We start from the raw sequence: 72,089 nt of genomic DNA on the forward strand, positions 1-72,089 counted from the left end.
CATTATTCTCTGCCATTCTCCACTGCAACTTTTAAATTTTCAAAAGAGAGGAGTTGAGTGGCTCAGCTTGGCTAAGGCTCTTCCTTTAGCTTTTCAGTTAATTCCCAGAGGTGAAGGGCCATAAAAGCACCTAGTAAATCTTGGCTGTTCCTATAGAAAGAGAGATGATTTCTTTGGAACTTTGGCATCCTTCCCGATTGCTTTCTATTATATCTGGATTCATTTTGATTGATATTCCATTGCTCATAAGAGAAATGCTGTTATTGTTTGGAGCATTATTTCATTTCGCTTTTTAAATCAATTCAGTACAGTTTTGCTTTGTGTGTCATTTTCTTGGCCATCTTTTACCATTTTCCCATTTTTTTGAGCCGTTTTTTGAAGTGATCTGAACTAATTTAGTAATTCAAGAGTTTTTGGTAAATATAAGTAGTCTGTGGTGATTGAAGATAGATAGAATTATATGTCTTTCCCCATTAATCTTGCTACCAAGTGGTATGTCACAAATAGAGCAAGATTTAGCCTAAGTTTCATTATGTCAAATATTTATTAATTCTCCATATATCTTCAAGACCATATTTCAACTATGAAAAATTATTATTGACATCTTTTATGCTAATTAACATACCCTCTGGTGTAGGTTTTAATGATGGTATTTGAAATGCCAGAGTAGCCATTTCTAAAGCTATGGATTTTCCTAATTAGGATATGTCCAAGATTACTCAATCAGTCCTGAAGTGTGGATTAATGTTACTTTACAGCCCTCATGCACATATATGCATAAAACCTCCTGTGGAAGTATTTTTAAAGTAAATTACCTGACAGACAATATAATAGGTCAGATTTTAGGCATTTAGTCATGCACTCATGCTAATTTCCACACTTCTTTGTAATTAACATTCTTCCTGACTGGATTAATTGGGTTAGCAATAAGTAATCACATTTGTAATATTGCAACTGTTCCCAAATTAATTGCTCACATGTTCAATGAGCCATTACATGTTCTTTTTAAAACAGCTTAAAGAGCCCACTATTTGAGAGCTGTAGTCCTAAACATTTTGCAGAGAGGGATATAGAATCACTTAAAAATATGATGATGTTAATATACCAGTGGTTCTCAAACTCTGAGAGTATATGAGAACCACCTTGGTGTACTAATTAAATATAGAAATATCTTGGGTCCACCCCTAGCAATCCTGGTTTGGTAAATATTGTGTGGGGTCTGGAAAAACTTAGAGAAGTACAATATACTCTGTCTTCCTAGAAAAAGGCACATAGGCACAGACTTCCCACTTTGCCAGGACTTTAAGGGAGGGTTTCAGAACCTTGTGGCTTTAGTTTCATACAGTTTTTCTCAAGACTTCCTGCATATTACAATCAACAAGGGAGTTTTAAATAATATTTCAGACCAATTAGATAAAAACATGAGTGGTACAGGATGTCTAAACAGTCTGCATGATTTTCTTCCCAACCCAGGAGGCAGACTAGAGATTTTTCCTCAATGTATCAATCTATTTTACTGAATTAGACTTACTTGGCAGATACCTCACAAAAGTGATAACAAAAAGACCAATAACCCTATACATCTTACAAAATACACAGTTTAATTTGTGTATTGGTGAGAAGGTACATCATTTTTGTCATTGATTTGTCTTTCTCTCTTCAAAGGTTCAAAGGATTCAGTGGACTTTGTTCTGTTTTTGATACATAGCCCTCCCAAGTTTGAGAGAAGGAAAGCAAAGCTCTTTTTATAATTTACGGTGTCAAGGTGACCATTTATTGTGATATTTTAGTGGAAGAAAGTCTAAGAAAACATGTGGAGGTTAAAACTGATCATAAATTCACTATATTTTTAAAAGCATGCCCAGTTATAAATAAAAGTACCTATTTGTTGAGAATAACTCAGAGAAATGGTTAAATGGGCAATTTTCCAGATGTTATCTGAGGAAGGTTTTTTTTTTTTTAATTATTTTGATTAGGAACAAACCTTATCATGGTGAACAAAGTAGCAGTTAGAAACTCTAGTTATATTGATAAAGTTTTAGAAATGATTTCAAACTTCTGTATTATAAGGGAAAGTAGATCTATAATCAGTGTTAGAAAAACCATTTTGAAAATATCTATAATCAAAGCTTCTTCCATGTTTCTTTTAAGTGGATCCACTTATAATATGACTCACATAAACATTCAAAGCACTGGCAATAATAGGTGATTTAAAATGTTTAAAGCCCTTTAGTAAATTCATGTAGGGCAAGAAATTTCTCTGAGGACATTAATAATTATGATTATTTCTTACGCTGGTAAACTCTTGAGTTAGAATTTTTACAGCCAGCCACAAAGTTTTATAAAATCAAATTGTAAAAATTAAGTGTCAGAGGTTTGCAAATTTAACATGTATGAGTTATAGTCGATTTGTGTAGAAGAACTGACTTCCAAGTAAGCAAAGGAGCCATTTCTAAGCTTAGAAATCTTTTTTTTTCCTCCAAAATTGGACACCTAAGGCATAGGGGACAGACCAGTCAAATATTAAATGCAAATTTGTTCTTTTTGTCAGCAATTTTATTTTATGACTGTGAAGGTGGAATTGTGGGTTTACTTTTGCAAAACATTAGAGAGATTTTTATACTTTTAATAAAAACTGGATGCTTTTCTATTGGGTTGTGGAGAAGGACTCACCAAAATTGTGAGTATTTGAGACTTTGCTGGAAGCTATCTGTGGTAAGGGAAATTGCAGGATAATTGAATTGTAGATGCGCTAGCATCTTAGGCTACTGTTGTTAGAGAAGATAGTACTTCTGAAAAAGTGGTTACTTTTCTTGGCGTTGGAATTAAAGGCTTTTAGGGAGGATTCAGGCTTGAGGGGATAATGATAGTGATGGTTCTAATGCTCCTGAGTGCTTACCTCCGGCCAACCTTGCAAGCTGCTATGCATTCACATCTCTGATCCTGACAGTCCCGTGGATAGTGTTTTTATTATCCCCATTTAACAGATTAGGAAATGGTGGACAGCATACAAATCCAGATAGCTCTGGATTCCTAAACACTGATTCTTTGTTACTACACCCTCTTGTCTCTGTTCCATATAATAGACCCACCCTTTGCTTAAATCCTCAAAGGTGCTCACTTTATATTGGGGCAATGTTTGTAGCATTGGACAGCTCTACTCATCCAAAAGTTCATTCTTTGTTTGAGCTTATGTTTGTCTCTTTGTGGCTTCCATTTATTGGCTCCATGGGAGTGATATTAAAGATAGATCAGAGAGGGAAAGTAAAATAGGGAGTACTGAGAACATGAAGGTAGACCCCTATGGAAGTTGAGGAGAAGTCTGTGTGTCTGGAGTTAACAGGATATAAGCACAGGAAGCTGTTCTATTTTCTCCTCCTAAATTGGAATTTTCATTCTCCAATGGTATGCCCGTGGTACTGTTAAAGGACTGAGGTGTTCTGTTATCCAGCCAGCAGGGGGAGCATTGAACTCGAATTGACATTCCGTAGAGATAGAAAGGTCCATCCACTTGGCAGTAGGTGTTCTTACTCTGCCTAGCGTTAATAGATTCCACTTTTAAGATATTGTTTATCTTTTCTTTCATCATTATTGTGGTTAATTAAGCCATGGGACACCAAGAGCAATGCCGCACTACAAAAATACGTTCGCTTTGATGGTAAAATGCATTGTGTGCTTTGCTTATAAATTTCTTTAAATTTATCGTGAATCTCAATTTTAAGGATACCTTTCTAGATTCCAGTAGGATTGTTAATTTTGGCCAAAATTACTCCTATGTCTGGAGCTCAGAATATTAGGTTTGCTTTGGAGCAATCAGATGAAAAAATTTGGTTCTATGAGGTGATTTGAGGATCCCTGGAAAACAATTACAGTATTGTCCTCAAGACATTTTACAGTGCCAGGAATTGCAATAATTTTTAGGTTAAACTCTGTCACTTTTAAAAATTAAAAAACGAATACATTCACATTTTACCTAAAAGGCATAGTTCAATTAATTGTCCCCCATTACTGAGTTTGTTTGCTCTTCTTTAAAAAGGTTCTGAAGATTGGTGCATTTTTATGTTGCAGAGTACAAGAACAGGTCATAAGATATATGTCAAGCCTTGTTAAAGCATAGGACAGAGGACTCATATCAGAAAAGTGGAAGAATAAAAGACAAACCGTTATTTAAATTTGGACTGGTTCTCTCAGGTCTTAGGATAGGAGAAGTAGCATGTTCTGAATAAGACACCTAAGATGAGATATGAAAGTCATAGTTCAGGCCGGGTGCGGTGGTTCACACCTGTAATCCCAGCACTTTGGGAGGCCGAGATGGGTGGATCACCGGAGGTCAGGAGTTCGAGACCAGCCTGACCAACATGGCAAAACCTGTCTCTACTAAAAATATCAAATTAGCTAGGCGTGGTGCATTCCTGTAATCCCAGCTACTAGGGATGATGAGGTAGTAGAATAGCTTGAATCTAGGAGGCGGAGGCTGTAGTGAACCAAGATCGCACCACTGCACTCTAGCCTGTGCAACAAGAGTGTAACTTCGTCTCAAAAAAAAAAAAAAAGAAAGTCATAGTTCAGAAAAGTCCAGGGTTTAATGATGTGGATAAAGCTTCTTTTGTGCAGTGGCTTATAGCATCTTATTGGGACATGAACCCTTAGGAGTATCAGATGAAATTTGTGTACTTTTCTTCCAAGAAAAATGTACATACCCACCGAATGTATGTAACATGTGATTTCAGGAGTTCATTGATGCTCCTCCTCCCCTGAAGACCATCCTTGTTTAGTGCAATACTCTCTAAAATGGAAGTGGGGTGGTGCATGCATCCCAGGGGCATGCAGAATGATCCACTGGACTATGGACCCTTCTATGCGTATTTATTTTCTGTCTTTACAAATTTTTTTTCTGTAGAGGTTTTATATTGCATATACTAGCATCATAATATATGCATAACATTTATATATACGTAAGTAAATTTGTTGTAAGAACTCAAATTTTTACTAATAAGGAGGCATAATTCAAAATTGATAGACTACCACTTTAGAGAGTGGTGCTAATTAAGTGTAAATTCTACACTCTCTTCCTCTTAAATTAGAGGGCCAGTGATCAGAAAATAAATCAAGAGGTTTCCACCGGTGGCCCGGAAATTTTGGACCTAGTGATGACAAGTCTATTTGCCCATACTTTACTCAGCACTTTCACACATGCCTGGTTTGGTCCCCCGAGCAGTTCTGTGAGATGATAGGTATGGTAATAGAAATCTCTAAGAGCAGGCACGTTAACTAAATTCTCAAAAAACTTAAGAGACTTTCCCAAGGGCCCTGGGCTAATCAATGGTAGAGCTAGTACTCCTAGCCTTGGCTGCTGACCACAAATTATGTGCTCATTTCACTGAACAACAGGGATAAGTCAATCATTATGGGTTGTCTATGGCCCCATTGCTGCAGTTACTAGTGCTCCCTGAGGATACGGAGTTGTCCAATCCACGGCTGATCCAGGCACAAGGATAGAAAACATATTTTAGCTACTTGATCAGAGAGTTAGGAAGCTGAGCTAACAATTCAGCATTAGCTCTCTCCTGTTGGTACTGTAATACCAACATATTTCAAAACAGATAGAGGACTCTGGAAGAGTTTAGATACATCTATGTACAAAAAAGATTTACAATGGGTTATTAAATGGGAGTTCTGAGGCTGGCTTCATGAGAAGTGCCAACTGCTCTTTCTCCCAAATTTCCCCTGGTGCCACTGTCAAAGACAAAGTACTCATCTAGATGGATTGTTGTTCTGACCCAGAATGACATTTCCAACTTTTCTTATATATAATCCAATTTCTGAACTTCCTTTTCAGTGATATTAAGTGGAATAGCATAAAAAAGTCTTTTGGCATTAAAGATAATAAATGTGTTCAGCATTGCTCAGGTATCTTTGCTCTTTGCCAGTGCATTAGCTGTATTGATTTTAGAATTTTAAATGACCCTTTTTACTAGACTTGATTAATGTCCCCTCCCCAGATCTTGGCTACCTGCTTCTTCTCTCTTTGACATGCAATTTTCTTCCCTTTCGCACTCCTACAAGTTAAAGGTGGCTGACCTTCACTCGACCAAGGGTCAAGAAATGTTGTGAGGAGTATGCTTTGGGCCTGGTGATCAGCCTGTAAAGAGTGGGCTGGTCGTGGAAGGGCCAAGTCTTCAGTCCATTGCTCTATGTCCACATTTGAGCCCAGGCCCTGGGAACACTCACAGTGGACCTCCTGGCTTGGTAAGTACCAGCCTGTTCTAATATGTGACTTCCAGAGAAGAAGCATTGAGCCAGACAGAGAGCTTGCAGGTGAAATGAGATCTCTATCAAGAGAGGCTAGTTCAATCCAAATATCAGTTACTGTGTGAGACAAAGGTTAATTTCCCAACACTTCCTCTAATTAATTAATAGTGTCTTCTGTTATCCTCAGAGGATATGTCATTTAAAATTCTGTTCACACATTATTTTATTCTGCCTCTGGAACTGAACTATAAGCTCCCTGAGCTACCTGAGGATGCTGTGGCCTGGTAGAGCTTTGTACACCCTCCCAAGCTTCTCTCAGGGTGGCTGGTCCATGGTGGATGATGACCCTTAGGCCAGGCTTGTCCTTCTCTTCAGGAAACAGGTGGATGGGAGGTTGACCACTCCTTCCCTGGAGATGGCTACTCCTGAACCAGAATATTTTCACTTTTGACTGTTTATCTTCTTTCATAATATTTTAAGAGTAAATTTGTTGTAAATAATAAAGTAATATAGCTACATTATTGCAAATTTGAAAATTTTAGGCCTAAAAATTATCCTTAAACTTCTACACAAATGCGCCTACTCTCAGCATTTTTTTACATATATGTTTAACATATCTAATTATAATGACAGCGTTCTTGAATATTAGATTTTCAAGATTGAAAATTTTATTCTAGGAAGTTTTTCTTTTGTTCAGTCATCATCATAAATGTTATTGGGATACCAAAATTTATTTCACTATTCATCCTATCATTATCTATTAGATATACTGTAAGTTATTTCCTCATTGTTGTTTACTGGATATACCATGTTTTGTTTCCTCATTGTAATCTATTAGGTGTATGATTATTTTTTTGCCTATTTTTCAGTTGTCTCACACCGATGATGATTAAGTGATTATTAAGTGAGCATTGGCTTAGGAAATCTGCTAATTCAGATTCAGTTTGACAAAGGTCATTATTATTATTTAGCATGATTTTTGCCTCTAGCTGGTACTCAATAAATGCTATTTTATTTCTTTTGCTATATGCCAGATGGCATAGTTCATATTTGATCCAGAGATTTCTAACTGTTTTATCACGTAAGTTTGCATGGTCATTTTAATTACTAATTTACAGGGAGTACCAGCATTCTGATCCCAGGAGTTTTCTTTATATGGTTTGGTCAGGTATATATATTCCTTCTTGTCAGACACAGAATATTAGAACTACAAAGGACTATGGCAGTAATCTCATTGGATGGTTCTTCAATTGGTGCACATCAGAATTTCACAGGATGCATAAGAATACCAATTTGTTACTAAATCTGAATTTGGCAGATGAGGACCAGGAATCTGCATTTTGGTTAGGAGACCATGCTAACTTTTTAGGGTTAATATTACATTTTTACCATGTTCAGTCTTTTGCCTTTAAAACTAACTGAATCTTGAGATGACTTATAACACGAGGCAAATATTACAATCACAATTATGTTCTGCAACAGGAAATAAGCTCTAAATGAATCTTAACATTTTACTTGACACATTACTATGTTTAAGTGTATTAAAGATGTCATTGAAAGGTGCAGGGGAGGAAAATGAACTTGATTTGGCAGGTAGGTGTTCATGGTACTATTATCCACAACTGTCTATCCTGATTGACAGCACACACATTACCTCTTAACAGGCATTGTATTCAGTTGCCTCAGATTTAAGTGTATGGCATTTTTACTGAATATTTGAAACTGTTTTAGTTAATAGTATTAATTGCTCATAGACCAACTTTCAGCCACTGTTACAAAGTGTTTAATACATAATAAACCAAAAGTTTCTATGGACATTTGGTTATAGTAAAATTAGATCGAAAATGCCATCTTGCTTAAGTATTACATATTTTGAGTAGGGCAAATGCTTAATAGTGCTGAAAAGGAATATTTTCATATTATAGCTATGGAAACGGAAATGCAGAGGCTCAGAGTTTCAGGTCACTCAGCCACAAGGAACAGAGCCAGAATTGGAGTTCACCTCTCCTGGGTCCTCGTTCTCTGCTCTTTCTACCACACCAAACTGCCCTTTTTGCATAATTTCTATCTAATCAGAGGCACTTGGTCTAATGGCTGGTAGAGATGCATATTTATATTGCAAAGAGCATTGAAGCAAGGAATTTTACTCAATATGTTCTTTTGGAAAACCAAACATGCTTTATTTCATTTTTTTCACAATTTATTTAAACATCTCACATATACAAAATAGGTACAATTTAATTTTTCTGCTTGCCCAAGAAACAAAGCTTCCATGGAACCATGGAAGATGAAAATGAGACTGGCAAAGAACAAACGCTGAATTTGAAGAAGAGGACAACTTTGGGCAAATAATCTGCATACTTTTAATTGGGAGTAAGATGGAAAATATGAATGCTAAATCAAATTTTTTAAAAAATACACCACACAATACAACTCAATACAGGAGTATTTCTTCTGAAATTCTTCTAGCACCATCAACATTCTTCAAGTATCTGAAATACTATTAATTAGCACCTTTGTATCATGAACAAAACAAAACAAGGACCTCAGTTCATCTCTGCCTAGGTCAGCACCTAACAATGTGGATCACACTCACGGGAAAGTGTTTTGAGGTAGTTTAAACCTTTGGAAGTTTGGGTTTTAAACTTCCCTCTGTGGAAGATATTCAAAAGCCACAAGTGGTGCAAATGTTCATGGTTTTTATTTTTCAATTTTTATTTTGGTTTTCTTACAAAGGTTGACATTTTCCATAACAGGTGTAAGAGTGTTGAAAAAAAATTTCAAATTTTGGGGGGAGCGGGGGAGGGAGTTAATGAAATTGTATTGCACAATGCTCTGATCAATCCTTCTTTTTCTCTTTTGCCCACAATTTAAGCAAGTAGATGTGCAGAAGAAATGGAAGGATTCAGCTTTCAGTTAAAAAAAGAAGAAGAAGAAATGGCAAAGAGAAAGTTTTTTTCAAATTTCTTTCTTTTTTAATTTAGGTTGAGTTCATTTATTTGAAACAGACTGGGCCAATGTCCACAAAGAATTCCTGGTTGGCACCACCGATGTCCAAAGGTGCAATATCAAGGAAGGGCAGGCGAGATGGCTTATTTGTTTTGTATTCAATGATTGTCTTTCCCCATTCATTTGTCTTTTTCTGTTTAAAGAGAAGAAAATAGATACGCAAATCATCACTATTTCTGAATCTGATAACATCTGAACCTTTGATTTCATAAGAACCACTGTTTGGCATGTGTCCTTCTGAAGATGTCTGTCCCAGATCAACGAGTTCATTTTTGAAATAACAGTACCAAGGGTGTCTTTAGTGGGAGGGGCTCTCTATCAGTCTAACAGAAAACCAACCAACCAACCAAAAAAACCCCACAACATTTCAACGCACGTTCCAAATGACTTATGTCTACAAAGTCATTTTTAGGATTGTTGTGTGTATGTCGTCTATGTGTGTCTTTGAGAGCAGGACCTGGGTGGGTATGTAGTATTGCTGTTAGTGAATTTTAATTTTTCTTATATTTATAGCATATTGTAGAGAAAGCATTAAAAGTTAAATGTAGGCCATACTAATAAGTAAAATAAAATACACATAACTATAAATTATAGTTTAAGCCACTGGAGTCTCAAGAAATTTTACATTCTGGGCATACATTATCATTTAAAAAACTTATGCTAAAGGAAAAACAATGCATGGACATAGCATACATTTCAGTATTTCAGAAGGCACTATCTGATAAGAATACTCTGAATTTATCATCTGAGTTTAAATATGAAATTAATATGCATAAATAAATAAATATAAAATACATACAAAAACTGAATTTACTTATGAAATAAAGATGAAATAAGATAGTTCTCTCATTCTTCTGTTAATTTAACCCTCCCTTTAGACCCCTCCTTGTGGGGGATCTAAGTTAGAACCCCCCATCCCACTTCCCAAAGCTATTCCCATATTTCACTATTACTTACAGAGCAGCCATCTACGAGAACAGTGTAAGTGAACCTGCTGTTGCCCTCAGCAACAAGTTCAACATCATTAGAGCCCTGTAGAATGACAGCCTTTTTCAGGTTGCCAGTCTCCTCATCCATGTATGCAATGCTGTTCTTGCAGTGGTAGGTGATGTTCTGAGAGGCATAGTTGGCCAGCAAGCGCATGAACGCAAGTTGGGTAGCCATTTCCTTGGAAGTCACTCCTTCTACATTGTATTCAAACTACAGAAAATAAGATGAAATTCCAGTTAATTGGAGAAGGACTCAGACACTAAGAGTGAAAAAAAAAAAAAAAAAAAAAATCTCAGGAAGAGTGGACTCAGAGCCAAGCTTAGGAAAAGGGTACTTTCAAAGAAAACTTAATTCACTTGTCTTTGAAATATCAGTTACCCAGATGAACAAAAGACCTAGTAGACTGAGGCAAGGTCATCTAAAAACATTATCTGTTCCAATTAATCCTTTTTGCATATGCTTTCTTCTTTAGAATAAGAGAATGAGAAGGTAGAAATTCTGACATTTTTCTTTTTCTGTAATTTTGTAATTTATGGAATTCCAGTAGGCATTCAGTAAAGTTGGTGAAAAGGTTTGATTAAAAATTCAGAAAAGCTGCTCACATTCTGAAAATGCATATGCATGAGTGTGGGGTATATGCTGGCCAGTGCTCCTTCACACTAAATGACATTAGTCAGTTTTTTCAATGACTACCAATTAAGTCAAATTTGAATAATAACTTTGAATTACATGGATGTGTCCAATCAATCCATCTTCTAATGTGCAATTTAGGACAAAATTGGAACCCAGGAAATGAACAGGTTTTTTTTTTTTTAATAAGCCCATTTTTGTCAGAGATTAAAATGCAGATAATTAACAAACAGTTCTACCAAAATATTATTTAGCAGAAGGAGAGGTGTTTGTGGGGATTCCTCACCTGGCTGCCAGCATTGATAGTTTCTCCTAGCCAGACGTGTTTCTTGTCCTTAGAGCTCCTATACCAGTTCTTGGCTGGGATGTTTTCAGGTTGGGCCCGGATACAGGTTTCGCCAGTAGAGAAATCACAGTATACTTTGATAGCATCCATAGTGCATCCTTGGTTAGGGTCAATCCAGTAGTAACCTTTTAAGAAAATAACATTCAGATCATGAAACTTCTCATTGAGCAGAACATAGATTCTAATAATAACTAATGAAAGATACTGACTCTAGTAAGTAACATTTTTGATTGTCTACCCCACATTTAAGAAGAAGAGAGTGGCTGTTTTTAAGATTAGACAGTTCCTTCCCTCCCCTCCTCCATGAAAAATCAAATCAGGGTACTTATTACTATGAAAAGTGCAAAAATACATTTTAAGAGAAATGAGGTTGGGTGCTGGTTGGGAGAAGATGATGCTTCATTAATTGTGTGTGATTTCACATAATGTAATCTTTACCCAAATGCATTTTCACTCTAAATGTCAATGGAAACTAATTTTGAAAAGCTCAACTTGTGAGAAGGGTCAGTCTGGTCTGGACATCTTGACCTACCGCTGCTCCACTCTGGGTGGCTGAGTCTCAAGTCACGGCATGTGCGAGCTGGGTTCTTTCTAGAGCCTTCAGGAGTAAGAAGGGTCTCAATCTGGTTGTTGAGAGACTTCAGAGTAGCATCAACTTCATAATCCTTGGGTCTGAGAGAAGGTGCTGAGCGAGGCTGGTCAGCCCTGTAGAAGTCTCCATCGTAACCAAAGTCATAACCACCACCACTTACACCTGGAGGTCCAGGTGGGCCAGGGGGACCAGGGGGGCCCTGCAAAGGTGAAAGTGAGAGAGGAGAGGCTTTGTACTTTGTTACAGTGAGAGACATCCATGGCAGATTTTCGTTGAGCTTCACACGGAAGCATGTTCTAATAAGTAAAAAATAATCAAATTCAAATAAATAAATAACGTGCTCCCAGGCATACTTGCAGGGATGGGCTTAACAAGCCCATTGCATATAGACAATTTCCAGATATTTTAGAGGATATATTGAAATTGGGCTAACTTTAATGGGTTGTCATAGTTGTCTTGGTTTAGTCTGAAGAAAATATTCCTCAGGTCAGTGATCTTCTTTATTATTTCCCCAAATCACACTTACAGCAGGACCTTGGTGACCCTGAGGGCCTCGAATGCCAGCAGGTCCAACTGTACCAGGATGTCCAGTGCGACCATCTTTTCCAGCAGGGCCAGAAGGACCGGCAGGGCCCTAAGGAAGACAGACACCAAGTGCATGTGAGCTGGTGAATCCCACCAAGGGAGCAGCAGCCTGGGGCTCACTGCTCGCTTTAGCTTCTATTTCAGAGATGAACTGTCTTCTCTTGAGTCTACCTACCCTAGGACCAGCAGGACCCACGGAGCCAGGAGCACCTTGATCACCATGGTGACCCTTTAAAGAGAGAATAGGAAAATCACACTTTCAGAGCACATTTCAAGAGACGGATTTTTTTTTTCCAAATTGAATGGGAAACTTTAGTTTAAATGGACTCCGGATTGAGAAAATTGAAAATGTAAAGTGGGGCTCTTGTCTCCCATTATGTCTATTATATTCAATTATTTTTTTCACAACCTATTTCAGCAGTGCAATATTAGTCATTCCTCTAATTATGTTTATTTTAAGTGGGGTTGAAGGACATTGTTGCCAGGAGATTTTAATGTATGTATATTTCTATCTCCCTCAATCCTCACCTTTCATGTTGGGATGAAATAGCATTATCTCCAAGAGTGAGATGGAGTTAGCCAGAGAATGGGAAATGGATATTACAGAGGCTATATTGGAACAATAGCAGTGAAAATATGAAAATCCTTCTGAGCTGAAGGCCTTCAGGGTCAGTTTATGTGCGAGATGGCTACAGTTTACTTACAGCGAGACCGGGCAGACCTTGCAATCCATTGTGTCCCTTTAAGCCAGGAAGACCTCTGGGCCCCTTATCACCGGGCTCTCCCTTATCACCACGAATGCCTTGTGGGCCCTATAAAAAAAGAGAAGGATGGATAAGACTTACCGTTTTAAAAAAATGATACTCACTTCACCACAAATACTACTTAATTCATTTACAAAGGTAACTCAGGACATGTAAAGGTCTAGCTAAGCTCTCACCTCTGCTAGTAATCTGCTTTAGTTGCGCTATCTGTAAAGTGGCTAGATCCTTGTAATCTTTTAATACAAACAAGCAGAAGAGATTTAAAATAGCTCAAGTTATTTGTATCAATTCTCAGCATGGACTGAAATGTTTTAAAAATATTAAGTCTAGCTGAAATATTGTTTATTTTCTTAATGGATGTTTTGGACTGATTCTCTCTAAATTTTAATTTTGTAAAGAAATCTTCAGCATGTACATACACTAGGACCTCTTGGACCAACAGCACCAGCAGGACCAACAGGACCAGAAGGACCCTGTGAAATGGAAAAGAAAAACACAACTTAGCCAGGCCCAAGATTCCTCTCCCCACTCTCCCACCATCCCCAAGTGTGAGGAAGTCAGAAGCGAAGCCCACGAGAATGCTGCACTGAGGGAATGATATTCACAAACTTACAGTTTCACCACGGTTTCCATGTTTGCCAGCAGGACCCACGGGGCCATGAGGACCAGGTGCACCTGCAGCACCAACGGGACCATTGTTGCCAGGGTAACCACGCTCTCCCTATCAAAGGCAAAATGAAGCTTAGCATCAATCTGGGTTGTATTTTAATCACTACTGAATTAGAGAAAGATGAAAAGTGTACTGACCTTGTGTCCGGGTTGACCATCGCGACCTGGGGGACCATCGTTCCCAGGGTTGCCCTGTGAAGACACCACACAAATTAAGGTTGTTGGCGAGGCTCTGCTGCCTACCAGCCCCTATGTTGTGGCTACTCTGTCTTCATCATTTCCAGTGCTCAGTAGTAATGAACCCTCTTTCAGACTGTTAAAACTAGGGATAAAAACCTGCCAACCTAGATATGTTTTAGAGATGTTTTAAATACTTGGGCCCAATTTTGCAGTGTGCTACTGAAAAGCCCATTTTTTGGCCTAAGCAGTTTTTCATATTTTCAATACTAGGTGTAGATATTATGGAGAAGCTGACCATCTTGTTCAGAAATTTGGAACAAGAGAACCTCTGCTGAGGACATAAAGTTTCACACAATGAAATCCTGCTCGGTTTTATTTTACAAACCAAGTGTTGGACTCACATCACGACCAGCTTCACCAGGAGCACCATTGACTCCAGGACTACCCACAGCACCAGGAGGACCACGGGCCCCAGGAGGGCCGGCAATGCCAAGAGGACCAGGTTCACCCTAAATAGGCAGAGAAGATAAAATGACATTCCCCTCATTGGACAGAATGCTAACCTTCCCCTCCAAAACAACCCTATTCAGGAGATTCTAGTTGAAGAAAGAAGGTAAATTGAATGTGAATGGGTCACACAGTGGTAAGAAGTATCATCAGTATCATCCCTGCCCTCCTTCTCCACATGTAGATGGCCAGCTTTATGTAATCACGGGATGTTGCTCTGTAAAAAGTGAGCCTCGTGTCATTTAGTATCCCAAATGAAATGAATTCATAAAGTTGATAGAGTTTATGGAGATGAGATGGTTTCTAGTTGTTGTCACGTATAAGGTTTAATGGAATGATTCAGAACTTCCAGAGTTTCATTCTTCCTACAGGATAAATGATGCCAGCATTTCATATTGCAGAGGAGTAAATGCAATTAGAGATTGTATCGTTCTTAAGCGCGTCGAAAGAACAAAAATCATTCTGCATAATTTTAAGCTGTGTCTTTATAGTGTGTGTCTAAGTAAGGTGGTATTAAAGCTTCTTAGACAAGTGACATGTGATCTGTATAAAGAAAATGCCATGAATAAAAATCTTAAGTGAAGTTATTCAGTGATCAATCTGTCACATTTGAAGTGGCAGCTTTTAAAATCTTTTCTTATGTTAATGGAGTCAGAATATTGTCAAGCACTCACCACAACACCAGCAACACCTGGTAGACCACGTTCACCTCTTGAGCCAGGGAGACCCAGAATACCAGGAGCACCAAGAAGACCCTGAGGACCTGGAGTGCCAGGAGGTCCCTAAATGGAGAAAAAATACTGAGTATTATGGGTAAGAGCCTGGGTGATAACACAGGTTGGCTTGAAGATTGTGAGAATAAAGTGTCTTCAGCTTAGAAAAAGGCTAATGACCTCATATTACTAGGCAATATCCTTGGATATCTTTTGTCTAGTGATGACAGTGAGTTTACATCTTGGCATGTATACTTCTGTATTTGATTCATCCTTGAGACCAATGGCACAACATTTAAAAATACGTGGTTGAGATTTATAAAGACACTTGGGGTGGTGAAACAGAGTTTTATGGCCTCGAGGCAGGGAAACAAATAAAATAATTTTATTTTAAATTATTATGGATACATTATAGTTGTACATAGTAAGAGGAGTTCCTCAAAAAACTAAAAATAGAACTACATAAGATCCAGCAATCCCACTGCTGGGTATATACACAAAAGGAAGGAAATCAGGCTGCGTGGGGTGGCTCACCTGTGTAATCCCAGCACTTTGGGAGGTCAAGGTGGGTGGATCACCTGAGGTCAGGAGATCGAGACTAGCCTGACTATGGTGAAACCCCGTCTTTACTAAAAATACAAAATTAGCTAGGCATGATGGCGTGTGCCTGTAGTCCCAACTACTTGGGAGGCGAGAATTGCTTGAATTGGGGAGGTGGAAGTTGCAGTGAGCTGAGATCGTGCCACTGCACTCCAGCCTGGGCAACACAGGGGAGCTCCATCCCAAAACAAACAAACAAACAAACAAACAAAAAGGGAATCAGTAAAATCAGTATCTCAAAAGGAAGCAAATTTTGACTTTGGCATCTAAGGTCTACTAGGGGCACCTTTCAGAGTAGCACTAGTACTGGACAGTGTATGTTTAAGAAATTGGTAACTTACTGAGATTGATTAATTTGTAGTAGAATGGCCACAGCAATGGGACTCTGTTCTAATCCTGGTACCAGTAAGGTGCCCTCAATAGCTTAAAGGGCCGCTGTGATAAAACTGAGTTCCCTCATTTATTGTCTTCCCAATTTTGTGCTTTGTGAGCATCTGAGGAAGCCACAGCCCCTCAGTGTGTGCTGGACAGATTTCCTGGCTCAGTTGAGCTCTACTTGAGAGCCTACAATACTCATCAACAAATTGATGCCACTTGAAGATTTGTGTAGGGGCTTTATTTTAATTCAACATAAAGTATTAAGAAAGAGGAGTTGGAAATCACTTACAGCAGTACCGGCCTCTCCAGAGGGACCCTTCTCACCAGCAAAGCCAGGGGGACCAACAGCACCTCCTTCTCCAGTTCGGCCAACTGGACCTTGGTCACCACGAGGACCACGAAGCCCTTCTTTCCCAGAAGGACCAGGGGGACCAGGAGGGCCAGAAATACCCTATGAGCAAATGTACAAGGTCATTTTCTTTCTGTTAATCAGCAAGGGCCTGGAAGAGAGAGGCAAAGATTCTAGATCTTAAGATGCAAACAATGTGATGCAATAAAATAATACCCTGGCCATTTTGGGGAAATATTTATAGTTTTTAACATTCTTTCTTGCAGAAAGAAGCAACTCCTGTCTTCCTTCATGAGGCTGTAACAAACCAAATAATGGAGGAGAGACTATGGCAAATTTCTGTGAGGAAAAACAATGCCATGCCACTGGTACCCTGGCATATTGGAATCAGAACTATGTAGAATGATAGGAGTTAATGATAAATGAATGGGACTCTGAGTTTTGAAGGACTCTGCCTTTTCTTTTTTGTTTTCTTTCTTTCTTTCTTTCTTTTTCTTTTTAAAGAAAACCAATAGAGGCATTTTGTTCATAATTGAGGAATCACACACGCTCTCAACTAGGTTTAATTAAATGTCTACAGGGAATGAATATTTTTCTGTTATGAACCTGTAAAAGGATTCCAAGAAATCAACATCTTTGCTATTTTTTTCCCCTGAAACCTTAACCAGAAGACTTAATCCTTGGTAATTAATTAAATTTTCTTGAGTCCTGACAGGAGAGTCTGACTCAGAATTAAATTAGAGGCCAAACCACCTTTAAATTCAGGAACAATTATACCTTAACAATGGTGGCAGAATGTTAGCCATAAAGGGTAATTAAATATAGAAATATCTGATATGTGGCTAAAACTGTTTTTTTTTTGTTTTTTTTTTTTTCTCCCAAAGAGACCATGCCCCTGAAAGGGGACTGGGGTTCACATGAGTAAAAGCCTCTAAAACTGATTATTATAAAATATAATGTGTGATGGTACCATCTTAATGGTTCAGAAAAACTGATTTCAGACCAGGAGAGTAATAGTAAATATTAGTGATGTGTTTTCATGAAGAGTTTCTTACCAGTTTTCAACCAGAAGCCAGGTCTTTTGGCTAGAGTAAATGAAGACACATGTTTGGAGTGATTTACTTACAGAGGGTCCTGGGGGACCAGTCCGTCCAGCAGCACCAGGGAAACCAGTCATACCCTAAGAACCAAGCACATTAGAATTCCACAGTCAACATCAACTCCAAGAATTTGGGTAAGATGGGAATTTCTTTCTTTTTTGTTTTTTTGAAAATCAGTACATGTGACCAGGGATAGACCAAGGAGTAGGAGGTAGGCAGATTTATATAGGGTATTCTTTAGCCAGGACCCTGAAGGCCTGCCTTCTCCACACATCTTCCTTACCAGCATGCCACCAGTTGCAATGCCCATATTTTGCATTAAGGTTTGGATGGTCCTTTCTGAAATGCTGACATATTATCTTATGGTTGTAAAGGTATGATGCTAAGATACTATGTCATTATTACACATTAATGTGTATACATTAATAACTATCTTTACCACCTGGCTGAGTGGTAAGGAAATGGGCACTTAATAAATAATGATATTCATGAACAGAAGAATAACAAATGACCTAGAACATTCAGCACTGTCCAGTGAGAGAAGAAGTCAGTAAAGTTCATTTTTGGGTCTCTAAAGAATTGTTGTCATAGCATTGCCTGCAAAGGGGAAGGACATGGTCAGGCAGAAGAAGGGGCATATTAATAAACAGATGAAAGACACCAAAGAAATATTTTTTCCTACTTTACAATTAAACTGCCTAGGGCCCACCTTCGTTATTACCTCAAGTGAGGTGATAGCAACATACACTGAGTTCCAGCTGAGTTCAAGTTAACATCGATATCGGAATTGCTCTGAATAGAATGAACTTGAATCTCAAAAGTTTCCTCATGGTAGTCCAAATTTACCAAAAATGTCAAAACCTTCAAGTGTCCTTAATAGATTCTGAAGAAAGAAAAGTGGTGAGAGTCCATTGTAAATACTCACAGGGGGGCCTCCATCACCACGACTTCCAGCAGGACCAGGGGGACCATTTGGACCCTAAATGCAAAGAAAAAAGTGGGGTCAAATCACAAACAAACTCTTATAAATGTTACTCTTTTCTTCAAGAGGATCATTCCCACATCTCTTAGAAAAAAATGTGGAAATAAAAAATGACTATCTGTGTCAGAATGTTCTTCAATATTACCACCCTTATGAAGTTATCAGAGAATTAAAATAAAACAATATTTATGAAACTTTTATACATTGTAAAACAGCGTGCAAATGTTAACCCTTCTGTTATTTTCCATCTTCTATCTGGTGTATTCCCTGTTGCATAGTAGGCACTTGACGAATATATGTTTAATTGTAAGATCTAATGGGTGGCTGCTGTGTGGACCACCAGTGAATTCAACTTACAGATGGGCCAGCAGCTCCAACGGGGCCTGTGGGACCAACGACACCGTTTTCACCCTTAGGCCCTTTGGCTCCTCTTTCTCCTTTAGCACCAGGTTGACCAGCAGCACCCTGTTGGAAAGAAACAGTTAGAGCTCTGGTACTCCGACCCACTCTACTCCCCAAATTAGGATATTTTCAGATTAATCTTCATTATGTGATACTCACAGCAGGACCAGCAAATCCATTGGGGCCAGCAGGACCGACCTCACCACGTTCACCCTAGGTGGGAGAAAGTATTTAAAAATGTCTTATCAATCCTAGGTTCATCAATGTCTAAACATCGTGAGGTGTGAGTATCCAAAATGACCCAGGTTCTTACTTACAGGGCTTCCCCGAGGACCAGCAGGACCAGCAGGACCAGCAGCACCAGCTTCACCCTATAATGGGACCAAAGATGAGTCTGTTAATGTGCCTGACATAGATGCTCAAAAACTGGGAGGCAGAGACAACAGTGGTGGACAGGGGGCTATTGTCAGAGTCTGTAGTTGCCGTGGAGGAGAAAACTCATGTACATTTCACAGAGTAAAATGAAGTGGATTTTTACTTAATGCTATATTCATTTTGGGGGTTAAGTGGTATGGCTTGTACACTTGAGAAAACACTATAAATCAGTGCCCGCAATACCAGGAGGAGGACATTTTAATTTTTAGATGGACATGGGGCTGATCTATTTGTGGCAATCTTTGCAATACAATAAATAAGATCTATTTTAAGTGGACTGTTCAATGTGAAATGGGCACACTATGTATTATATTGATTTTTTTTTTTTTAAATAATTGAAGGCTTTGAGAAGCCTCAGTACATTAGGATATTGTTAATGCACAACATGGAAAGACTTTAAAACAAATGCTAGGGATTAGAGAATAGATCATATAGCTATAGGAAGGGAAGGGAAAAGTAATTTTAAACACACAGCATTTGTTTCCTGCTGCCCTATCACAATAGCTAGGTTTTTAAATAAGTAGGCTTTATACCAAGCCATAAAAATGAATTGCTGGGGCTCTTTGGGACTAGGGAAGGCAGGAAATTTTAGATATTGCTGTTGGCTCAGTGAAAATTCATGCTTACCCGGTCACCTGTGGCTCCAGCAGGACCAGGGGCACCTACAGCACCAGGAGCACCCTAGTACCAAAAAGGAAACATGTCTTATTAATAACACCCTGTATCATCAAGAGTAAACCTTGTCATTCTTTTTGACTGTGCTTATACAGTGACTGAACACTTTTACTGCACTCTGGTTGGACATCAAGAAGGCCTCTGATGCATTTTGGTTCTAATTATCAAGACTATTAGAAGCCACTCTCAGAAGGAGGGTACTCGAGTAATAAAGGTCATGGAAATGTGTAAGTCAATAGCAGGTCAGAAATTTGGGAGATCTGAACTTTCTGCTATTATAAAATTCCCTGGAGAGCAGCAAATGAGCAGCCTTGTTTGAAACTGTTAGAACTATGTGATTCAAAAGAAAGACTATTACAGATGTGCTATAGTCAGTTTTCAGCTCCGAAGGAGAGGTGAATAAAGGAATCCAGGCCAACTGTGGCCTGGAAGACCCATGAGGCTGACCCCCTAGATAAGATAATTAGACTGTCACGGGACTATCTTCGGCATCTTCATGGCATTAACAGCTAACCTTTGGGGCTGCTCTTTGGGTGATAAATTTCTAGGAAGTAGGTTTGAATCACTATAGAACCTTGTTAGAGGTTCTGGCTTCCTAAAGCATAAGAGAGTTATTTTTATTTATTTATTTAAATCTCTGGTATCACTTGAAACAATCATTTAATGTTCTATTAAACCTAAAGCTTTTGGTCTATGATTTGTACTTGGTATCGTTGACGCTAGGGAAGTTAGAAAATTCAGGATATTATTTTTAAAGAGGTTAAATCCCATTGAATTTTTCCTTTGAAACATGTAAAATGATATTATTAGTCATAGACGCAGGAGAGAAAGGAATATTATTTTATTAAACTTGATAAAGAAAGTGTGTGTAGTTCTAATCTGGAAAACTTCTCAAGTCAAACGTTAAAAAAAAATCTAAGTACAAACAAACATACAAACAAAATTCTACTCACACGAGCACCATCTCTGCCAGGGTTACCAATTTCACCTCTGAGACCAGGTTCACCCTGAAAGCATAAAGCAAGAGCAACTTTTTGTTTTCTGACCAAAATTTTGAATCAAAATTAATATAAAATTTTTTTCTTTTTTGCAGAAGAGGCTATGATACCTTCAGTCATTTAAGATTTTTAGCAATGTCTCGATTCCTTACCATTCTGTAGAATGTTAATCGAGAAAAATAATGAGGAAAAATAATTCAAGGCCATTTCCAGATTATTGTTAAACAATCTTTTCTAATTTCCGTACACTCTCCTGAAGCATAATCAAGCAAGGTACAGATTCATGTGGACAGAATTGTAAAGCAACATCACAATGGGCTGCAGCGCCTGATCACTCTTATGGCATAACTAATGCAGCAGCACGGTTGACAGCTGTTCAATATAGCTTCTTCCCATTAATTAGGGCAGGATGAGGCATTATTGTTAGTGGCATTAAAATGAGCCTCATGTATTACTCAACACCATCTGTTTGTGTGAAATTCCATGGTAGAAAGGAATTTTGCCAGATTAGTGAGTTTAGAAATGTGTAGGTGCTAGGTGGCAGAGGGAAATGTATATAGATAGATATCAAAATGCTACCAGACCACCTGCCAAGAATTGTGAAAACTTGGGCATCCTTGTGCAGCCTTCTTCGCTAGAGTTCATCAACAATACGTAATAGAGTTAAACACTAGGAGGGTACCTTTTCTCCCTTGCCTCCAGGTATGCCAGCAGCACCCCTCTCTCCTGGGAGTCCACTAGGACCAGATGGACCAGCAGTGCCTGCAGCACCAACCACACCAGGTTCACCCTTGAGTCAAACACATGTGAAATCAATTTTAGTGGAGAAAGAAGAAAATGAAGAATCAAACTCTTGAAGAATTCCAATTTAAACAGTTATCTAGACAGGCTTCTTGCCTGCTTTGAAACACAAAGAAGGTCTGGACTATTGAAAGGAGGGAGAATATAGCAGAGAGAGATGCTGTTAATGATACGGTGACTGAAGAGATGAGGGTAGTGGGAGTGCACAGCTGTGATTCCTCTATAACCTGCTTCAATACTCTTAAGGATGGCAGGCACGGAGAAGAAGAGGATAGGACAATGGGAAGCAGAGAGTAAAAAATGTTTACCCACAGACATTTTTCAAGGATAAGTCTCTTAGCCCAGATAGAAAACATGGAAAGAGACCCTGTCAATTGAGGAGACATTTATGTTTTAATCTCCTTAAGAGTAGAGACCGTATCTTCCATTTTCACATAAAACCCTACAATTCCACGTACTTAAAACCTGTTGACTAGCTTCTGAGATAAATAGATCCCTTTGAAAGTACTACCTCACAATACCAAAGTTTCTTTATTTCCTCTCTCCCTCTTACGTTTTTTATTTTTTTCCCAAGAACATCCTTCCATACACTAAAATAGCTTTTTGCAACTGATGTTTACACTTTTTCCCTAGAGTTAAGAATTAAAATAATATGAGTTGTCTTCTTTTTATTGTGGTTAAGGTAATCACTTTTTCAGGAATGTATATTAAATCTATTTTAAAATCGAAACCACAGATTCTATTTTGGAACACAAGTTTCCAGACAAATTTTTGGTGTGAATGTATTGCACAATGAATTTTCATCATCATAAACTCTTATTATTAAAATTCAGACTACTTTTTGAAATTTTACTTTATGGGATGAGATGTTAAGAAGATAAAAAGTTTTTTTCTCTGAAAATAATGTCCAATGTATACAATGTTTCTAGATTAAAACGAAAGTATAAACAGTGTGATGAGAAAAGAGTGACAACCCATACTAATTCATTTATGTTTGGGGAACACAGAATTTCCCCCACAGTTCTCCCTATTGTTTGCTTGCTTAGAATAATTCAGGTCCACTGGAATCAGATTGCTCTTTACTGAGAGGGAAGTCATCACAGAACTGGAAATAAATAAAAATCTGAAAAGCAATTATCTTTCTATTTAAAGGGTCTACTTATTCTAGGCAGACTGGGCCAAACCAGTAATATGTAAAACATAAGATTTTACCTTGTTTCCATCAGGCCCTGGGGGTCCAGAAGGACCTCGGCTTCCAATAGGACCAGTAGGACCGGCAGCACCACTCTCACCTGGGGGACCGCGTTCCCCCTGGAAAAAAGTGATTAGAAGAAGTGTTGCACCATTCATCACTTTCAGTGATACTATTTTACATATGAGAGTTTACACTTGTGTAGCTTCTGAATCTTCGTTCTGCATTTATTAGCAAATTAAAGTTTCTTTTGTTCCTAATTTCTCCACTAGTAAAATGAAGAGATTGATGAGATATTCTCTAAAGTGTCATTTAGCTCTAATGTCCCATGACTACAACTCCAGAATTTGTTGCTTCTAGAGTATAATATCCAACTTTTGCAATTCATTCCCCTTTTTGGGGGAGTCTTTTCTGTGATAAATCCATAGGTAAAAACAGATGCCAGTTATGTGTATTATTTAAAGGAAAAGATTGTGTCATTTTAGTTGAATAGCAATGGCAGATGTAGATAAGATCAGATATTCTCCTATCTGTGCCCCCTTTTTATAACCTTGTGTAATAATGATGTAATAGTTATAATATTCATATGTATTATATTTGATACATGTATTTGTATATGTAATCTATGCCTATCTAAATATCTCCCAATTTACATCTAAATATCACTAGAACATAGCATTCTGTAGCCCAAAATATTTATCACATAGGTCCACATTGTAACTGTTTCAAAGGACCTTGTTATAAGTTGGTTTTTTGAGCTTTCTACATGTGTGTTAACTAGTGACATGATGGGATACTTTCAGGGCAGATTAATTGTTTCAGTGATGCTAATACCCACAGAGAAACTAAGTATTTTTTTCTTTATATGACTACTCATAATTTGGGCTTTAGGCTTTGAACATCAATACACATTGCCAAAATTAACTTTAGATCTTAGTAAGATATTATTTTTCCTTAGCTCAAGTTGAGCCACTGTCACAAATGTAGCATAGTTGTCTATATAAATCACTGATGATAACATATATATATTGATTTATTTATGTTTCTTATAACTATGTAATTATTGGATAGGAAATATGAGCAATGAAACAAAAAATTCTACTATCAACTTAGAAATCTAATTCTCTCTACAGATTACGTCTGACTGTAGAAGGGCATCAGAGACTTGTTGCAGGGTCATCAGTGGCTTTAAGGAGAAAGCACTACTACTTTGTAAAACACATTGCTAGAGTTTATGAAAGTAATGAAGTAACACTTACTCTTGCACCAGCAGGACCAGGGAGACCAAACTCACCAGGGAGACCCTAGACAAAGCATGAGAATAAAACATGAAATTTCTGTGTGATCTCTAAATTCACTTATGATTAAGATATTTGAAAAATTTTGAAAGAGTGAAATAAAGCTGGCACTATCTACATGAGTGCATAAGTACACAGGCTAATAAGAACAACTTTTAGTATGGAAAGATACAGAAAGAGAGAATTTTATTGGTGACAAAAATGTATCCATCCCAGAACTTGGTATCAAAAAATTTGTTTCCCATTATTTAGTTTATTGCTTTTTTAAAAAGTGACAAAACAGACTGTTTCCTTCAATAAAAAGATAAATAATAATGAATAATATTAGACGTTGCCTATTTTTAGCTATATGACAGACCGTCTTCTTAAGAGAAATTATCATATTCTGTACATTACCTAGTTAATTGTATACCCAAGTGTATCTCTTTTATCACTGACCAGCTGTCTCCTTAATGTGCCCCACTGTTGATAAAGGAGATCAGGCCACAGAATGTAACTAAATTGAGGCACATTCATCACAATTAGAGAGAAAATGACTCAGAACTCATGCCCTGATTGTGGATAGCAGTGTCACGTCTGAATGCCAAGAAAAATATAAAAGCAATTTTTCAGGATCTAGTTTGATTGAAAATTGTGCATTTACTTTTTCACTATGGGGAAGGAAATAATTTGTATCTTAATGTTATCAAGAACAATACAAAAAGTAAGGCTATTAAATAAAATATTCATTGATAGATTTTACTTTCATAAGGTGATGTTTCATTAAATCTGTAAAACAAAGTAATCAGAACTAAAGTAATTTGGCTCATTCTCTCCATCAGCACCAACATATGTAAAACACTATCATTAACATATGAAATATGAAATTTTTCTTTTACATATTATAATTGCATAGCAGTGGGGTATTAAACAGGGGGAAATTCTCAAGTTTAGTAGTTACCACTTACTATTACTTGTTTTACTCACCCTTTCTCCTGGTTTGCCAACTTCACCAGCTGGCCCTGAGGGGCCAGGCAGACCCTAAAAATGAAAAGAAATACAAATCTCAATCCTATGGCTATGTTCAGGAGATTTGCTAATAATTGAGTTTCAGGGTGGTGGCTACCAAATACCAATATGAGCATGATTGTGTGTTATTAAAGCATGACACAGAAGTTTGTTTGAAAAAAATGCACCTTTCTTTGCTTTGGTCCTGAAATCATGTTTATTGTGGTGGAGGAGAGAGGTACGGTATGGTGACTTATAGCTGAATAGGCTGACCAAAGGCAGTATTGTGTATGTTTGAGTTGACTTACCTGGAAACCTGGAGGACCAGCGGGACCCTGTTCACCTTTTCCACCTTGGACACCCTGAAAGTGACAGGAAAGAGAGCATAAATAGCAACGTCTGTCACCACTGTTATCTAGCTATATAACTTGGATTGAAAAATGGAGATGGTCAGTTTGAGAGACTATACACATTCTAGTGCAGAAGAGCACAAGAGTGGGAGGAATACTCACCTGTGGTCCAGGAGGTCCCTGAGCACCATTGTTTCCATCGGGACCTGGAGCACCCTAAAAATGTTTAACAGAAAGGCTGATGGTTACCTGTAAGCCAGGTAGTTTAAGATGTCTCAAAGCCTCATGTGTTACTTCCTTAAAATAAGTTTGTCATTTTAGCATGAATTAAACTCATTGTGGGTTCCCACCACAGCCCAAATACTGCCTACTAACTTTTTAAATTTTTAATTTGTGTGGGTACATCGTAGGTATATATGTTTATGGGTTTGCCTACTAACTTTTGATAGGAATCAAGCAAAGTATGTAGATACAAGGCAATTTATAAAGGCCAGAGAATGCTACTACATATTCATACCCTTTTAATTACAAAATGAATAAAATAAAAGCCAAGGGCTTCTGTATTTTTGACCTAATGGATATTCTGATTTGTTTTTGCTCACTGTTTTATAAATTTGGTTTTAAAAAAAGGCATTTTATGATGGTAAAAGGACCCCTGGGGATGCCATCTTGAAAAGAAAGTGACAAAATGATATGAGATGATGTAAAAAAAAAAAAAAGTGTGGTTCTTAGATGAATGCTGTGAATAGATCTGTACACAAGTTAGCACCTACCCGAGCACCAGCAAGACCAGCATGACCTTTATCACCGTTTTTGCCAGGATCACCCTATAGAAAAAATGAAAAACAAAACAAAACAAAAAACAGCCTTATTCATTTAATGTCAAATTCACCATGATGATTTTGGAATGTTGATTTCCTGCTTGTTTTTGTGTTCTTTTGAGCTCCTTAGTCTGTGGATTCTGTTATCTAAGGATGATCTGTCACCATGCAGCTCCATGTACAGTAAGATGTCCCTGTGTCCGTGGAAGCGTGGGGCTCAGGAGATGGATTTTCAGCAGGGATATAAGAATACACTGGAGGTAAACTCTTAATGTGATAGTGGCCTGCAGTTTTCCTGTGTTGAAAGGAAACTCCCTGAGACTGGACTGATTTGCAGGAGAGAAATACTAGAGTTTGGTAAAATGTGGCCACAAAAAGTGCTGAGCGTAAGAAAGTTGTGATGATTCTTACAGTGGGGCCTTTGGGTCCAGGGAATCCAATGTTGCCAGGCTCTCCTCTTGCTCCAGCTGGGCCAATTGGGCCAGGCCTGCCGTCGATGCCAGGGAGGCCCTGGAAGCAGAGTTATTTCAAGTTTACTCAGTGTCAACATATTCTCACAACCTCAAGCTTATGATGCTGCCACGGATGAAACAGAATAGTTTTCTGAATGCGTAGAGCTTCTTGTATAAAGAGTCAATAAATTATGAATCCATTTTCCTTTTCTAACTAGGATGTCGGTACACACATAGCCAATTCAATCTCGTATGTACGCAATTTCCCTCATTTCCTTCTCTTGTCATCCCCTTGTCACCTGCTTCAATTTTCCCTGCCATGTTTTTCTCTCCCCTGCTCTGCTTTCAGTCCTGCATTCATTTGGACTCCATAATTACAATCTATTACTCTGCATTCCCAGATGATATATGTGTCTGATATTTATTTTCAATGTGTTCATGTATAAATAAGCCACAAAATAGACTTGATAAGGGTGCAATAAGTGTCCTTGAAAATATAATGGAAAATTAGCAATACTTACGACAGGACCTTCTTTTCCAGCGGGGCCGATATTTCCAGGGGAACCAGGAAGACCCTATAAAATAAATGAAGATGCTTTTATATTGGCACTTTAACTTACATACTCAAGCCTCAGATTAACTGAAGTCTAACAAAGGCACTTTTCCCCTCCACTTTTTGTTTGTTGCCTAAAGTAAATCATTAGGAATATTAGCCACTAGCTGGGAAGTGTGAAGAGTTCTGAAATTTTTCTTCTATTTTTTTTGTGGCTTTCCTTTTACAGAAATTTAGTGCAACTCACCCATTTATAGATATCTCAAGAAACTGTTAAGCAACATGCTATATGGGCAAAATGTATCACGTTATTTACCTTATAATAGAAAAACTAATACTTTTAGCAAGCAATTTCCGAAGTGGATTTCTTATTGCTATATTTGGTGTCCCTATTGCTTGTTTATGATACAATTACAGTTGATATTCACCCATAAGAGATTATGGAGGCAAAAAATTACTCTATTGCTATGGATTAGTGTGTCTATGGACCTAGAGGTTATTTCTCCATAGCTAGTGTGATGCTGAATACATTATAGCACTTTGTGATTGCTGGGAAAATGACTTCACTTATGAATCTAATAAACGAATAATGTATAGTCCTAATACATTTCATGAACACCTTATATAAAACTCACAAATTAAGATAAAAGATTCATGCTGATAGGAGAACCAACCTCATTTGGATATATTAAAATAGATCTGTTCTTCCAAAAACCTCATAGCCATTGTATCAAGTAATAAATAGAAAATGTATGAACTAATTAAATACATGAAAATATCTACTGAGCTTTGATAAAGTTAAGTTAAAAATGCGACTGTCAGCAAGCCCACTAACAAATTTACTTTTGATGTCTTTATTGTTATCTTCAATATTAACCAACCCTTTAAAGAAGGAAGTAATGCCAGGTGTGGTTTGCTCAGAATCAGTCTGAAACTTACTCTGGGTCCCATGAGACCGGGCTCCCCAGGGCGACCAGCATCTCCATTGGGGCCTCGAACTCCAGCAGGGCCACTCGCACCACGACTACCAGGAGGGCCCTATTCAAAAAAAAAAAAAAAAAAGAAAAGAAAAAAAAAAGAGATAGAGGAGGAGGATGCTAAAGCTAATGACACAACCACCACGAGAAGCATCAAGTTCCTTTCTAGGAAGTAAGTGATGGACAGCTTACCATGACGCCAGCTCTGCCATCAGCTCCAGGAAGACCACGAGAACCAGGACCACCCTGCAAGAAAGTACATGAGGGAATTAAAGAAATCTCTGGACTTTGATAAGGTAGAGTTTGTTAAAATAGCATGATCTCCTTACAGGGGAGATACAGACACAAACCAATGCAAAACACTTCACCCAACCCCTAGAGGAATTCTTAGATGAGCATCCTGCAAAAGTAGGTCAACATTGTTTCCAGGCCATTTTATAACATATTAAATTGAGAGTCACTGATTTAATAAGGCAGATGGAAAGCAGATGCTTTTTTTGCCTAAGAAAATAGAGTCAGTAATTTTGACCAATTCCCAATGAAGGGGTGTCATTATCTGCCTCTGATGTGTTTGGATGTTGGGAGCATTTGAAACCTACTCTCAGCCCAGGAGGTCCTGGAGGGCCAGCAGATCCAACTTCCCCATTAGGGCCTCTCTTTCCTTCTTCACCACTGGGACCAGGAGGACCTTGGGGCCCAGCAGAGCCCTGTTTAATGAAAACAACAAAAAGAAGAGGGAGTAAAAAAAATAATTTTTATACTATGTCCAGCTGGAGAAACTGGAATTTAAAAAAAACAATTAACTTTATAAAATTGTGATGATAGAGCTACTTACGGGCTCACCCTTGTTACCGCTCTCTCCTTTGGAGCCAGCTGGACCAGGCTCACCCTAGGGTTCAATACAGAACAGTGGTCAAATGACAAACATGTTGAAACTCTCTTGCAGACAAATCTCTTAGAATATTTGTGGGTCAAGGTAAAGAGAAGCTCAAGTTCTCTAAGAAATGTACCCAGTTCATATTTAAATTGCCTACAGGGGAATGGTATTCGTCAAAGGGACAAAACTGATACTGTAGAACTTTGCCTCATTTACCTTGAGGTAATGATCGAAGATAACAGGAGGGGAGTGTCTGTGTGCAAATAGCAGACGGGAGTGTATATACATACACTTACATGAGAAATATAAACTAAAAACGCTAAGGAAGAGAAAAATAGGAATAATAAAACTACAAGTGGAAGTCTAGATAGTGATGAAATAATGGCAGAGCTGGTATTTCAGGATGATGAGAAGCCACAGTCATGACCACTTACAACAAGTCCTCTGGCACCAGTAGCACCAGCAGCACCAACAGGGCCAGGAATACCGCGGGGTCCAGGGAGGCCAGGAGCCCCAGCAACACCGGGAAGGCCCTATGAAGGAAAATGCAGCGTGGTCCATTAGGGAGGTGATGGGCTGTAGAGGCAGTACACATTAAATGCCTTTAAAATCATAGCGGCACATTTTAGCTACACAGATATACTCACTGCAGCACCCTTGGCACCAGTGAGGCCGTTTGCTCCAGGATTACCCTATGAGGAAAAGGAAAAGAGAAGGATATCAGTTAATTGGAATATTTCTGTTCTTCTTTGACCCCACCTTCATTCTTCTTCTTCTCCCTACTCTACCTTCGTTTTCTTCTACTCAATAAAGGTTAAAGACAACGGTTACTTACAGGAGGTCCAACGGGGCCGGAGAGGCCTGGAAGACCCACTTCACCGCGGGGACCAGCGGGACCAGCAGGACCAGCGTTACCAACAGCTCCAATTTCACCCTAAAAGAGGAAATTAAACCAAGGATTTAACCAGCAAATAATGAAACAGCATAAACAGCATATCTGTTTTATTTATTTATTTATTTATTTATTTATTTTTGAGACAGAGTCTCGCTCTGTCGCCCAGGCTGGAGTATAGTGGCGTGATCTCGGCTCACTGCAAGCTTCGCCTTCCGGGTTCACGCCATTCTCCTGCCTCAGCCTCCCGAGTAGCTGGGACTATAGGCACCCGCCACCACGCCCGGCTAATTTTTTGTATTTTTAGTAGAGACGGGGTTTCACTGTGGTCTCGATCTCCTGACCTCGTGATCCGCCCGTCTCGGCCTCCCAAAGTACTGGGATTACAGGCGTGAGCCACCGTGCCTGGCCCATATCTGTTTTTAAGGTGTCAAGTTTTATGAAAATTGCAATTACTTTTCTTATCTGTTTTATTACAGCAAGATTTTGAGTTTGGTTTAATATTTTCCTTGCCTGGTTCTGCCATCTTGGCTACTGTTACTACCTTCCCTCTCCTTTTGTCTCTGTGATTGACTCTGGTTCTCCGTCAGTCCTAACTAACTTGGGAGAATCAATTTCCATGTTGCCATCTATATCGACGGGCACAGTGCACAGTGTACAGTGCAGAGAGACGATCTACTTCAAACGTAGAGTGAGAAAACAGGTCATTCTATGTCCATTTTGAAGGGAAGCAATAATTAAGGTAATTGTTTTGTAATTATCTCTCTATCTGCAAACACAGTTCCAATCTTTCACATCACAGTAAAAAGTTTATCAAAGTAGTGACAATGGTCACCAGTGTTTTTACCTTGGGACCAGGGGCACCTGGGAAGCCTGGAGGGCCAGCAGACCCAATGGGACCCTGAAATCAAAGCAGAAGGTGATAAGAAATTTCTTCCAAGTAAATTAAGGAAACAATAACAATGACAGAAGATCGAAGTTGCTTACAGTGGCATGACACTATTTATATTAGTAAAGAAAAAAAATTGACAGCCAGTCTGTTGTCATTAGGATCTCATCAAAGTCAAGACATTCATGGTATCCAGGGTGGGGAGATTTTGCTTTACACATCAATCAAAAGTTCAGGTACTTATAAATGGCTTACACTACGTACAAATGGAGCCTTCAAAAGACCTCACAGAACATTTGGTAAAGTGTCTGAAATGATGCTATTTCATAAGAGATTAGTGAAGAAGACAGCTCCCACCCCACATTCTCAACTCCTTTCAAATTCCCCAGTGTCAAAACTTACAGCAGGACCCACGGGACCCACACTTCCATCACTGCCACGGGCACCCTAGGAAGAAAATAAAGAGGAAGATCAGGTGGAAACTTAAATGACAGTCATTAGAAGATTTTTTAAAAGGATGAAACTGAACAGAAATGGAAGCACTTACAGCAGGGCCAGGGGCACCAACACGTCCTCTCTCACCAGGAAGCCCACGGGCTCCCTAGAAGCAGAAATATTTTCAATAAAATCCAGAATGCTAATTTAAAAAATGTCACAGGCATCATTTGCTTTGTTCAATTTCCAACCTGTACAAGAATAACACTAAAAATAAATAAGTTGCCTTCTAATTCCAACTAAACAGTAGTGGATTTCTTTTAAGTATCAGAAGGCTATTAGAAAAATATCAAAGAATACAATGCTGAAGAATACAGTGATTAGCAAGAACATTAAAGAAGTTCCATCTCACAAAGAGTGTACACATTTAAATTTACAATGAAGTAATCAATACTTACTGTTTGACCTGGAGTTCCATTTTCACCAGGGGCACCAGGTTCACCCTACATGGAGAAGAAGGATTGAGTTTTTGTTCATTAAATATAACAATTATTTTTCCTGATAGTGCAATTTTACCCTATTTTTTCACTTTGAACCATTCATATATTTCGTAACATTTCTTACACATATAGATTGTTTTTCAATTATGCCAGACACACAGATTTTAAAATGTGCTAACATGAGTTTTTATTCAGATAGTACCACATGTTTAGGTTCTAAGGAAATGTGGTTAGTTGGGTGTACCTCCTCCCCAATTTCTCCCTTATATTCTGGATATCAATTATATATTAGAAATAATATCATAAAAAGAGATGGCGAAGGATAGATTTACTTTCAATGTAACCATATTTATCCTCTTTAAAGCTGTTTTGAACACTCAGTGTTACCACTTTCATAAAATGTGCATGAAAAATTGAAGCTTCATAATATTTTTTAGAGCTATCATGTTTATTTCCAATCTATACTCTTATCCTGAGTAAAAACCAGGGTACTAGTAGTAGTAGTGGGATTTAATACTATGGCACATGTAAAAGAACTTTTCTTAAAAATAATCTGATTTTGATATAGGGGAAATATGGTTTAAGAGACCTCATAAGGACCCTTCATTTCCAGGATTCTATGTGAAGTCTATTATTTGGGAATAAGCATTGAAATGGCAGGGGGAGGATCATTTCTAGCCTATGACTTTCTAACCTCTAGATGTGTGACTTTGGGCAGGTCAATGGCTCTCACTAAGCCTCAGTTTCCCACCTCTGCAAAATGAGGGGGTCTCCAAAGCTCCTTGCAGCTCTAACATTTTATGATACAGTGATTAGTAGTCTGAGCTGTTATATCGGGCTCTTGGGAGAATGAGTTTGACCTTATCCATTTGTGTGGCAGCTGGAAAGTTAGAACAGTTTCTCCATATTCATGTTCATTTCTGGTCCCGCTAGTATTCGTTACTCATTAATTTGTAATTACGTTGGTATTCACTTTAATATCACATTATCTCCTTAATAGGAAAGAGAACATTTTATAGTTGAAAACGCTGTCAAAGAAGAGCCTAGCCAAGAGATAACACACTTCTGAGACTTTAATTACCTAATTAAAAATTTTTTGAGTGTGCACAGATAAATCACAGGAAGGAGGTTGAAAAGTGTATAGTGACATGAATGTACCTATCTAATTAGTGTGTGGCAAAGGAGAATTTACAGTTTAAAATAATAGAGTGTTCTAATCTCTGATAATATGTTTATTTACTTTTATTTTGGCTGCAGAGAGACACTGAAATTACAGAGGGGAGAAAGAAAATGGAAGAAGAAACCATTAATATTATTTTTGTCTCAATTGTTTAATAGACATTGAATTAAATAAATATTAATAATTGACCTTTTGTCACAGACTCTCATAGTCCCCATCATTGAGGGATTTGAAGTACAGAAAAGAAAAAAAAATTTTTAGAATATGGGTAATCTTCAGTATAATATACTTTTTTGGAGGTCATGGGGAATTTCAATCAAGTGCTTAAAAACAGTGCTTCTAATTTAATATTTACCTTCACACCAGGAGCACCGGGCTGTCCCTTCAATCCATCCAGACCATTGTGTCCCTGAAAGGCAAGCCTTATTATAAAATACTGTTCCATGATAGTGTTTGGCCAAATAAAAATTGTATATCTTTGCCATTAATCTCTCCTGGGTGAATCTCGTCTGCTGCAGTAGAAAGAAGTCCAGTGTTCTGGGTCCCAGCAAACTTAGTCTATTGCCCTAGATAGGTCACTTAACTTTCCTGCCATTGAGAGAGAAGGATGGAGGACTAGGTGCTCTCTCACATCTTTTCCATCCTTAATAATTTTATGATTTTCAGATGGTCGCAAATAATAAATAATATGTGTTCCATATAATTTTCTCTGTAGTGAGCCTGTTTTTTGGTTGCTATGAACAGACTGAAAAAATTGCACCCCACTTTACTTTCAAGAAATCTGACTCTTTAACTCTTTCTTCCCTTTGGCAAACTCCAGGAATTTGAAAGTGAATATATGTCATCCAAGATTTTAAACATATTTGAGTTTTTTCCAAAAATTAATAGGCATTTTCTCTCATCTGAGTAAAGAATGTGCTTACCCTAATGCCTTTGAAGCCAGGAAGTCCAGGAGTTCCAGGGAAACCACGAGCACCCTTAGAAAGAAATGGAGAAGATGGTGAATAATGTTTTACCATAAATAAAAAGACAGTTACTTCTTCCCTCCAAAGTATTTATTCTCATCAAAGTTCAAGCTTTGAATCAAAGTCTAGTATACCTTTAAGCATGGAACGACAAATTAACCTACTCTAATGTAACTAAGAATGTGGTGTTTGTAGAAAACACAATTTATTTGCTTATAGTATGCTTGCTGTCATTAGTATTCCATTATTTGCATGAATAAAATGTATATGCATTTATTTTTTTTACTAGGCTCTTTTCTTTGTTAGATGCCTCCGATTCGTGTCATAAGTTTGGGTGACACCTATGTTGTCATTTAGATTGATGCTAGTTTTAGCAACTATCTTATAGGCCTATGATGTTTGTGCTATCTACCAATGTAAAAAGTCTCACCTGTGGTCCAACAACTCCTCTCTCACCAGGTCGTCCGGGTTTTCCAGGGTGACCCTAAACATGAAAACATCATACAGTCAACTTCTTCTTGGTAAACTATCAGACAAAATGGGGGAAATCTTGGTTTTTACAAAAGGGGAGAAAGTTATCACATAAAAATGTGGATCCAGATACATATTTAATATTTCCCTTAACATAAGCAGGTTAGTTAATGTTTCATTAAAATTTCATTTCCCATGTATTAAGAGTTCTTTCAGGCATATTCAGCTTTTGGCAGAATACTTAATTTGAATCTAGAAAATCTTGTTGAGGCAAGAGTATTTAAATAGCATTTTGAAAGTGCTTAAGAGTAAATACTTACATCTTCACCAGCCTTGCCAGGAGGGCCAGCTGGACCACGAGAGCCTGCAGGACCCTAAGAAAATGGGAGACCCATCATTTCGTTAAGGTTATATTCATAAACTCCCAGGAAAAAAACTGATCACAGAGGTGGAAAAAGGTACTCACAGTTTGACCAGGTTCACCAGGCTCACCAGCAGGTCCTTGGAAACCTTGAGGGCCCTAAAAGAAGAAAAGAATGTCATACTCCAAGCCTTTATTTCTTAATTCTCTGTCTTTTTACATAAGAGGCATAGTAAACTTTCAGTACTTACTGGGGCTCCAGCTGCACCAGGAGGGCCTCTAGGTCCCATTAAACCCTGTAAAGAAAACAGATATATCAATAGTTAGCACTGATAAGTGGTCATGGTGTTGGCTGGCATCAGATATGACCAACTTAGCAGTGCCATAGACATTTTGTGATGGACAAACAGAATTGTTGTGGTTTTATTCCATAGTTTTTATTTCTCCTGAGGAAGAATTTAAGGACTCAAGCTTCTTGCACTAGTTCTGCCCCTTTGCTTTTCCTTTTCTCCCAATCCAAATCAATAGAAATCAGTGAGAATTAGATGGGACAGTCATAAGTTCCTTAAACTTGTGCACGATTGGGCATATTGAGATTGTTCTGATGCAATGAAGGGCATCAGTCTTTGCACAAGTGCAGAATATACAATTGTCTTATATGCAGCAGATGAAGCATTTCAATTTGGATTTTTTTGATCATATGTCATCTTCCTATGTCATATTTAGCTAAGAAATTGGTATTTTCATTGCCACAAAGGACATAAATTGAAAAGAATCAAAAGTCCTTCTTAATGATTAAAGGGAAGTTTGTTATAACCTTATCGCTCCTCTAAGGGTTATTGGTGACTGATGAAAATGTCAAACAAAAGTGGATGTAATGAGGGGTGAAGGAAAAATAAAATATTATTGAAACAGCCTTCTGGAAAAGTCTATTATATTATATTATTGTTGAAAATATGGCCCAGATGATGGAAGATTGTTTTTCCCTTTGTTCTTTCTGTAGCACAAAAGTAGGGTAAAACAGACTGTTACTAGTTCATACACCAAAAACCCTTTCTTGACTCCTCTTTGCAGTAATCAATGTCTGTGTAAGCTCATCTGTAGGGTCTGTTCCTCATAATGCTGAAAATATTTCATGTACCAGTCTCAAGTAATTTGTTCATGACATCAGCCGTGGGGACTCTGCAGTCAAACCTACCCTGCTATATTAATGCCTAGAGTGAAATAACATGGATTTTATTTAGAATGTATGTCATTTTAATTATAAGAATTATTCATTTGGTTTTAGAAATTGCTCCAACATTAAAAGAAACTGTCACTTTTCAATCACAATAGCTTTTTAGGCATATGTTAAAAAATAATTTTCTTTGACACCAGGAATTTCTAATTATATTTGTTTATTTTTTCATGTATTTGCAACAATTTCATTTACATAAAATGTAGTGTATTTCGTGGAGGCTGTGAGACAGTATGATTACTCATTAATTCAGAGAAGAACCCTGTGGGATTTTATAGTTATTGATTTTCCAGCATGGAGAATTATTTTAATACTTTATATTTAATACTAATACTTTATTGCTGCCTATCTTCCCTATTTGTGAAACACATATCTGTTGATTACATATGTCTGTGCGTGTGTGTGGATGTGCAAGCTTAAATTATATTTCACCGATATTTCAAAGTAAAATACTCTGCTTTATGCCCCTAAGACAGATGTTCCAAAAACAGGGGAATCTGAAATCCATATTAATTTTCCCAGCTTAGTGGGCTTTTTAAAAATGACATTTAGTGGCTCTTTACTTTCCACCCTTTGCTTCTTCTTGAGATATAGGTACTGCTTTAAAACTGACTAATGTCCAGCATTAGGTGAAACAGCTAATTTCAAATATCCAATATAAACAAAGCCAAAATAAATGCTCTACTTTTTCATTTCAGATATGAACATTTTAAATTACCAGAAAAAAATAGGGAATTAGAAGTTATCGATTAAAGGTAGATTATTTCTCAAGTGAGAGTTCTAATCTACAGAAAATATTATCTCACCCTTAGAGTATATTAGCTTACTGTGGGCCATTAGCTCCAGCAGAACATCTTCTTTTGAAGCTAGAGCACTAAGTGCACTGCCCAGGTAAAATTTACATTTTAAAGACCATGTTGACTTTGGGCAGATAAATACCTTAGTTTTGAAACAGTTAATTAAAATCACTAAATTGCATGTGTGTGTGTATACATTCAATTTTGTAGTGCTTAATCAACCTAACACTTTGACTTCTGGCAATTTTTCCCTCTATTTCATATATGCTAGTACACATTTCGCATGCTCATATTAGCATTTTTCCCTTCAAACATCTCTAATGCTTGTTAGAAGCTTCATTTGTTAATAGTCATCATCATCATCATCATATTGGGAATGTTTCTAAGCGGTGCTCCACTGATAGGGTATGGTGCTGAATATTTGTACTGAGTGACATAAATGCTAGATTTTTACTCATACTCTATTCTGTATTGATTTACAATCAATAGACTAAAAAAGAATTTTTTTTGGTCAAAATATAGAAAAAGAAACATTTCCTATATTGTTAACTCCTTGAGGAGGGATCAGAATCTGTCATATTCCTTGTAATTTCCCCAGTTCCTAATACCGTTTAGGGCCCATTGAAGGTACCTGATTAATATCCATTGACTAAATGAGTGGTTTATTCAAGGACTAGGTACATAAACCATGATGTCATCAAATATTAGACATCTTGTCTGGCAGCTAGTTCTAATTATGTCATTAGTTACCTGGACGACCTTGAGAAAAGGACTTAAACTCTCCCATTTTAAAATGAATTAGCTGGACTAGAACTTGTTGATCCTTTCCAACAAGTTCAGAGAACTTAATAAATAGTTCTATGTCTCTAAGTGTTGCTTAAAATTCTAAGCAATGCTAAAGAATATTTAAAAAATTAATCAGAGTGATTACTGTTTTAAATTAAATTTATTTGCTCAAATTATGATTACTATATCCAAAGATTATTTCTTGAACATAAGCATATGACCTATCTTAATGAGGCACTTTTGTAAAGAAAACTGAACTCTTTAACTTATGTTTTCATAAATTTGAAGACAAAAAGAGTTGTTTTTATATGATCTAAGTATTGAGTATTAACTTAGGTAGCTAAATAAATGGCGTTGTAAAATGTGACATACAATGAATTCTTTATTTAGTAAATTTTTTGGCTAAGATAAACAGATAAGCATACCATTGGTCCAGGGCCAAGTCCAACTCCTTTTCCATCATACTGAGCAGCAAAGTTCTAGAGGAGTAAAAAAAAAATATATGTATATTATATATATACATAAAATATTTTTAGTTACTAGCCATGTCGTTCATTTTCTCATTTTACTTGTCAATATTTTTCTGTTGTTACTTAAAAGAGGGGAATGTTTTTGATATAATTATTAGTTTAAAATTCTATATTGAACTGAATTCCTAAAAAGTCAGGAGAGCTGTGCATTTAAAACTTGGCCCACATCTCTTTGAAATGGAGAACTTCCCTACTTTATTCTTTGAGCCCTTCTTCTGCCTTAACTCAGTGTCTCCACTCCCACCTTTTACTTCTACACTGAGGAAGGGAAGCTTTCTAAACTTTTAATGTTACTAAGGGCTCCTGACAAATTAGACAGAGCTCAAGAGGACATCTTCGCATTTTCACCTGTTGCCCTTCCCCACCGGAGCTACACAAAATGACTAAGGGATCTTTTTCTTGCCTGAGTTTCAGGAAGGATATAAAGAGTTTTCAAGTTTAGAGGAAAATTAAATTAAAATGCCCCTTGGAAGATAAAACTTTTAAAAACTAGTTCACAGTAATAACTTTACTGTTAAAGATCTCTCTTATAGTGGTAGCTCTATTAAAGAAGCTGCTTTTTAATGCCCTTCATAGATAAGCAATCATAATAAGATCTTCGGGGGAGAAAGGTCTTATTTTACTGGCATACAGTTGGGTGTTAGAATCAGGCTTCTGATTCATAGTGCTAACCAATTAAGCAAAATGTTTTCCTTCCTGCAGTGAGGCCATTTGGCACTCATACCATTGTTAAAGACATAAAGCTAAAAGAAGATATTAATGAAAAAGGGAAATGTACTTTTCTCAAATTAGTTTCAAGCAAATTAAACCTAAAACCGCTTTGAATGTTGGTTCAGCAGACTTCAAGTCAAGGAGAATAAAAAGCGTAGGATGTTTGTGAAATTGCTTAAGATCAGGGATTTCGCGTATGTAGTTCAATCTAATCAAACTCTTTAATTATGTAACACCTCTTATTTGTGCCTTACTGATAAAAGATATTAAATCTCCAAATTAAATAATGGTAATGATGGCCACAGCTAACTTCAGCGCACACAAAGACCAGTCCTGTAATTGACAAGGGCTCACAAAGAGAACGGGTAAAGCAGAATCTTGAGTGAAGAAACCAAATAAATGAAATAAAATATACTAATTTTCAAATAGAACAATTATCCCTTAACTGCTAAAAATAAATTCCACAATAAGCCTTCTTTCAACAGAGAGAAACTGAAGTTAGCTAAAAGTTAGCAATACTTAGGACACCTTACCCCACCAAGACCAGGGGGGCCAGGAGGACCAGGTGGACCAGGAGGGCCTGTGGGACCATCTTCACCATCTCTGCCTGGGGGGCCTGGTGGACCCTGTTATGTAAAAAATGAATAAGGTCAGGTTAGACAGGCCCTGTAGAAACCTAAGAATTATATGTGGTAAGATCAGTTGTTTAGACCTTTCTATGTGCAAGTAGGGTGGAAATTTAATATACTATATTTGTCATTGGTTGACATTCACTTATGAGTCTATTTTAGAAAGAGGGTTAATAACTCTCAAGATATCACAGGGTAGCTTTCCTAAAGAAGTATCTCAGCCATTGAATATTAATTTGTACTGAAGCTCCAGTATTCAAATATAAAAATTATAGCCAAACAGTATGGTTCTGTGTGCTTCACATGTTTAACAGTGCACAAGGACTTACATTGTATTGTTATTTGCCGATCTCTGACTGTGACAAACTTATTCAGTAGTTTTGGTATGTTACATGTGAATAAATTAATTGATATGACAGTTAATAAGGTTGCTTTATCATACGATAGAAAATCCTGCAGATTTACTATCATTAACTACTTGTGTTATTAAAATAATTAACTGGTATAATTCTATTTCTAATAAATTGTTTGAGTGGAATACATGTAAGTCTCCACTTCCTAACAGATATAAGATATAGGTATTCACATATTGGCAAAAGTGTTATATAATGCAAAACCACGCAGTTATAAATGTCAAATAAGCATTGCAGGGAGATTTAATAATGCCACAAATAAAATGTAAGCCTGACTTGTACATGTATGAATTTGAGCAGAGAAACATGTTACTGACTACTAATTCACTATTATTTCCAAGCTACCTAAGGGATCTTACTTCAAAAGCAAACCAAATATGTTAAAGAGAGGACTGTGGTAGTAGGTAGATATATTTTCATTATGCATGTGTTGGATGGGTAAATTATAAAGAAAGTAGGCCATGCAAATAATATGACTGTAACAGTTTTTCTTTTTTAACGGTAATTTTGACCTAAAACAAATATTGATTATATGTAATAATGCTCATTCACTTCTTCTGCAGTGCATTACCTGTTTAAAGGGGTATACAATTATCTGGATACATAATATTCTTATAAATTGCCAGTTGCCAGTTCCTATAGTTTCTAATATGTAGCTATTCAAATATGGGGTAAAGCCCTTTATAGTTCAAAAATTACACACCCTTTCTCCACGTGGTCCTCTATCTCCGGCTGGGCCCTACAGGAAAGATACAAACAGCACGATAATAAATGCCTAAGAAGTAATTTCCAGTGAAAACAAATCATTCTTGATAATAATTAGTTGGTAAGACTGATCTAACTACAATGTTATTAGACACTACATAAAAAATCGACACAATGCAATAGATAAAAGTACATTTTTTAATTGTAATTATACGTAATTTTTTTCAGCTGGGGGATTGGAAGCTGCCACAGTCTTCAGCTATTGGGTTAATACTATGCATAGCATTTGAATAAGATGATAACTGTAGGTGAAATGACCATTTTGTTACATTTTTAACAGCACATTTATATAGTCAAAGCTCTTTAAAATAACTTTTTTACTACCTATAATTAACATAATATGCTTTCCATCTCCAGAATAAAAACAAGTCATTTTTTTCATTTTGTATGTAAATCACCAGTTTGTATCACATAAATGTAATTACGGATGATTCTGGAAGATAATTAAACTTTGTTATCGTAAACATCAAAGCTACTTTATTTTATGCTTTAGCTAATGCATATTCATATGAGCAAAATTTTGATATTTTCCTTCCATAGTCTACTATAAATTTAGTTAAATTATAAGTTATCCCTGATAATTTTAGATGTTTATGGAGAAGTATTATACTCTTACCTTTCTTACAGTTTCCTAGAAAAGAAGAAATCAAAGATTATTATGAAGAAAATTGTATATATATTTTAAAACAGCTTCCATTTTGATGTAGTAAACAAATATACCTTCACAATTCATTACATTATGCATTTACTATTATCTTAGTTTAATATTTCAAACTACAATTTAAAATTTTGCCAATACATCAAATAAAAATATGTACCTACAGAACAAAAAATACATATCAATACTTACCTGTAATTATGCCTCAAATTCAATTCACGAGCTAAGAATGTGTTAACAATAAATGCTTTTGCAAATGATTCTAAAGGAGTGAAAAGATTCTCTAGCTCAGTGAAATCTTCTGCTTCATAGTAGCAGATCCTAAAACTCAAACTTCTATTGGATTATTTACTCTATATTTCTTATGAGTATTTTATAAACTTAGTCTTATTCAGTAGCCCCGCCTATTTTGGAAAATTGGGTGGGTACTTTCTAAGGCTGCCAGAAAGGTTTTGACTATCAAAATTCTTCACAATTTTCTTGGGAATCTAGGATGGTCACTATTAATGTAACTTCTTCCCTTCCAAGAGAAGACATCACTGTAGCCAAGGGAATCAAAGTATTTTAAAAAAATTCTAAAAATAATTTTACTCACCTCTTGTAAAGCTGTAGATAAAAAAGAAAAGATAGGAAATAATTATTAGTATCACCTCATGGATCAATAGCAATAATTAACAAATAGAGAGACAAGTTTATAAAATTGAGCTACCTAATTAAAGGACCAATTATATATTTTATTAAGAATATTTTAATGACTTGGAAATTATGCAGGCCAAAAGCATGGCAGGGATCAGCAGGGTGATTTGTTTGCAATATTAATATGTAAATATATTTTGAATTAAATTGTTAATTATTTACTATTGTATAAATGCTGTGAAATATTAATGTGTCTGAAGGATATTTCGAATACTTAGCAATTAAGCTGGTAAAGTGCACAGATGAATCGCTGAATGTAAGACAAGATTAGTAGATTGATGAGGAAGTAATTTATAGCTTAATCCATATTTAATACCTAAATATCTAGAAAAGGTAAAATTTAGGAAAGTATGCTACCTTAAAATTCTATATTGAAATTTGTTTTTTATAAAACATTGAAGTAGACTTACTTTTTTATAAAACATTGAAGTTACCTAGTACTTCATTGAGTTTGTACTGTTCTTAATACCCTTTTTCAAAAGGTCTAATTTGCACATTATTAACTGTGAAGATGGATTAATTCAGACATCTGAATTTTGCTTTAAATTAGTTCACTTAAATTAGGTAAGGTCATTTTACCAATATGTATCATTTTTGTCCCTGAGAAAGAGCTTTGTATAAATGGAAAAACTGTGGATTAAAGATCTTGAAAAATAATAGAAAAAATAAACAAAAGTGCTATCCACCCTTTTGCCATAATTGTTATAAGTCATTAAAGAGTGAATTCCTCTCCTACAGTATAAAAATTATCGGTTAATACAGGATACAAGTGTGGCCAAGCTTGCAATAGGATGAATCACCCCTAAAATTGCTTTAATGAGGTGGCCAAGAAGTGCGTTATTTGAAGTGAGAACATCTGTTGCAACAGTCACAATTCAGGAGGGTGGACCACATCCAGCACTGACATTTAAGGGCAATTTATGAGAATTACTGTTAAATTACAAGAATGATATGTTTACTTCATTGTGTCCATCAATAGGAAGAATAATTATGCCTGACTTTATTAACGGAAGCCCTTATGATTTTGGAAATTTGCCTTTTAATTACTCAGACATGGACCATTTTGAAGAATGTGTGTTTGATAACATTTATTCCAGAGTGTGGTTGGTTGTTGATCAGAAGGTAAGTTGCCTTTGTACCTTCAAATTTCCCTAAGTCTGCCTTCATTTTATTCTCTAGGAGCCAACTCTTTCTTCCCACTCTCAGATCTCATTAAAAATATGAACTCGGTAATGTGAATTTGTTCACTGCAATTACTCCTTAGTATCCACAGTATGTACACTAAAAGTGAATGAAGGGGGAACAGACAGACACACACACACAGACGCGCGCGCGCACACACACACACACACACACACACACACACACACACACACACTCATTAGTAATTATGCGGTAGTAGACACCGTGCTATGTAGTTGAAACAACTTTTTGGAGTACTGGGTGTGGTCAGACAATACCATCCCCCGTCTAGTCAATATCTTTGTCTAGTACTTTGGCAGCCATTTTCAAGATGAAAACGGACTGATCTTCTTCATTCTATCTTGATATGAAAGTCTGGTCATAAAACCTAGAGCTGGAAAGTGGCCTTGGGGTCCCCATAATCTCTGTCTCACAGTTTAGAAAAGGCCGTTTGACTTGCCCAAGGTCACGCAGCAAATTGGTGTCAGAGTCATGGGAAAAACCCCGGTCTCTTGAGTCTCTTGTCAGTGTTGATATTTCTCAACTTGCTGCATTCATAACCTTTGATTATCACTGGGAACATGTCAAAGGGGTAATTCTCGGCTCAACAAAATTTAGGACAGATTTGAGTTTAAAAATGTTACCATTTCCATGACTAGAAAGTGAATTGAGACACTTATATTACTTTTCAGAAAGTACCCATTCCAAGTAGCATCCATTCTTCTTTCCAGGGTTCACTGACTAGCCACTGGGAAAGGCTCCAACCAGAAATGCTAATCATTAATCTGTATAAACCCATAGAAGCTTTAATTGGGATTCCATTTGCTTAAGGCCCTGTCCCCTGTACTTTCATTTTCCTTCCTCCAGAGGGCGCCTTATAACCATCATCATCATCGTCATCCTCCTCCTCCAGACAAGCCTTACAAAGCCCAGAAGATAAAAGCTCTTGGGAGGTGAGTTTTATGTTACTCAATTGAAGGACTTTCTAACGCAGGCCTCAAGTTTTACAAGGTGGACATCAGTGCAGTTATGGGGCGTGTGGGGTGGAGGACCTTGACTTCCTCCACCACATTGGTGGTTAATATCTCATCCTTAGGGAAAGACCTTCCGCTCCCTTTGGGGGTTACCAAGCTGAGGATCCAGATCGAGTTAACTGTCTCACTCTGAACTTAGAAGAAAAGTTCCCTAACTTTTGGCGAGACTTTTATGTTTTCATTTTTTAAAGTAATTTCCATGTTTCTTATCAAATCCGGCGTTTTCCCACATGCCTAAGAGTTTGCCCTCCAAGTGTGCCTGGAATTCAGGTTACAGGTTTTCCTTTTCAGGGCAGGGTGCCCTCCCATCTAACCTCTCTCCCCAGTCTCCCCCAAACAAGCTGAAGGCACTTACATTGGCATGTTGCTAGGCATGAGGTTACTGCAAGCAGCAACAAAGTTCGCGTATCCACAAAGCTGAGCATGTCTAGCACTTAGACATGCAGACTCCTTGTGTCGCAGAGCCCCTGGGTCACCGGCGGAGGTATCACCTGGCGGGCGCGGGCATGCAGTCGTGGCCAGTACCTCCAACTTAGCCGAAACCTCCTGCTGCCGTGGTGCTAAAATAATAAAGCCCGGATCTGCCCTATTTATACGGCAAAAGTTTCCCTGGCCCGAGGGTGCCTCCAAAAGGGCCTCCACCAATGGGAGGGCTGGGGTTGGGGGCCCGGGCAGCCACAGCTGGGAGGAGCCTGCGGGGGCGCAGAGGAGGGAGCGAATGGGGGAAGGGACGTGGCCACGGGGCTGGCTTCTTAAATTGGTTCCATTCTTTTTGAGGACGTGGACACTTTTGAGGCTTTCAAGGGAAACTCTGACTCGCTGTCTGCATACCTCCGCCCTCCCCATCCTCCCGCCCTCCCCCGCCCTTTCCAAGTTTGGAAACATTATGGGACACGTCGGAGTGCTCTGCAGCCCCGACATGGGCAGAATGTGCAGACCTCCGGGCGGCCGAGCAGCCAGAGAGGGATCGGGAGCCCAGCGATCAAAGCAGGAGCTGTCCAGTCCTGCCTCACCTGTGCCCTGTAGGCCACCTGTAGGGTGGAGGGCTCCGGCCGGAGCGGAGGGGGCAGGGAAGGAGGGAGGGAAGACTCGACAGCGTGGCGCAGCCGGAGCCGCCTCCCCGCCCCTCCACCCCCGCACCCCACCCCCAGCCCCGTCCAGCTTTTCTCTAGCTCTGGGGCTCGTGTGCGCCCACTGTTTCAGCAGTGATGCACTCTCTTTCTCTTATGACTTCGGGAAAGGGGGGTCCTGTCTGTAGAAGGCTGGGTTGCAGTCGGAGGACGCCTTTTGTTGGCAGGTGGGCTGGGGAGCAGGCTCGAGGCTGCTTGGCACCCGGCTACAGGGAGGATAGGCTTTGCGAACCGTAGACTAGACCAAGTCACCTGGGAAGTCCTTCGACCTCCTACCTTGCCTTTGCTGAGGCTCATTCCAAACAGGGTCTTTTGGGGGATGATCTGGCACTCCAAAACGACTGCAACCGACCTAGAGACCGAGAATGTATTTCTCAGTCTCTCCTTTCTAAGGCTGTGGTGGGAGATCTTTCATGGTTTCCAGTCTCTCCTCTCCTCCTCCATGGGCTCCTTGTCCGGATTTACCAGCTCTATCCTGAGCCTGGACCCTTCAACCCTCCCGTGAGCCCCCGGTCTCTCTTGACCTTGCTGCCTACTCTCTGTCCCATCTCTTACAGCTACACCCAAGCACCTCCCCTAGCACATCCAGAGGGCCTTCTGATTCGAGCTTGGGGTCTTCGTAGTCTTCGCTGGTAACACCCCAAGCAGTGCGCCCACCAACGTAGATGTTAACTCTCTCCCCAACACCCACCATCCCTCTTCTCTGGCCGCCTCCATCCAACCCTCCACTCCCTACTAGGGAGAGGAGGAGCTGGTACCTTGACCCTGAGGTGGGAGGCCAAAGGTCCTGTGCCCTTTTCTAAAGCTTCTTGGGATGGCATTCCAGGTCCTAGGTTTGAAAGGCTGTGTGTGTGTGTGTGTGTGTGTGTGTGTGTGTGTGTGTGTGTGTGTGTGTCAGGCCTCTCCTCTACTTGCCTAAGGCCCCTATGAGGCAGCGGGGGCCTAGTCAGAGTGCTGCTCTATCCCAGAAGTCATCGCAAAGGGGGCATCTTTAGGTCAGTTCTGTCTCTAAGAAACAGAAACGAGTGGGCTGTAGTTCCTTGAGAATCTTTTTCCCTTCCTTCCTCCCACCCCCTCCCCCCTTTTTTTGCTTTGCCTTAAGGAAGAACTTCTGCAGAAGTTAACTCCATCAGCAGCTTCTGTAAATAAAAGGGACTATTCTAAAGCAGGTTACTCTTTCAAAATGTAAAAGAAAAAAAAGGTTAATGCAAGTAAAAGTGGATAACCAAAAACAATAAACCCTTGTTTTATTCTAATTAAAGGCACTGACTTGGAAGACAACTTTGGATGATTTTTTAAAGTAACTGGGAGTGAAAGAATTTGAAAGGGTGTCTGGTCATTCCTAGAAGGGGGTTTACAAGGAGCAATCCACATTCAAATTTTTTTCTAACTAGGTAACAATGTTTGAAGTTTTCTAGGTTCTAGGAACAACACAGCAACAAAAGACCTGAGGTTGAATTGTATATTCCAAGAACATTTTTACCCTTTCCCTGAAATATCGCAGTTACAGAACTAACAAAAAATCTTTTAAAGTGGAAATCATTTTTATCAGGAAAGAAAAACTTTAATACTACATCATAACAATTTTTTTTTCTGCATATCAGAAAAGTGAGCAATGATTTCTAAGTATCATTGTTACCACTCTGCTGAATTGCCTTTGCAGGGCATATGTGTGCATTTGTCCTGTGTTGCTGAGAGTCAGAAACTAATTCTGAGCAAAATGACTCAGGGTCGTAATGCAACAGATTTATGAAAGAAACCCTCCAAATACCCTTCAGTGAGGTTATCTGATAACGCTTCGGGGGTCAAGTTGGTTCAATCATTGGATTTGCAATAGATACCCCCAATTTTAAACACTTCATGGTAGGTTTTGTTGTGGTTGTCAAAATAGTTTAAAGTGTAGAATGTTTTTAGAAGTGTGATTATTATTTCTCTTTTAGCCAAAAAAGAAAAATCCTAGGCAAGTTTTTGAGAATTAGAGGACTATAAGTTCAAGCACACATGTATAAACTTAGAGGAAAAACGTCTCTGCTAAAGGCAGCAGAGTGAACTGATAACTTGAAAAGCATTCCTGGAAACTGATGCAAATACCAAATGCCGCTGGGCTCCCTCCCTGCTGATGTGGCAGGGTTTGAAGCAGGCAGCCGTCAGCATTTGGTGGGAGGCCCTGGACCTAGAAAGAAGCAATGAAAGTGGAGAAAACTAAACAGGCATCTTTCTTTCTTAAAGTGAGAATCAGGTTCTAATTGCAGCTGTTTTTACATATAACTTGGGGGGAAATAGTTGATTAGGTGTTTGTTTTAAAGGAGGAATTTTTTAATGGTCAGTTAGATCTCTGTTAAATATTTTTGTGACTCCAAATAAGGAGCAGCTTTTCCTAGGATGGGGGTGGGACTGGTAGAGCTGCGAGAGCTGAACCAGAACCTGAACTGAGTGCCCTGGTGAGGGCCCTGATGGTTCTAGTGTGGGGAAGAAGGGAGAGGGAGGGAGGAGAAAATGAGTAGAAGGAAAAACAAGTAAGTGAGTGGGGTGGGGTCAAGACTGAGAATAGAGGGATGGAAGAAGGGAGGCAGAGGAGACTAAAGATTCCTACAACTTTGGTGCTAGACTGTTAATGCCTGGGTCCCTATTCCCAAATTATTTTCAATGAAAGAAAAGATAATTTCTTTAGCTTCCTTATAACCCACTGATTACAAACTGCGCCACATGTTTACATATGGCAAGAAAATGGTTGAGAGTCTGGTTAATACAGAAATGCAGAACAGCCTGACAAGGCCCTGATGTCTTAATTTTATATTTCTTTCTTTGATCAAAGTTAAACATCGGACTGATATCTCCTTTCAAACATCCATTGAGGATCCAGTCTGTGAGAAGCAGCTATACCACATTATCTCATTCTAGTTCCAGTTCTAGTTAACTTGGTTGTCAAACAACTGCTTAGAAGGTATTTGCTGATAATTAATGTGGTAGCTGAAGAGTTAAGTGCTGGTTTTTAATTCTGTATTTATTTATTCATTGAGAAGGTCTCACTTTATCACCCAGGCTGGAGTGCAGTGGCGCCATCTGGGTTCACTGCAGCCTCGACTTCCTGGGTTCACGTGATCCTCTTGCCCCAGCCTCGCTAGTGGCTGGGACTATAGGTGCATGCCACCATGCCAGGCAAATTTTTTTGTATACTTTGTAGAGACGGGGTTTTGTCATGTTACCCAGGCTGGTCTCAAACTCCTGAGCTCAAGCGATCCACCTGCCTCTGCCTCTTAAACTGCGAGGATTACAGATGTGAGCCACTGTGCCCAGCAAGGGCTGATTTCTTTCTGTGATATTTGTTTGAAAGTTATAGAGATTCCTGCTCCGTGTCATATCAATTAGGATATTCAGTTCCCATTGATTATTTCAATGAGTCAAGATGTATGTTTTGTTTTTGTTTTTGTTTTTTTTTTCTTTTGAGACAGAGTTTTTCCTCTGTTGCTCAGGCTGGAGTGCAATGACACGATCTCGGCTCACTGCAACCTCCGTCTCCCGGGTTCAAGCGATTCTCCTGCCTGAGCCTCCCAAGTAGATGGGATTACAGGCGTCTACCACCACACCTGGCTAATTTTTCTATTTTTCAGTAGAGACAAGGCTTCACCATGTTTGCCAGACTGGTCTTGAATTTTTGACCTCAGGTAATCCACCCACCTCGGTCTCCCGAAGTGCTAGAATTACAGGCATAAACCACCACGTCAGGCTGGTAAGATGTATGTTTACTCAAGTAATATTTAGTGTTATGCCAGGCACTTACTGGGTTGGTGGGTATATAATTATGAAACAGAATGCCAAGGTCATTGCCCTCAGAGGGCTTATAGTCTGTTGGAGGATAGAGAAGAGTGTGATGAATACTGCAATAGAGGAATAGAATGCTTACATGTTTAGGGGAGGATTTAGGATGGACATCTCATCTAGATCAGGTAAGTGGAGTCAAGGAGGGCTTCTTGGAGGATGCAGCATCCTTGTTAAACCTTTAAATACAAACAGAATTTTAAAAAGAGGTGTGAGAGTGGTGTGGGCACAGAAGCACTGAAAAATTTGGCAATCTGAGGAATGGAGCATTTCAGTATGATGGGATTGTGGTGGAAAAGAGGGAGGATAGAGGAAGGAGCTAGAGATACGATTGGTGGGTTTGGCAGAGATTAGATCCAAAAGGACCTTTTAGGCTGTATTCTGGTGTTTGTGTTTTCTCAAGTGTGCTATGGGAGTGTTTAGATTATTTTAAACAGAGAAGGTAGGAAACCAGAGAGTGTTTTGAATAAGATGACTGGGGCTGCAGTGTGGAGTAACGATTGGAAGGGGAGCACTGTGGAGACAGGGAGAACAGTTAGGAGGCTGCAGCAGGAATTCTGAGGGGAAATAATGGTAGCCTGAACTAGGATAGAAGTGGGGGAACTCAAGAGAAGTTGATGAGCTTTAGAAATGTTTCAGAAGTAGAAGAAAAGCACTCTGATGTTTGGTAATGGGGAGAAAGAGGAAGGACTCAAGGGGATGACTCAAGGAGCACTGCCAGTTTCTGGCTTTGGCAACTGACTGGCTGGAGGTGCCATCCAGTGACTTGGGGAACATTTGAGGAGGAGACAGCTTGGGGTGGGGAGGGGAGGATAAAGAGGCCAATTCCTGTTCAATTTTGGGTGATTTTGGGTCATCTAAGAGGAGAAGTCTCATAGATAATTAGATACTTAGGCCTCAAGTCCACAATCTCTATTTGGCCTTGACTTAGGGATAAAGGAGTCATCAGATCACTAATGTCATGGGAGTGATGAAATCCCCCAGATTATATGTGCGTGTGAAAGTAGAAAATAATAAAACATGGGACAAAACTCTGAAGAGGTCCAGCATTAAAGAATGAACAGAAGAGGAAAAATCTTCAAGGCAACTGAGAAAGAGCAGCCACTGTGGATGGGGAAAAACCATAATGTCCCCATCACAGAACGAAAGAAAACAGGTTTTGCAGGGAGGAAAGAATAGTTTTTTAGGATGTTGAGAAGTTTTATGTTTTTCTGAGAGGTCCAGAAAAGGCTAAAAAGATTACATAAATTAGCACCTTGAAGGTCACTGATGACCTTGATAACTGGTTTCAGTGGAACAAAATCCAGGTGAGCAAAAGTGGAAGAGGGAAAGGTGAGGTAATAAACACATGTGGTGTGGAATTTTAGCTATTACAGGAGTCCATAGGGAGCTGAATAGAGTTTAAGGATGATGTTAGGATTACTATGCAAGAGGATTATGCATGTTTAGAATAAGACCATTTGAAGCAGCTGTTGAATTTTAACACTCACCCCCATTTTAAAGCCTTCCACTAAAATATTCTTTAGGTTTTCTATGTTATGCCTCTCTTCCTTTGCTTTTTAGTATTGAAGCAAGGAACGTTTAAGTGTGTATGGATTTTTTTTCCTAACTTGTTAGTGAATCATCAGTTTTTCTCATGAGGTCCCTTTAAAATGTGTAGACAGAGTCGATTTATCTCATATTTCAAGAATCCCAGTTTAATCTCCAGTGCCCCATTTTTCAAGTTTAGAAATATGAAATACATAACCACTTCTTTACTTACACATGATTCTGAGTATTCTTTTATACAGATTGTATGGAGATAGTTGTTTTGTGGTATCTTGTTATTGTCTATTCCAAGCCCCATAATTCAGAGGGATGTATCTGGGCACACAAATTTCAACTTTTAGTTAAGTTCGCCTTTTTCTTTGAGAAGATGCTGATAACATTTCTGCAGCCAGTTCCAAATCCATCCCTAAGTTGAAAAACACCAGACTGTTGATGCATTCCAAAAGTCCACTCTGGTTTATTAGAACTTTTGTTGGCTTGGCTTCCAGACTCATATTTTTCAATTCAAGTAGCTGAAAGAAATACGGAAACATTTACTTCCAGTTGCAAGAAAGAGTCTGGGTGTTGATAATTGATTAATTCATCCAGGATCTCTCTTTGGTTCATATATTACATGTAGAAAAAGAACTATAAAGACTTAACTCTATGTGATACTATATGTGCAATTAATACAGTTTATATTTTATTTTTAAAACTGGCAAATTAAGTTATTAGTATAACTTTTTTTTTTTTTTTTTTCTGAGATGGAGTCCCGCTCTGTTGCCCAGGCTGGAGTGCAGTGGCACAAACTTGGCTCACTGTAACTTCTGTCCCCAGGATCCAAGCAATTCTTGTGTCTCAGCCTACTGAGTAGCTGGGATTGCAGGCAGCCACCACCACACCCAGCTAATTTTTTTTGTATTTTTAGTAGAGACAGGGTTGTGCCATGTTGACCAGGCTGGTTTCAAACTCCTGACCTCAAGTGATCCGCCTTGCCTCGGCCTCCCAAAGTACTGGGATTACAGGTGTGAGCCACTGTGCCTGGCCCTGATAAACTATTTATAATTTGATTTTGACCATTGGAATTCTGCGTGTGAATAATGTGATGTCATAACTACCTGTTATATAGTGTGCTAAGTACTGTGGTGGGAATTTTAAATAAATTATCTCTAAGTGCCAACAATCATTATCTACGTCTTAGGGGGTGTGTTTTATGACATTTTTCAGTTTTATAAGACAACTGAGGCTCAGAAAGCTGAAGTGAATTGTCTGAGGCTTCCTAGATATCCTAGAACGGGTCAAGTCCTTTTATTGTACATTTTCAAAATGGCTTATACTTCTAACACCTAATATCTACCACATTAGTTCATTAATTAAAAGTGCTAATTGTTCATTGACTAGCTTCACTTGAATGTGAGGTCTTTTATAGCAGACACAATGCCAATTTCATTTACCCTTCTATCACTAGATCCTGGCCTAGTGTCTGCTGACCTGTAGATGCTCAACAAATACTTACCCAATAAACAACTGATTTGGCATGACATAGCTGGAAAATAAGGAACTTAAATATAAATACTGGTTATTTACTTCACTGATGATTTACTACTTAACCCACACATTAGAAACTTTCTTTTATTGATATAGTGGCAATCAACACATGAAATTTACTTAACACACGAACGTATTTTAGGCAGTTCACCCAATAGTCATACCTAATTGTTACCTAATAGCTCATAAATATTTAAGTCAAATTTATGAGGAATAAAATACCATAAGAATAGGAAAAAGCTGATTTTATTAATTATAAAGTCATGAAATAACTGAGAGTGGGAAGACAATTTAAATATCGTCCAAATCATAATCATAATTATAAATGTGTGGAAGCAAGATTTGTTTTTCTATGGTATTTCTATTGTCTGACAAGTGTCTGGTATACAACAGGTATTCGATAAGTGCTAGTTGCATGAATTAATTCCTTTTATAAATGAGAAAACATGCCTAGAGAGGTTATTTGACTAGTCAACTTATGGTAGACCTGTAAGTAGGGGACTGGCCTCTTGACTGCAAGCCTCTTACTCCTTCCTTTAAATTAAAATAACATCTAGCATTTGTCTGGAATATTTTTTAATATTTAACACTCACAACAATCTGAAGAGTTTTACAAGGAAAAAATTATTTTACAAGGGGAAAATTGAAGGTCAAAGTTAAAGACCTTCTCCAGATCACTGGTTCTCAAAGTGTGGTCCCTGGACAGTAACATTAGTATCACCTTAGAACTTGTTAGAAACACAAATTCTCATGCCTTATCTCAGACCCACTGAATCAGAAACTCTGGGTGTGGCTTCTCAGCAATCTGTGGTTTAGCAAGCAAGCCCTCTAGGTGATTCTGATCATGCTGCAGTTAGGGAACTACTAGTGTTGAGGAATATGACTGCTATGATTAAACTTGGATTTAGATAAATTACTTTGATAACCTCAAGCAGAATAGAGTAGGGCAAAATGGAAATCTGGAAGTCCAGTTATGAAGATAACTTCTTTTCTCTCTTCTCCTTCACTCCAAAAAGCCTCCTTCACATTTTTTTGCTCTCTCCTTAATATGTCTGTTTACATACTATTTTTATTCTATTTTATTTCTAGTTGACTAATAATAATTGTATATATTTGTGGGGTAAAATGTGATGTTTCGATACATGTATACATTTGGAATAATCAAATCAGGCTAATTAACATATTTATCACCTCAAATATTTATTATTTCTTTCTGGTGAGAACATTAAAAAATCCTCTCTTTTTAGCTCCTTTGAAGTATATGGTACGTTATCATTAACTATAGTCACCATGCGGTGCAGTAGATCACGAACTCATTCCTTCTGTCTAACAGGAACTTCATACCCATTGCCAGCGTCTCCCCTTGCCTGTCTAAGCCCCTTCTTTTCCTGATTCTCCTTAGTACAAGGGGATAGGTAATTGGATATTCTGAAAAGCTATTAATTATTCTTTATTACAGTATTTGTAGCATGAAAGGAAGAATTTTAAACCTTTTTTTGCTGATCCCAACTCTATTTAAACTTATTTAGTTAACATATTTACAGCAAAAAAATTTGTACTGAAGGGTATACATGAACTCTTCAAGAAAGCTGAATGTGATTTGAGTAATGGTTAAAACCTGGTGCTAATGAAGTCTGGGCTGTAGCCTCAGCTCCTCCGTGGACCAATTAACTTCTCCCTGTTGTAGTATTTTGGAATTCACCACTCTGTGGACTTGGGGTGCCATTCCCTTGGTAATTAAGCAGATCTGGTGAGGCAAAAAAGATGCATAGTTTACTGTAAACTCATTACTCCTTCTAGAAAATGCCTTCAGAGGCCCAAGGTGATGTTTTGAAACATTTTATTTACACATTGACATCGGAGACATATGCTTCTATTCCCTGTAGTTTCCGTGTCACGTTTTGACACTTGAATAAAAATGACACTCTGGAGCCTTGAAAAATGGACTTTCCTTCTGAAGTACCCAGGAGATTAGGTAAGAGAATAGATCTTCCTATTCAGAACTTCAGAATGTGCAAGATGCTAGACTGAAACAGTCACATAAGTCACTGTTCATGTCTGTGAGTCCCTACTGGGTTTTCTGACAGGGACCTCATTTTACAACTGTGGCCATTTATGCACACTGGCAGACATACTCCTGCCCAGACTTGGAACAGGACCTGTTGTATAGGATAAATTGAAGAAGCTCAGTTCTAGCCTTTTCTAAGCATTGTTTATCGTATTTCACTCTGGGGCTCTGTTCTTTCGTCTGGGCTTCATGTTTCTGAAACCAGACTAAATTGTATGTCCATTCTTATATCATCCCTCTTGTTTTCTTGCACTTGAGTTTCTCTTTTGATAATGTGCCCTGTTCCTCTATTATTGGTAAAAATCAATCACTCTATTCACTCCTTCCTTCCTTCATTCATTCAACAAAACTATTACTGTCTGTGTAAGACACAATGTTAGAAATTCGGCCTGATGGGAGGGATTGCTTGAGCCTGAGTTTGAGGTCAGCCTGGACAACCTAGAAAGCCCTTGTCTCTACAAAAAATAAAAACATAAAAATTAGTCAGGCCTAGTGGTGTGTGCCTGTGGTCTCAGCTACTCAGGTGGCTGAGGTGGGAGGATCAGTTGAGCCAGTAGGTCAGGCTGCAGGGAGCTGAGATTGTGCCACTGCACTCCAGTCTGGGTGACAGAGCAAGATCTTGTCTCAAGAAAAGAAAAAAGGGAGAGAGAAAAAAAGAAAGAAAGAAAAAAATTGGGCCTGAGCTATGATCTTGGCAATCAGTCATTTGTTACCACTTCCTTACACCCTGGAGGCTGGAGTTCTGCTCCTAAACTTCAGTGTCATGTCTGTATATTCATGTCAGTTACTGTTGCAGACCTAACTGCCTGGATCTCCAATACTGCTCCCCTAGGACTCTACAGTCCTACACTTGTTGCAGCGCCTACACTCCTTCGAGCAGGACCTCTCTGATGGCCGTTCTGGCTTATTGCCTCCATGCTTTCTCTGCTTCTGACTTCTGTCTATCGTCTGCAGCTGAGTGCATTTCTGCTCTGCCTGCTCCCAATCTCCACTTTGCTCTCAGAATCTCCATCTGAGAGAGTAGGATAGGTTTTGTTAATTCCTCCTGCCACATCTTGTTTTGAGTTATATGTTCAACAAATAATGATTAAGTTCTTATTATGTGCCCAATGTAGATGTGGGAATAGAAAAAGGAATAAGATAGAAATTCCAGTCTCAGGAGACTGTTAGAAATAGAGTAGATTCTCCCCAGTTGTGAGGATAACAAGATATTGCAGTTTGTGGTACTTAAGATTTTAGGGGGACAATACAGTTATAGATGGATTAGAAGCAAACTCGCATAAATCTTCTTTGTATTATCTCTAAAACAGAACCATCAGGACAGCATGCAAATAAAGAATATCGGTAGCATTTTTCACATCTTAAATTACTAGTAATGGTTACGGTACAATTGCTTTCCATTTATCATCTCTTGCTCGTTGAAATTTCTCAGGGTCTTTCTCCTCTGGCATTTCAATAAAATGCCCATAAATTTGCTTTGCTTTGCCAAAATGATATACATATGAAAGATCTTTCCCCCGAATTTGGTTCTCCATCCAAATGTGTAGTGCCTTTCTGATTTCATGATTTGGAATTGTTGACTTCTGCATCCTCAATCCCAGAGGTAACTCCCCAAAGTACATGCCATTAGGCCCCTCTTACACAAATACTACTTCCCTCCTTCCTTGCATCTGTGGGAGTTCCATTTTAAGGTCCTGGTTGACGTCTCCTCAGATTCCCTAATTTCCTAAAGCCTCAAGGCAAAAACCTCTGTTACTGTCATGCCATCTGCCTTCCTTTATTTTTTTATTCCCATCACCCAATTTCCTCTTTGTCTAATTATCCCCGAAAGGAGTAACTCATAATTCTTATATACTGGAACTAAAATTCTTGTGGTTGAGAAAAAGTATACAAAACTAAACTGCATATACTGAATACCTTGTTTGTTAAAATTTGATGTAGGGGCAATTCATGCATGGGCAGAGGTTACCATAACTTACCTGAGAAAATAATGCATTAGCTCTTTAAAACAAAGGTATTTTTCCTTAATGCAGTGAACAATGTATTAACAAGATCTAAGGGAGTTAAAAAGTAACTAGTTCTGCTTGGGGAAGTTGAGGAGGCTTCAAGAAGAAGGTAACATTGGAAGTGAATCCTGGAGAAATTCACCGAAACAGAAAGGAAAGGAAAACCCTTTCTAGGAAAGATGATACAATATTTGTAGTGGGAGGTGACATCATAATTTGTACTTATATAATTAATGTTATAATCTCCCTCTAGAACAGTGATTCTCAATCCAAGGTGATTTTGTCCCCCAGAGGATGTTTGGCAGTGTCTGGAGACATTTTTGACTGTCATTAACTGGGGGCAGGGGTGTATGCTACTAGCATTTAGTGGATAGAGGCCAGGGGTGCTGCTAAACATCCTATTGTACATGGGACAGAGCCATAACAAAGACTTACTCACCTCAAATGTCAATATTGCCACTGCTGTATAAGGTAAGTCCCACAAGGGCTGGGATCTTGCCTGTCTTATTCAGTACTGTGTCATAAAACCTAGCACGGTTACAGTCAGTGTTGGTACTCATTTAACTTTTGCTAAGTGAAGAGAGGCATGAAAGAGAAGTCATGTTTGAGAAAGAACAATATGTATGTTAGTACTTGGGGTATAATTAACAGTGCAGGCCAATGGATGGTGAGGGCCTAACCTAAAGCTGAAGCGGTGAAGACAGAGAGAAGCAGAGAGATATTTAGGACCTAGAATTCATAGGACTTGCTGGTCAATTAAATATGGAGAGTAGAGGTGAGAATTCTGGCTTGGGCTACTAAGTGGGTGTTGGTATCGTTACTTGGGATGAGGAAGACAGGAGGAGAAGCAGGATTTGTATATGTGCATGTATGTGGTACTTGCCTTTGAATATTTATTAAAACCTTAGTTTGTATCATTATCAACAAGACTTTTTATGTAACCATTACCTAGGTATAGAAGTCGTCAAGATATATAACTCCAGTTTTTAAGAAGCTGACATGTTCATAGCAGTACTACCTACAGTAGCCAAAAAGGTGAATACAACCCAAATTCCATCAACAGATGAATGAATAAACAAAATGTGGCATATCCACACAATGGAACTTTATTCAGTCATAGAAAGGAATATGGTGCATACCTATGCTACAGCATGGATGAACCTTGAAAATATAATGTTAAGTGAAGGAAGCCAGACACAAAAGGTAAGATACTGTATAATTCAATTTACATGAAGTATCCAGAATAGCTAAACATATGGAAACAGAAAACATGTTAGTGGTGGCCAGGCGTTGGTGGGAGGGGATAATTGGGAATGACTGCATAATTGGTGCAAGGTCTCCTTCGAGGATGTTGAAAATGTTCTGGAACTAGATAGTGGTTACAGTTGCACAGCACTGTGAATATACCAAATGCCACTGAATTTTACACATTAAGATGGTTGATTACACTTTTAAGATGGTTTATGTTATGCACATTTCATGTGAAAACTTTTTTTAAAAGAAGCACAGAGTCTCATGAGAAGGAAAGATGAGTAAAAATATGGGAAATCAATGTGAGCCATCTATAATGGTCTCAAATAATAGAAAATGTTCTTCAAACTGGAGAAACTGTCTGGATAAAGCCTCGGCAGCAATGAAAGCCCCTGGCAGGGGCAGGGAGTGAGAAAAGATTTAGGAGACCACTTGCTCTGTTTTTACAGTCCTGATGGCCACACTTCATGTGGGGCATAGTGGAGTTATTCCAGAGACATAAAGTGACTTCATCAATGTCTTGTGACCTGTCAATGGCAGAGGTCTGAAATAGAACACTTCACCAAATCTGGGAACTTTAATGTTTTCCTTCTACAGATTTTGTCTCCAAAATATTTGCAGACAGTAAAGCCAGAAAATGGCAGTGGTAATTAGAAGAATTATAAATGTAATAGAAAAAGAATTGTTTAAGAAAGCAGAGTGGAAACTCATGATACAACTTAAAATTGTAGGGTGTTTAATGTTTTAGATGGATTTCTCAAAGGACATTAAGGAATCTTTACTACTTGTTTTTACAAATAAAGAATGGGCTAAAAATGTATGGTAGGGAATAATAAGGAATTTGCTGAGCAGTTTCACTATTCAATGAAGGTATTTTCCTAATGTAGATGGCTACATTTACACTCTTATTTTCTACATTTCTTTTTAAAAAGAAAATATTATTTCTTGTATGTTTATGATTTCTTTCAAGTAAGATAATGAAGAACTAGTATCATTGAATAGTTAGGATATCCCTGTTTTTCAACGTTACTTAACCTACCTCTTTCTCATGTGAATCATTTCTTATTCATTCAGCAACTATGTATTGAATCATAGGCAGTAAGGATAGAAGGATGCTTTAGATGACAATTGTCTTCAAGTTGCTTATAATTTGGTGGACATGCGTGAGAGATAAATAATGTGAAAAAGATTAGTGATAGAAGTCTTTCTGTGGGAAAACAGAAATAAGGCTTCTAGCTTTGCCTGAGAATATTAAGATGGATCACCAAGAACAGAAGATCAATCTTGATGGGTGAGGATTTGTTGGGTTGGCACTCCAAGAAGTAAAGAGGAATATGCAAAATGGTAGCCTCATGGTTCAATCAGGTGGTTCACTCATTCATCTATTAAGTGTGTATTTTGTGTCTACTATGTCTCAGTCACTGTGATGGGATTTGGGAACCTAAGGCAAGAGGATTCCTGCAGAAAAGATAGGCATTAAACAAGTCTACAGAATAAACTGTGATGAAACATCTTATGGGAAATATGTAGGGTGCTATGGGAGTATATAGCAGGGGTCCTGATCTAGTTATGGGACATAGAGAAGGACTCCGAGGAAATGTCAAACTCAGAACTACAACAGTGTCGTAGCTCCGACTACTGTTAACTAAATAGACCGGTTGGCTTAAACAACGGACATTTATTTCTCACAGTAATGAAGGCTAGGAAGTTCAAGATCAGGGTGCCAGCAAATTTAGTTGCCAGTGAGGACTGGCTTCCTGGCTTGCAGACACATTATGTCTTTACATAGCAGAGAAAGAGAAAGAGAAAGACAGAGAGAGAGAGAGAAAGAGAGAGAGAGAGAGAGAGAGAAGGCATTCTGGTGTCTCTTCTTACAGGGACACTAATCCCATCGTGGGGTCCCTATCTTCATGACGCCATGTAAACGGAATTACCTTTCAAAGGCCCCACTTACAAATAGCATCATATTGGGAGCTTCAACAAATGAATTTTGGAGGGACACAGATATTGAGTCCATGACAAATGGGTACAAGTTAGTGGAGGGAAGGAAGATGAGTGAGATAGGGGTTGAATTAATGCAAGTACGTTCCAAGTTAGTCAGAGGATAATTAGGGAGGGCCTTGAAAGGCATGTTAGAAATTTATTCTAACAACAATTAGAACTCTCTGAAAGTGTTAAATCCTGACCCAAATATTAACTCTAACCTCGTTGTAATTCTAATTCTGATCAGATATGTGTTTAGAAACATAACTCCATGGTCTAGAGAATGGATTGGAACAGGTAAGAGGAACTTAAGAGACTCTTCATGATGCTAGATGAATTGTGGTAGGATGTGGGGGTGATAAAATTGAGGATGAAGAGAATTAGGTGAATTTGGGATGTGAGAATCAGGAAAAGAAAGGAATTAAATATGACTACCAGGTTTCTGCCTTGTGGTAACATTTCTGAGACAGAGAATCCTGGCGGAACTTGAGGGCTTTAATTGTATTTGAAATACCTGCACGTAATTCCCTATGGCTGCAACGTGGGCTGCCGTGGGAAAGAATCAGAAAAGAAGTAAGTGCCAGTGCTCATATCATAGAGGCAGTGGTATATAGTGTTAGAAATGAGGAATCATTGAGGAATTCTCCGTAGGGCACTTCTTGGTGTGATTTGTGGTTTAGAACACTTATTCTGGCAGTGGGAGGGCTGGATCATGAGGAGCTAATATTGGAGACAGTCAGCTAAGGAGCAGTTGCATCATGAAACATGGAGGTAGAAGGTTGAGCAGTAGAAAGACGGTAAGAATTACATTTAAGAGATAGCTTCATAACATTTGTTGATAGAATATCAGGGTTAAAGGAAGAATTGAGAATGGTATCTAAATTTCCTTTAAAGCATTGAATGGATGATGGTGTCATTCACAAAGCAAGGAGGGGAAAGGCAGACTTCTGAGTTTGAACTTAGATTTGGACATGGGATGCTTTGCAGAACACAATCCTGACTAGCAGGCAACAGCTGCTGGCTTCTGTGACACTGTCATGGATAGTTTTATTAATGCTGACTCATTCCAGTTTCTCTCTATAACTTCTTTTTTTCTCTTGGTTTCTAAGGATGGACTTCTTCTCTCCCTACACTACCCCTTGGGAAAACCTTTTATCAAGAAGATACCAAATATCATCACTGATGTAAGTGCTGCAACCAAAAAAGTTTGACTTCTGCTTTATGAACTCAGTGATAGCATTATATACACAACTAGCTGGATTTTTTTTTTCTTTTTGAGACTGAATCTCACTCTGTTACCCAGGCTGGAGTGCAGTGGCGTGATCTCAGCTCACTTTAACATCAGCCTCCCGAGTAGGTGGGATTACAGGTGCCCACCAGCACACACAGCTATTTTTTTTTTTTTTTTTTTTGTCACCCAGGCTGGAGTGCAGTGGTGCGATCTTGGCTCACTTCAAGCTCTGCCTCCCGGGTTCATGCCATACTCTTGCCTCAGCCTCCTGAGTAGCTGGGACTACAGGCATCCGCCACCATGCTCAACTAACTATTTTTTTTTTTATTTTTGCATATTTACTAGAGACAGAGTTTCACCATGTTGGCCAGGCTGGTCTCGAACTTCTGACCTCAGGTGATCCGCCTGCCTTGGCCATATTTTTATTTGGATGCTTTGCCATTTTCTCAGTTCAACATATTCATATCTCAGCTTTCCAGAATTCTTCCATTATGTCTAGAATCCTTATTTCCACCAAGTCTCCTAGTGCGCTAATGTTCTTGTATTTGCACACATCTGAAACCTCAAGATCATCTCTGATCATTCCATAGTTTTCATTCTTCAAATTCAGGAAATCATGAAGTTCTATTTTTTTTTCCTTTAAGATGTCTCTTATTTCAGTCCTTCTTTTGTTGTTACCCCTAATGTTCTAGCTAACAGATAAATAGAAAAACATTCGTTAAAGCCCTACCATGTGCCAGGTAATCAAAGGTGCTCAGAGTGTAGTGCTAGTGAAGGGACAAATGCATAAACCAACAACTACTGATTAATATGACATAGAATCCTCATAGAGTACAATGTACAGTGGAGGCACCAATGAGAGGGTGATTAATTCAAACTACGAAAATCAAGGAAAAATGTACAAGGTATGGCATTTGGAATCCACTATTCATAGTTAGTATGGCCAGAGCACATATTGTGAATCAGAAAGTTACAAAAAATAAGGCTGTAAAGGGACCAAATAAATCATCCTAATCAAGAAATGCATCCTACCACACCCAGATTGCTGTCCCAACTTGTTAGCTGCTTCTGATGCTTCTAGTTTCTCCTTCGTCGGTTTAACAAGAATTTATTTTAAAGTGTATTTAGAATGAATTTTCAAAGTACTGTCATGTATGTCACTCATTTAACCATTACAACACTTCCTTGAGGTAGTATGCTGAAGCTAGTAACTTTCTCAATATTACATAGCTAAGTTTGAACTCTAGGTCTACTAAATTAAATTGCCAAATACTTGTCATTTATCTATGCATTTTGAGTATTTCTGCCAAAATGTCTGTGCATTTTGTATATTTCTGCCAAACTAGCAATGCGATAGTTACCTACTGATCAAAAACGTTCACTGGCTTCCAATTATCCTATATCAGTAAGAAGAGCCTCTTTGTTTGGTGTTTTCAAGACTATCCAGAATGTGGAACCACCATACACATTTAATACTATTTTTTACTGTTCAATAAACTGTGACTTTGTGTTTTGGTTATCTGTTGGTGCCTGACAAACTACCTTAAAAATAAGTGGCTTTAAACAACAAGAATTTTATTATATCTCCTGCTTTATAGATCAGGAATTCAAGTAGGGCTTAGCTGGGAAATTATTCTATTCTAATTTGTACTGACTGAGTTCTCTTAGGATCCTGATGGCAGCTGGTCTGGTCTGAAGGATGCAAGATGGCTTTGTTCACATGTCTATTGTCTTAACAGGGATGACTAGAAGGCTGAGCTCAGCTGGAACTGTTTACTGAAATGCCTATATCTGGCACCTCTAGCATAGCAGCAAGATTTCTTATGTGGCTCCCAGAGAGTGTTCTAAGACAGTAACGAGGAAGCTGCAAGACTTTTCTGTCTTAGCCTTGGAAGTTATGCAGTGTCACTTCCACTACATTCTGTAGAAAAAAGAGAGTCACAATGCCAACTGAAATTGAAGAGGATGGTATTGCACAAGGACATCATTACCTGGAAGCATAGTTCATTAGGGAGCAACTTTTGAAGATTGCTTTATACACACTTGGCTTTAGTCAAACAAATTCTCACTGTACTTGCTCATGCCATGCTTATTCCTGCATCTGGACCTTTAATCCTGTTGATCTTCCCAAGACGTTCCTTCCCTCTCCTCCTTTGACTTTCCTAGAGCCTACCTGTCCTTCCAGGCTTGTTCAGTTTCAGGGTGAGCATTTACAATCTTTCTTTGAATACTCTAGTTCTCAAAAAAACTTCCCCATTTTTGAAATACAATAGCATTTATAGTCTGATGTAGGAACAGAAAAGAGAAGACTGAGTTGGAGATATTTTGGTGAAAGAATTAACGGGGCAAAATGCCCATCTGGATGTTGTAGGCTAGCAATAGGAGCTGGTCAGAGATGATATTGTAGCTTTGAGCCTTGATAGCTGAGAGGATTGAGCTACCATTCACAGAATCATGAAACACCAGATGGACAGGGGTATGGCAGAAAATGTAACTTCCTTTTTGAAATATGTTACTTTGGAGGCATAGTGGAAGAGCCAGGTAAAGGAGTTGTACAAGCAATAAAGAAAGAGAAATGGAGTTTGGGAAAGAAGTGAGGATTAGAGAACTAGATCTGAGAGCCTATAGGCAAAGAGATGCTAGTTGAGTCTGCGGGGTTGAATAAGCCTGCCAGAGGAGAATTTGTGGAGATGGAACATAAAATAGCCAAAGACAGACCTGGAGCAGAAAGAATACGATGATCCAGAGGAAGAGACCTAGGGGAATGCCAGGGAGAGCAGATCTTAATAATCCTAAAAAGAAGGGAGCTTTTAGAAGGTGAGGATGATCAAGTGTTAAATGCCGAAAATATGTTTAAGAAGCAGAGGACTAAAGAAGATCATGATTATGAGATCACTGACTATGGATCTAGAAATTGTTGGGAGGAAACCTGATTGTATCTAATGAAAGTGGGCCCTGGGGTTAGGAAGTAGGAAAAGTGAGGCCAGACTGGCCACTTTTTCAAGAAGTTTAGCAGTACAGGCAAAATAGGATATCTTCTACAATAGAATTACAAACAGAACTTTTAATGATGACTGATCTTATTGGATAGTAGTCATTAAGGAAAGTAATGTGTGTTTGCGTGTATGTGTGTGTGTGTAGGTGTATACTATGCAGCAGTGTCTTCCAAGCCCAGATCTGTATTTAAACCGCTGGAGGAGCCAATCACACTTTCTAAGGCCCAAATAAGACTTAATGAGTGAGACTTTATTTATTCATTTATTTGGAGACAGGGTCTCACTCTGTTGTCTAGGCTGGAGTGCAGTGGTGCAATCTTTGCTCACTGCAACTTCCACCTCCTGGGTTCAAGTGATGCTCTTGCCTCAGTCACCAGAGTAGCTGGAATTGCAGGCATGTGTCACCATGCCCAATTAATTTTTTTAATCTTTAGTAGAGATGGGGTTTTGCCATGTTGGCCAGGCTAGTCCCGAACTGCTGGTCTCAAGCGATCCACCTGCCTCGGCCTCCCAAAGTGCTGAGATTAGACGTGAGCCACTGTGCTGGGCCTGAATGAGAAATTCTGAGGCTGGGCCCCATGCATTTGTAGGTTAAAAACTGCTCACAGACTGACTCAAGGGTTTTGGTATATTCAGAGAACTTGAGCTTCAGAAAATATGCAGTTAGGTTGTCGGAATAAAAAAATGCAAAATGAAAACTACAACAAGAATTCAAGATGTGGCTAGGTGCAGTGGCACAAATGTGTAATCCCAACACTTTGGGAGGCTGAGGCTAGAGGATTACTTGAGCCCCAGAGTTCAAGACCAGTCTGGGCAACACAGTGAGACCCCTGTCTCTACAAAAAGTAAAAAGATTAGCTGGGTGTGGTAGCACATGCCTATAGACCCAGCTTCTCAGGGAGCTGAAGTGGGAGGATCACCTGAGCCCAAGGAGGTCAAGGCTGCAGTGAGCCATGATCATGCCACTGCATTCCAGCCTGAGAAATAGAACTAGGTCCTCTATCAAAAAATAAAATAAAATAAAAATAAAAAATTCAAGATGTAAAGAAGTAAATATAGAAGATAAAGAAGTAAAAATAGAAGACAAATATCTCTAATTGAAGACCAACAGCTAAAAAAGTCATAACTTTATATAGATTTTCTTTTTTTCTTTCTTTATTTTTTTTTTGCCTCAGCAAGCAACGTGGACAATTTTATGAAAATCTATCGTCAGAATTCCAACGCATGCCCCTTTCCTTTCCCCCCGCCTTTTTTTTAAACTGGGCTGGGGGAGAAGAGTAACAAGAATGTGGTTTGTGAGGCAAGCTAAACCTCAAGAATTTTTTCAAACTAAACACTTTTTCTAACCATTTGATGTCTGGAAGTCTGGATATTGGGGGCAGGGAAATTAGCAGAGCTGTGGCTGTAGGACCATTTGTCATTTCCTGGGAGGTGCCTGTGCTTAACTCTTAAGTGAAGCACATTTGAATACGCTTCTGGGCTTTGACCAAGAGGAGGTCCAACCCTCCAGTTTTTCTTTTTCAGATTGGTGTTTTCTTTCCCTACTCCTCAGTGGAAAAGATTGGCTTTCCTTGAGGGAGATGCAAATAGCTGCGCCATTTGGATGTCAACGAGACCAACACTGTTTAATGCCTCTGTTTTCACACTTTCTTGTGATAATCCAAAACACAGAAACAGTGTCACATGTTAATAATCATATTTAGATAGGAATGCATTCATACTGTTATGCTGTGTGTATTTTCACAAGAAAATCTTTGTCAAAACTGAGTCTGGCCTTTGTTTTGAAACTGGTATGCCAGGAAAGGGTTACAAAATCCTGTTTCTTCTTGAAGTATAACAGCTGGTAAGAAAGCACAGCATCTCCCTCCCTCCCAGCCCTGGGGTTGTACTAAGTAACTCACTGCCACTACCATCCCCCATAGTCTCTCTCCACTTAGTAAAATCCCTTGCAAAGTTGATATCCAGCAGCAAGCAAAAGAAGCAGCTTGGACTCGTTAGCTTTAGGAAGACTGAGGAAGAGATTGTCTTAGTTAAGAAAGAGGTTTTAAATGCAACAACTTGTATGCGATCTCCAAGATCTGTAGTTAGAATGTTGTTCCTAAAAAGGAACAATTCAAGATAAGGAGTGGTCTTAGCCTTATTGAGAGCCTGAGTTAGAATTGGAAGCCCCAAACCCAAAATCACAATCAAGTCTGAAAGCTCTACCTCTTCAATTATGTGAACACCACTTGGCAGCTTTTTGCTGTATGCGATTTACAGTAGATAACAACTTCCATTGTCCCTGTAATCAGTGTCTTACAGAACTGAGCTTGCTTGCTACAAATAAACAGGGACACAAAAATGAAGTGTCCACAAAACGGCACACCCTTGGGTCAGCATAATAACCACTTAAGTTGAGGAGAAATCCACATGATTCATGAAGTCCTTAACTAAACACATTAAGAAACTATATATTACATTCTCCCCAAGTTGGAATAAGTGCTTTAAATAGCAATCAGGAAGGAGAGGTTGAAATGTTGATCTCAGAATGGCCTCTCTCTCTCCTCTCTCTCTCTCTGTTTCTCTCTCTCACATAAAGCATCAGTGTGTAACCCTCATCTTTTGAATAAAATTAAGTCCCCAAGGAAATAAAAGCAACTCATTTAAATCCAAGGTTTGCCCGGGTGGACCCAATACACTTAAATGCTCATGTGAAAGCCACCAAACTAACTTAAAAGGTAGAAGTTGGGGAGAGAGAGAGAGAGAGAGAGATTACAAAAGTTTTATAAGTGCATACATTCTACTACAGAAAGGATGGCTGGTTTCTCTGATGAGGGCTGAGGGCAAACTCCCTCTGTGAAGGCGCCTCTCACCCTCACGGAGAGAGGTTGAGCCACGCTGGCTTCTCCCTGGAAGGGAGGGCGGCAGAGCCACCACCAGGTTAAACTCCAGCTGGTCAGCTATGTGGCACTGCTGCTATTGTTGAACAAAATTCTTTCCTCATTACATATCTTTCTTCTCATTTAATAGAAAGTACAGTTCTTGGGATTTTTCTCTTCATAAACTTGAAGGAAATCAGAAATGAGAAGCTTGTTTTTTCCTCACTTCACAAGGAGCTAACTTATTGAATGTATAGCCTGACACTTCTTTATATAACATGAAGTCTAAGGACAGAGAAAAAAACCCCAGAAACTTGATCAGTTTTATAGGATGAGCATTCAAGCACAATCCATAATTTATCAATGAGAAGTCTGTTAAGGTTGACTTGCTGTTTTTAATGGACTCTGATTGGGTGGTGCTTTGCTTTAAATTAGTTGTGTGAATGTAATGATCAATCTAATATTGTTCCCATCGTATAGTTAAGGGCGACTTCTAGAGTTGGGACATTAATTTTTTGGGCAAATTGTTAAAAACTTGGCAGGAACAGAAGTGAGAGAGGGGTGAAATGCCCTCTCTCATCATTTCTTTCATCTGTAAATTGGGGGTAATATTTTCAAAGCCTATTTAATAGAATGATGAACAGAACCATTATTTGTGAATTCATCAATTGCTCTTGAAAGTCAAATGGAAGGTGAGAGATGAGGATCCAGTTTCATTCTCCTACATGTGGCCAACCAATTATCCCAGCACCATTTGTTGAAAAAGGCATCCGTTCTTTACTTTATATTTTTGTTTGCTTTGTCGAGGATCAGTTGGCTGTAAATATTTGGGTTTATTTCTGGGTTCTCTATTCTGTTCCATTGTTCTATGTGCCTATTTTTATATCAGTACCATGCTGTTTTGGTGACTATGGCCTTATAGTATAGTTTGAAATCAGGTAGTGTGATGCCTCTTCTCACTGATATGTGGGAGCTAAGCTATGAGGACACAAAGGCGTAAGAATGATACAATGGACTTTGGGGACTTGAAGAGAAGGGTGGGAGGGGGACAAGGGATAAAAGAGTACAAATAGGGTGTAATATATAATGCTGGGGTTATGGGTGCACTAAAGTCTCACAAATCACCACTAAAGAACTTACTCATGTAACCAAATACCACTTGTACCCCAATAACTTGTGGAAAAATAAAAATATATATATAAAAATAAAATAATAAAAATGTTTAAAAAGAAAATCACATGTAAGGGTTTTGCAAATTATAAATCAGTGATTACCAACTGGAGTGGGGAAAGTGGAGGAATAGAAATGTTAGTCACCTCCGTTTATAACTTAAGACTATAGCCAGATTTGAGGGCATCAGTTCATATTTTCCCTTAATTTTAGGCATGGCAGCTTCTAATTCCTGGCTAATATGGTGACAAAATAAGATAGAATTTGCATGATCAATTATCATTGAGTTGGCACTGTTATGCATATAGGAATTCTGGGTCCCTACTGCAGATCTATTGAAACAGAATCTTCAAGGGTTGGCCCAGCAGTCTGTGTTTCAGCAAACCCTCCAGCTCATTCCCACGTTCACTCAAGTTTGGGAACCACAGGTCTAGTCTACTCCTGTTGACTACTTGGTCATATCACCTGCTTGAAAAACGACAATAATTTTTGTCTCTCAGCATCTACTTCCTTCCCCTCATCCTCCTTTTCTGGTCACTAATCATCTCCTAAAGTACCTTTTTCATCATGTGATTCCTCTACTCAGAATCTCTAGGAGGCCACTGATGACCTACCACATCCATTTCAACAGATATTGTAGCTAAAAGGGGCCCTCATGAGGAAGTCAGGCCATAAAGAAAAATATTCTGAGGCAGGCAAGTAGGGTGGGTGAGTGTGACAAATTAGGTTATAAATCCTCTGCATCGAATTGGCCTACTTATGTCTAGTTAAAATATGTCTGTAGGCAGATTTGGGGAGTGGGAGATACAGGAAAAAAGGGAGATGCCATGAAAGGAAAACATGCAAACTGGGGTATGTCTTTAGAAGGGGCAGGGAGACTAGGATCCAAGCCACTGTTTATTGATATTTGTCATAATCAGACCTCTTTTTTTTTCTTTCTTTCTTGGAACTAGCTCAGTGGGGTGTATTAGTTTGCTAGGGCTGCTGTAACAAAGTATCACAAAGTGGGTCATGTAAACCAGCAGGCCCCAACCCTTTTGGCACCAGGGACGGGGGTGGGAGGGGGATGGTTTCGGGATAAAACTGTTCCACCTGAGATCATCAGCCACTAGTTAGATTCTCATAAGGAGCGCGCAACCCAGATCCCTCACATGCACAGTTCACAGAAGGGTTCGCGCTCCTATGAGAATCTAATGCCGTGGTAATGTTCTCATCCTCGACTTACCTCCTGCTGTTTGGCTCTGTTAAAGGCCAAGGACCTTGGCCTAGGAGCTGGGAACCACTGGCATAAACAACAGAAATGTCTTGTCTCACAGTTGTAGAGCTCAAGAGATCAAGTTTTTGGGAGGATTGGTTCCTTCTGAGGACTGTGAAGAAGAGCATTCTTCTAGGCATCCCTCCTTGGCTTATAGATGCCCATTTTCTCTCTCTGTCTTCACTTTGTCTTTCCTCTGTGCCTGCCTCTGTGTCCAAATGTCCCCTTTTTATAAAGACAGCAATCATATTGGATTACAGCCCACCCTAATGACCTCATTTTAAATTGATGACCTCTTTAGAAACTATATCTCCAAATAAAGTCACATTCTGAGGTACTAGGCACTAAGACTCAACACAGGAATTTGGGGGGGGACAAATCCAGCCCATAACACGGCATTACCAACTTTTCCTGTATGCTCGGGTGGTCCTACAAGGAGTATTTATAGGAGGGTAGTGAGTGGAACAGGTGCCATGCAGAAAAAAAAAATAAAAATAAATTTTTCACCTAGGGAAACAGCTCTTGGTTAACTCTAATTTTACAAATGAAGAATGTCAACACCAAAGCTTCCTTTAGAAAACTTCTAGTCTGACCTCATCATTTTGATGAAAGAGCCCCCTCAGGGAAGGAGCTTGGCCACAGTTACAACTCCCAATCGGATTTGATCAGGCTTTGATTGCAACTCCATTGCTTATCCAGTAAACTGTATCCCTAAGAGGTAAAGGGACAGACCCAAGGTTCCAGCAGAACTTGGGACCACTAGATTCAGTTCTTTATCCAGAAGTCTGTGCTCTTTCTGGTTAAAGTATCCTGCAGCGGTGCCAGGTATACTTCTGAGCACCATAAGGCTTTACGTTCTTGTGCTTAACTTTCCTAGGTCATTTTGCCTCCTGAGACAACTATATTATTATGCACTATTGGAGGTTGTAGCATTTTTTTCTTATCAAAATCTACTTTCACTGTATTTTTACTGTGCAGTATTTCCTTGACTTTGTATCTCTTAACTTGTTGTTGGTTCGAACTCTTATAATAATGTTATAGCAGAAATAAAGACAAGATTTGCCATTTCTGGTCATTTCTAGCCAAAAAGTATCCATTTCCTGCAAGTTGTCAGGAAAAAAGAAACAGATTCAAATAGCTTTTAATCTGTTAAGACACACAGCTGCAGAAAAAGGAAGAATTGCTGATCAGTTTCTGCCCTTATAAAAAGTAGAACAAAACCTCATTAATTTAATCTTAATTGTGAGTTTTTGATTATGTGAAAACATTGAATAATATAAATAAGATAATAAAGGGAAAGGTTAATTAGAGGAAAATTTTTTCCAAGTATACCAGAATAAAGCAGGTAAAGAAGTAATTCTCTCTTGTTAACCACTCTATCGCTAGCATCTAGCATACTGCCTGAAAAATAATACATGCTCAATAAGTTTGTGTTGAAAGGAAGAATGAATAGATGAATAAAAAGCAGATTTACAATATAAGCAAATATTGGCAATACTTGGGCTGGTGCCTGATCTGTTATTCTAATTGCAAATCTCGCTTCGTTATTTATTAAATTTGAATCTCAACGAAGCAGTTCTCAGTCTTGTTTTAATTACCGTAGGTTCTTTAAAGCAATAAGCCTGAATTTCATTAAAAGAATTACATTATCCAAACTTCATTAATTCATAGTTTTCTTTTCTTTTATTTGGTATGGCATGGTGAGGTCTAATTTCATTGAAATGACCCAGAGGGAAGTAAGCGATACCAAATAGGAGACAAGAAAACTGATTAAAGAAAAGACTCCAATGTTTACAAGAATCCCTGTCTTCCTTTATGAAAGTCAACCTCACCTAAGCGAGAAAAAAACAAAATACATTTTTAGAGAATAAAGATAGATGAGTGTGGCTGTCTTTGGGGTACCTGAAAAATTGTTAGGAAGTATGGAAAATAATCACAGCTTTAAAGATAAGAATCATAAACATCTCCCCTGATACAGCAAACAGTATCACCCATGTGGAAGAAGCAACCTTTAAATCCAGCTGGTTGAGTAAATCCTATCGAAATAGTACAATATTTCTTCTTCAATATTACTTGACTCCAGAAGTGAAATGAACGCCTAAAATGTTGTCTTTTAAATATTGTTCAAATTCTTTATTTTAAACTTCAGCATCTTTTACGGTTATGATTGGGCTAGATGTGTGTACATAAGTCTCTTTGCTTAATTTTACTGATTGCAGGGTCAAAACAAAATCGACATTCTGAGGCAAATCCATTTGTCATGTCAAGTGGTTAACTGAGATTGGCATTGGTCTTACCTAGGTGGGGTCTGGCTTTTTCCTTCGATTAAGAGCCAATGCTGATTATAATCAATATAATAGAGGTGAGAGATGGAGAATAGTTTCCTTTGGTTAATCTTACTGTCTATTTTATTTAGGTCTACTATCTGGTTTTCAGTGGATAACCACTGTTTTCCCTTATTCCTGGTACCAGGACTTATTTTCACATCTACCAGTGTTGCATTTTTCTCTCAAATGTTCACTATGGTACTGGCTTTTATAGGAATTTGTTTCTGTTTCCTCAAACATAAATGTGTTGTCCTCGAGACCATTTGCCTATGCTAAGCAAATAAAACTTCTATGCCTCAGTAAGCCTTTGCATCCATTATTATTA

At 38.5% G+C, this 72,089-nt stretch overlaps 1 protein-coding gene and 1 long non-coding RNA gene across 2 annotated transcripts in view; one reads left to right on the forward strand and one right to left on the reverse strand.

Annotated features, from left to right (window-relative positions):
* Nucleotides 1–8,409: 8,409 nt before the first annotated feature.
* Nucleotides 8,410–45,150, reverse strand: COL1A2 (collagen type I alpha 2 chain). Its single transcript, NM_001266337.1, is given in 52 exon segments — nt 8,410–9,394; nt 10,219–10,461; nt 11,168–11,352; nt 11,760–12,018; nt 12,346–12,453; nt 12,580–12,633; nt 13,109–13,216; nt 13,588–13,641; nt 13,782–13,889; nt 13,976–14,029; nt 14,419–14,526; nt 15,199–15,306; nt 16,505–16,666; nt 17,691–17,744; nt 18,590–18,643; nt 19,004–19,111; nt 19,208–19,261; nt 19,366–19,419; nt 20,111–20,164; nt 21,112–21,165; nt 21,839–21,946; nt 23,170–23,268; nt 24,409–24,453; nt 25,414–25,467; nt 25,743–25,796; nt 25,947–26,000; nt 26,558–26,611; nt 27,017–27,115; nt 27,579–27,632; nt 28,550–28,648; nt 28,780–28,833; nt 29,187–29,294; nt 29,423–29,476; nt 29,899–29,997; nt 30,112–30,156; nt 30,300–30,398; nt 31,204–31,257; nt 31,648–31,692; nt 31,793–31,846; nt 32,139–32,183; nt 33,716–33,769; nt 34,284–34,337; nt 34,756–34,809; nt 35,117–35,170; nt 35,263–35,316; nt 35,409–35,453; nt 38,403–38,456; nt 39,752–39,844; nt 40,964–40,999; nt 41,642–41,656; nt 42,279–42,289; nt 44,951–45,150. Coding segments are annotated over 52 exon segments (4,101 nt in total). The 5' UTR covers nt 45,021–45,150; the 3' UTR covers nt 8,410–9,247.
* A 2,728-nt stretch (nt 45,151–47,878) lies between these two features.
* LOC114676983 (uncharacterized) overlaps nt 47,879–72,089 on the forward strand; it is a 25,959-nt gene continuing 1,748 nt past the window's right edge. Inside the window, exons 1-5 of the long non-coding RNA XR_003728260.2 lie at nt 47,879–47,953; nt 48,541–48,669; nt 49,337–49,455; nt 54,506–54,594; nt 61,037–61,111. This is a non-coding gene — a long non-coding RNA (uncharacterized LOC114676983). The remainder of the gene's footprint in view (nt 47,954–48,540; nt 48,670–49,336; nt 49,456–54,505; nt 54,595–61,036; nt 61,112–72,089) is intronic.

Source organism: Macaca mulatta, chromosome 3, assembly GCF_049350105.2.
Source record: "Macaca mulatta isolate MMU2019108-1 chromosome 3, T2T-MMU8v2.0, whole genome shotgun sequence".
NCBI lineage: Eukaryota > Metazoa > Chordata > Mammalia > Primates > Cercopithecidae > Macaca > Macaca mulatta.